Source organism: Tachysurus fulvidraco, chromosome 2 (assembly GCF_022655615.1).
Source record: "Tachysurus fulvidraco isolate hzauxx_2018 chromosome 2, HZAU_PFXX_2.0, whole genome shotgun sequence".
NCBI lineage: Eukaryota > Metazoa > Chordata > Actinopteri > Siluriformes > Bagridae > Tachysurus > Tachysurus fulvidraco.
The window spans coordinates 23,460,541-23,516,502 of NC_062519.1; the positions used below are offsets into that span (position 1 = coordinate 23,460,541).

Sequence of the window (55,962 nt, forward strand, 5' to 3'; positions counted from 1 at the left end):
GATAACATTTTGACTTTTAACAAAAAAAAACCAACAAAAAAAACCTGCTCACGCACCCGAACAACATTTAACCAGAGGAAAAAAATATTAACTGCAGAATTAGACTCAGCTGGGCTGAGATACAGGAAGCACAAAAAAACCAGGTCAACCACATTAAGGTCAAGTGAGAAGTACAGTAAAGTTCTCAATGCTGAGTATGAAACATAATATAGTTCACGTCGAGATCTCAGGTACAGTTACATTTGAACAACTCTAAGGCTGATTATCTAAGGCTGTGATGTCCCTGTTAAATAAAGACATCATTCAACCAATTAAAAAAAAACAAACAATACGATTCTGCGTATTAATCGAAATAAGCCATGAATGAAAACAGAATGGAAACATGACACGTTTCAATTTTTAATTTAAAAACATAATCGTTACAAACATCATGTGTCAGTTTAAATATATTTAAATATGTGAACAGTAAACATCAGTGCATGGTCATGATCCTTATCAAGAATCCCGAAGGTGAAGGAGTGAATCTAATCCAAACTTGTAAGAAATCATTAAAAGACAGTGCAAACTGTAGGGAAAAAAGAAACAGAACCATGAACCATGTACCACGATAAACAAAACTATTTCAGATAATATTCCTTGAAACAGGAACGAACCACATTTCAATATATTGATATTATTCTGTAAAAGAAAATACAGTGCTCTAATGACTGGCGGTAACACAGTGAAGCAAAGGAAACAAGATCTGTTCTAAGACACGTGAAACAAATCCCTGTAATAACACTAACTAAATATTTCTCTTCATGTAACTCAACCCAGTCCAATGTACAGTATCTCTACATTATCCATGTGACACTGGAAATTTTGACCAACATGTCATACCTGATATGCAAAAAAAAAAAAACACAATCTCAGGAACATGTAAACATTATAACGATAAACAGTATAAAAATAAAACAGTTCTGCTCACATAGGACAAAATAAATAGGGACTTGGACTGTCTTGGACTACAACTCATCTTTCTGGTTGATGTGATCGTGATCCCATTGGTGCTGGTTCTCGAGTGCTTGAATCACTTCGTCAGCTTGAAGCCTCTCCTGAGGAAAACCAGAATATTAAATCATGATTATAAATCATTATAAACACTGCAGATTGATTATAAATTATTATAAACTTTGAAAGTAGGATTATATATCAGTATAAACACTAAAAGTGGGATTATAAATCATAAACACCAAAAGTGGGATTATAAATCATTATAAACACTGAGAGTGGGATTATAAATCATTGCAAACATTGAAATTGGAATTATAAATCGTTATAAACACCAGAGAGTGGAATTATAAAACATTCTAGACACTGAGAGAAATCCTCACCAGCTCTCTATAGAGGGGATCTAAGGTGAACCAGATGGCCACGGCGCAACGCTGCCCTCTGGTGACTGCACGCACACCATGTGGGTTCTCACCCCCAGAGGAGAAACCCACCATCCGTCCGCACCTCGGCTTCACTGAAGCCTGAAACAGAAAACATTCTTACAGACAGAAAAAAAAATTTCCTCATGTAAATCCAAGTAAAAGTTTCATACCGTGATGGTTTTGGCATCCATTTTAGTAAATATGAACTGGCCACCTTCAAAATCCCCGTTGAGGTAAAGAAGAGCACTATGAGAGACGAAGAGAAGTTGAACATCTGGATTTGTTTTGTTTTGTTTTGTCTCATAAAAAGTAACGGCCCTTCACAGATTAGTGACGAATCATGTTTAAGAGAAGCCCTGGGCTCTTATTAGACATTATTATCTGATGTAATGAAGCAATCGCATGTGTCCAAGTGTCAAATCCTTTCGTACCTGTAATCTCTGTATGTGTAAGCAGGAGGCTCTTTCCAGCATTCTCTGGCTTCGGGGTCTAGAAGACAGTTATCGGCATGGATCGGGTGACTAAGGTCATTCCTGTGCTCTTGCTGATCTAATGTCGAAAAAAAAACAACAACAACAGTTAAGACAGTTCACCCTTAGGCAATACTCAGGGTTCTGGTCAAATTATTCAAATGAGAATAAAGTTCCTGTGAAGAGCGTTGGAACATTTTAACGTCATTTTGACTGTGAAGTCAAGGTGGGACATTCTGAACGGCTCCTCCCACTTTTTAAATAGCCAATAGGCTTACCTAATAGTTTAGATAAACCGCAATTGAACGTTAGTACTGTTGATCTGATTGGTGGTACAGACTGGAAATTTGGAATGCATATATGCAATTTTTTCCATTCTTTTGGAGCAAATACATTCATACTAAAAGTCTGATTACACTGGGAATTTATAGGAGCATTGAATCCAATCTAAAAACCTTCAAGTGCTCAGAGGAACGTAGGCAGTGAGCGAGGTCCTACCTGTAAGGCTAGAATCGGTCTACAAGAATCATATCTGTCGATTATTTATCTTTATTCATCTTTGTTCTTAACAATTATCAGTCAAATGGAAAATGAGGCAAATTTGTTTCCCTGGTGTTTCAGAGAACTTTAGGAACTGGGAATTCCACGCTGAATGATCACTTTTCCATATATGAGGTTGGATTTTTCCAGGATCCCAGTACAACGGATTGCTGCATTAGCATGGCGGAGAATCATTACAACATCAGTGTCAAGCAAAGACCAGGTGTATATTTCTAAAATGATTCTGTTCAAGGGAATGTCCTTACTTCATTATGAAGATTAGAATAAAATCAAGAATAATAGTTGTTAGCAGTGAATTTCAAAACTACAGACTAGATTAAATCAGGGAATGTAAGCTCCAAATTTCTGCATGACTCCTCTTTCCTCTGCAGATGTCTTTTGACATGACATGCCATAACGTTTCACTTCTCCGGAGTGACTTATTATTGAATCCGCGGCAATTCTACAAACATCACATTCCCACGTCGCGCAGTATTAACGTTTTTGCACGCTAGGCCATTCAACTTAAGTTCATTTATCACAGTGACTGATTTAGGAATGCCTTTTTTCTTTTTTAATGAATAAATCTCATGCAATTGTCAGTATCAATGTTGGTGAGTTTGTATCACTAGATTAATAACGGTGCTACTTATCTTAACACCGGTAGTGAGAATGCTTAAGACCTACTGTGAGAATGTTCAAGATGGACTTTGCTGTCCTGTTTGAATGACCTTGAGCTTTTAAGATCGCTGCTAATAATTAGGTAACATAAGATGGGTGCACGGTGGCTTAGTGGTTAGCACGTTCGCCTCACACCTCCAGGTTTGGGGGTTCGATTCCTGCCTCCGCCTTGTGTGTGTGGAGTTTGCATGTTCTCCCCGTGCCTCGGGGGTTTCCTCTGGGTACTCCGGTTTCCTCCCCCGGTCCAAAGACATGCATGGTAGGTTGATTGGCATCTGTGGAAAATTGTCTGTAGTGTGTGATTGCGTGAGTGAATGAGAGTGTGTGTGTGTGTGCCCTGCGATGGGTTGGCACTCCGTCCAGGGTGTATCCTGCCTCGATGCCCAATGACACCTGAGACAGGCACAGGCTCCCCGTCACCCGAGAAGTTAGGATAAGTGGTAGAAAATGAATGAATGAATGAATGAATGAATGAATGAATGAATGAAAGTAATCAGCTAGTGTTGTATATTGAATGTGGTTCATTTGAACTGAAAGGACGTTAAGGAGTGTGTATGAAGGACCATGTTAACACAAACAAGCACATTGGACTACTGTACAATAATACACAAGCTGATGCCATGGCTTAGAAATGATTCTAATAATATCTTAGTGCACCTTTTAGCACTAGGTTATTGAAGCTGGATGCTGATAGGTGTGTTTTCCCTGTTAAAAAGATTCTCAGCAATAGTGATTTAGTGGAACACACCTGGGACAGCTGTCCTGCACACTAGATGAGTGTATGAGAAATGGAGAGTGGAATTCAGCATGAAATAGGATTCAATTATCTTCCTGGCCTTCTCACTGACATCGTAGAAGAGACGAGCGCTTCTTAAAGGAACACGGCCTTCATAACCATACTGTAAATCACAACGATTCCAAAAATTAGAGGTGAAATTGGATAAAGCAAAAAAAAAATAAATAAATTGGGTCTAGTTCATTTGTAGCCACTTCAAGTGTAAAAAAATAAAATAAAAATAAATAAAAATAAATAAAACCCCAGAACAATTTGATTATATGAACACAGTCAAACTATTCGAATATAAGTTGAGTAATAATAATGATAATAAAAAATATTGGGTCTAGTTCATTTGTAGCCACTTCAAGTGTAAAAAAAAAAGTCAAATAAAAAAATAAAATTAAAATAAATAGATAAAAACTCAGTACAATTTGATTATATGAACACAGTCAAACTATTCGAATATAAGTTGAGTAATAATAATAATAATAATAATAATAATAATAATAATAATAATAATAAAATTGGGTCTAGTTCATTTGTAGCCACTTCAAGTGTAAAAAAATAAGTCAAATATAAATAAATAAATAAATAAATAAATAAATAAATAAATAAAACCCAGAACAATTTGATTATATGAACACACTCAAACTATTCGAACATAAGTTGAGTAATAATTAAAATATATATATATATATATATATATATATATATATATATATATATATATATATATATATATATATATAAAATTATAACTATATATATATAAAATTTTATAATAATTTAACTTTCAGAATTTGAGCAAATATGTTACCATATCAGAAGCAAACAAAATCACCTGCAAAGTTTTGAGCACAGTTGTCCCTTCAAATTTTTCATTTGGTGTGTGAGGAGACACCTTTCCTCTATAACCATCTCCGACACTTGACGTAACCTAACATTGGAGATAAAATAAAAGAGAGCAATTGTTGCACTTGTCTCCTCTGGTATTATGATACTTGCAAGAAAATGAATTTTTTGATGAATTTAAAAAAAAAAAAATTGGGGGCTCTGAAAGCAGTTTTCTCCTGAGAAAATGAGTTAGATGAGCTTAGAAACACCAATGATTGGTAAAATAATTTATTTATAGTTATCATTTTTTCTTTCCAACGTCATTATACCATAGGATATAAAGTCTGGCTGAGGGATGAGATAAACCAAATCTGTACATTTTCCATACGTCCCTTTCAGAAATCTATCGTATACGGTAGAAAAAAAAATGCATGAATATATATAAGGTTTTATACAGCAGCCACTAGACACTTAATAATTAATCATTAGCAGAGATTTACACTTTGATGCCGATCTATTTTTATCTCTTTTTTGGTACATTCAATCATTTTCACACTCACGTGACGACGGGCTCATTTAGAAATATTTTTTGGATCGTATGAACCTGAAGAACACACAATTCAAGTCAATGCTGTGTGTGTGTGTGTGTGTGTTTGTGTAACAAAGGACATACATGTGCCAGATGCGTCAGCTCAGAGCACTCGTTTTCAGAAATGACGTCATCAAAGACGACCCTCTGTGTTCCGTTAAGATCGAGCGAGTTCTGCACCAGGCGAATGTTGTCGTACAGCAAAGAGCCTCCTAGGCAGATGCAGCAAAGAGTTTTATATACAGTATGTTAGTGTGTGTGTGTGTGTGAGAGAGAGAGAGAGAGAGAGAGAGAGAGAGAGAGAGAGAGAGAGAGAGAGAGAGAGAGAGAGAGAGAGAGAGAGAGAGAGAGAGAGAGAGAGAGAGAGAGAGAGGGAGAGAGAGAGAGAAATCGGCTGAAAGAGTGGGCACACGAAAAGTCTTTTCATTTACTATCGTTGTTTATGTGGCATCTGATCCAGACATGAAGCTAATAGTCACCATGCTGTTGTGTAACGGTGTCCCTTATCTTTACACCACAATAGTGATTTTAGTTTAATCAGATGTACTGAGCTGATATTTTCATCTGCATGCACACACTAACTTCGAGTCAGATCTCCCCATGACATAAAACCATTAAATGTTCACGCTGGAGGTTATTTACTCCAAACAGAGCAGATACAAAGCTGCACATCAACATACCCTCTTGTAGCTGTTTCTTCATGACCTCTGAGCTGTTATTTTTTTTAGATATGGGAACAAACTCCAACCATCCGTCTGTTCCTGAAGGGATCCTGAAAGGAAAAAAAAAAGGAAAGCATGAGCCTCTGCTTTTGGACTATTAGTTTTGATAGTGTTCAGTTGGAACTAATAAACGGAGTGAAGTACCGACCGGTTTCCATCATCTCTTCCACCCGAGCTGCTCCAGTAGTTCTTTAAAGCAAACAGAAAAAACTAATCAGACCGAGGATATAGGTTCTAAACAAGAGTGCACGCATATCGTACAAATAAACGATTCCTAACTGAAAAGTTTCTGTAATACTGCCATTGAATCAGCAACGTTCAAGCAAACAAAGTGAACTATAAATAGATCTGATACATGAAACAACATCAAATCATCAAAATCTGAGTGCAAATAAATCAGTAATAAAACATATCCTGCTTTATGCAGCTACATAAAGCAAAAAGCTTCCAGCAGACTAGTTATCTAAGCGTTGGGAAAGATCTCAGAACAAAATTTCAAAATAATCTCGGCCGATTTAGTGTCTAAAGACGTTGAGAGTGTGAACTAGAAGCCGTCAGTAGAAAAAAAGACGACAGCGTAGGACGACAGCGTCGGACTCACGGGAGAGCTACGAATAGTGTACAGTAGATGGTGAAATGTTCAAAGAAAAAGAAAAACAATAAAACTAATGCTAATTTTCTTATTACCTCAAACTCAAGGAGAAAGTTTATGTTTATTTTTAGCCTGTATGGTGATGTAAGCTAATTTCCGGATTACAGCGATCGATGACGTAAGCAGAACTTTTCTTTACTTATATGACTATTGTTAAAGGATCAACATATAATCTGAGATAGAAAAGACACAACTCTGTTCTAGACTTTTTATCGTTTAGTGTGATAACTGACATTCATAAAAGACTGCAGTGAGCCAGAGATTGTTTTTGCCAGAGTTTTTGTATGCAAGTAAACAGACCAAATGAAATCCTCACCTCCTCTGTGTAGGACACACCTAAATTTTCAGAGCCGATGAGGAGCAGCTCCAACTCGATCTTGTGTCTTTGCAGATAGTTCACAGCTTCCTATAGGGGGAAAAAAAGAAAAGAAAAAATATTTAAATGCTGCATTATTCTTGACCAAGCACACCAGGATTAGTGAAAAGATAAAGTGATAGACCATGTCTCAGTTTTTACAGAGCTTTATATCATGATCTAAATAAAACATCAAATAGATCAAATAAAATAAAATAGCAAAATTGATCAACATCAAAATAAAACGCAATAAAATAAAATGCAATAAAATAAAACGCAATAAAATAAAACGCAATAAAATAAAATAGCAAAAATTGTCAATGTCAAAATAAAATACAATACAGTAAATTAAAACTAGATTTGTAAAGTTCGTCACGACAGACTTTGATGTTGGCTTTGATGATGCAAGTATTCGCAAAGGCTGGTGTTTTTTGGAGGCGAGTGGACATAAGGGTCAGTTTTACTTTTGGAAGCAAGTAGACAGAAAGCTAGGGTGCCAAAACATTTGGAGGTAGGTGGAGACGAGCATGTGACGTCATCCGTATACTCTGGAGGAAGTTCTCCTCATTGTGCTGAGTGTTTTGATATGTCACAAGTCCATGTTGTAGGAAGTTTTTTGATTTTTGCATATTTTGGGGGCGGGGCTGTGGCACAACCGGAAGGCCAGTCGGTACACCAATTTAAAACTTTGTTCAGAGTATCACCCTAAAGGAGCTGGCCGAGTTTGGTGTAGATAGTTTGAAAGCTTGCCGAGTTATAAACCTCCCAACTTTATAATAGGAGTCTATGGGAAAAAAAGGCCAATTTGAGACCCGGTACTGGAGGTACCGGTACTTGGATCGCTTATAAAAGTAACAGCAACAAACTTCAGACCAGCGTCTACAACATATCCGAATCTGGTGCATGTAGCTCGAAAGCCCTAGGAGTTACTCTTGATAAATCTTAGCTTAAATAGGAAAACGGAATTTTGGCTTCTACAAAGCAACATAATAAAATAACAAAACTGGTCAACATCAAAACTAAACTAAACTAAACTAAACTAATCTAAAATAAAATAAAATAAAATAAAATAGCAAAATTGGTCAACAACTGTGAAAGAATGCAAGAATTTCCGTAATTCAGAAGCCATTTATCGGAATCTGAAAAAGATTCCTGTACCTCAGCATTAACGCCCAGTCGGTTCAGGGCATTTAAGAAGCGCTTAAGCAAAGACAAATGCTTTTATACTGTAAATACTCCAAAGTGAAATTACGTGTAGTTTTGAACACTCCGTTGGCAGTGAGGGAAAATGTGAACGTAATGACAGAAAGCTGGTTGGTTGCTCGCGTATGTTTTGGACCAGTTTTCCTCTTTCACAACAGCCATGAAACAAAGGGCTCTGTGACATTTCAGCATTATCTGAAACCCACGGCTCTTTGGCAGGCTTCTCTGTAGCACAGAATAAAACAAAAAAACTGCTGCTGGAAATGAAGCATGCTTAATTTGCGATCCTAGGAAATGGAAACACTGGGAATGAATAAAGAATGTAGCCAGAGGATAAGCTTGTACGTTGAACATACTAGTTACTGTGTGGCCTAATTAAGAAGGAAGTGAGATTTGGAAATTGTGTGTGTGGACAGAAGTCATTTTTGGGATTTGCCCATTCAGCCACATGAGCATTAGTGTGGACATGGTAACAGCATTCCAGTTCATCCCAAAGGTATTGACTAGGGCCGAGGTCAGGGCTTTGGGCCACTCGAATGCTTCCACTCCAGCTTACATGAACCGTGGCTTCATAGAGCTCACTCTGTGCACATTGTCATGCTGGAACATGTTTAGACTTGGTCCTTTATTTCCAGTGAAGAGATATTGTAATGCTACAACATACAAAGACATTCTAGACAATTCTGTGCTATTATGAATATTATTTGTGGCTCTGCTACGTCGGGTTTTGAACAAAACAATGATTTTGAGCACAATACTGGGCATAATCAGCTATTTAGCGTCTTAAAAAAAACCCTGTATATTTAAACTGTAGGTCTAGATACTAACAAGCCAACGGTGTACACGATGTGACGTCTGTACATGCTTAGATTAAACAGACTGTATAATTGATATGTAAATAAAGCACTAAAGTTAGGCTTTTCATCCAAAACGATTCAACTGTCTTGATACCTCACGTGTGAATTATAACAACATCACAAACCGTTTCATTCATAACTCACCTGGCGAGGCTGTCCACCGTGTCCCAGCATTTCTGTGTAGTACTCCACATTTTTGGTCATGAACTCTTCGCCTTTGTGGAACAGCAGGTAACTCAGAGCGCAGACCAGAGCCTGCTCCAGATCGTTCACTAGAGAGAGAGACACAAAACAGAGACACTTTTAATCAGCATCATTTTTGGATTAGTGCAACCCAAGACTTTGGTTCTTTCTTGTTTTCCACTCGAGTAATTCAGCTAATCAACTCGATTAACACTGATAATTCCACCTTAAAATAAAATTTCGGGTTAGAAAACACTTCAACGATCTCATATAAGCATTCATTATGAAAATGAACAAGCTTCATAATCTGTCAAAACAAATGTTCTATGCTTTCCGACTAGCAACGAATCCCACACAGTCCTGTAACTGCTGGATTTAAGTGTGCTACATATCTGTTTTAGCTTCTGCCCTATAAATAATCCTCCACTGTAGATCAAACAGTTGCAGCCATATCGACAGGCAAACGGTTTTCAGAGTCATAGTGTGTTATTTTCACACCCTGTGCTACAGCACTGTCTCAGAAACTGAAGATTCTTTCCACTTCCTGTACATCACATGGCACAGAAAACGTTTACAATAGGAGTTTCTAATCACGTGGCCCATCTTCACACACACATCCCCACTGTGTCTGAGAAGCACCAACGTCCCAGGAGGATTATACATTTGGTGACTCCTAAAAGGCTTCAGCAGATCTGGATGTCCATTAGATTAGCTGAGATTTGTTCGTGCTTTTCTTCAAAGTATGTATGCTTTGTAAGTCGGCATCCGTGTTTGAATTAGGTCAGTGGTTCTTCCATTATCCACTCTCCAAAGGTTTCCACCGATTTTTGCCTCCATCTCATCTGTTTTCCATGTCTTAGGCATCGACTGATGAAAGGGACTCCGGTTGGATAAACGTGATCCAGTGTGACTAAAAACAGATGGTTCTATTCTCTGTAGAATTGCCTTATAGTTGTTACAGTTCACGGTAAATCTTTTCAGTTTTTTTTTACCTGACTGCTGTCTAAAAACTTGAAGCCAATTTTTAATGTCCGCTAGACCGTCACTATCTTCCTCAATCAGCAACAAAACATCAGTTTGTGTGACAGCATGGACTTTTTTAATAATAAATACTTTATTAAAAGTGACACGAGTCTAGATAGAAATAAAAGATAAAAAAAATATTGATCATTTAAACGGAGAGAAAGAGAGAGAGAAAGAGAGAGAGAGAGAGAGAGAGAGTCAGACAGACAGACAGAATCAGAGAGAGAGAGAGAGAGAGAGAGAGAAACAGAATCAGAGGGAGGGAGAGAGAGAGAGAGACAGACAGACAGACAGAATCAGAGAGAGAGAGAGAGAAAAACACAGAATCAGAGGGGGGGGAGAGAGAGAGAGAGAGAGAGAGAGAGAGAGAGAGAGAGAGAGAGAGAGACAGACATTAGTAGCTCAAACTGTTCAAACTGACACTGTTAGTTAACATCCTACTTGTGAGACGGTCTGCATAAGCAGAGGACACATGTACTTACACTCTATGTTAATGACTATAACAGTGCAGGCACTGAACCGAGACAGTAAACATAACAAGCCTACGCCATACGTTACCCTGGAAATAAGCAAACTGCAGGTAATCGTAGTGCAGCGGCAGATAGTTTTCCATCGGTGAGAGGCGGCCGGGTCGCGTAGCCAAATCTCTTACACATTCGTGCTTGCAGTTCAGAACTTGTGTGTAATGATCTGGAAAGCAACAATTCAAAGCATTAGTGTAGAAGTCTTCTTAGGGCTTCCTATAAGGTGCATTCCTGCCATGTGCTCAACGATTTATAGTGATATTACAGACATTTGGTCCCTTCTACAGACACAGCGCCGTCTAGCTCGATTCTCCCACTCGATTGAAGCCTGTTGAGATCATTTCACTGAGCTAAGCACATAAACCAGCTGCAGGCTTTAAAGCAGACATGTGTCACCACATAAGGCTCTGATCTGGGCTAATGAAAGAGTTAAAACACCGCAAGTCCACACAGTACCAGAATTATTATGTGTAAGTAAGTGTAAATTACAACAAACACTGGAAATCAAGATGTTCCTCTGAGTTTTTATTTTATTTTTTACCGTTTATATATTTCAGTTCACTAACACAAGTGTATTTATGGAGAAACTGTGTATCACGCCCATATATGGGCATGCCTCAATCCAAACCATGCTCCAGCAAGACAATGTCCATGTGCACAAAGCAGCTCCATGAAGTCCAGGGCCTGTATTGATGAAGACACTAATAATGATCCCATAGAGCTCCTGATTTTGCTTAAAATGTCTAACTAGGAATCTTATTTTAAGAATGATTCAGGACCAATTTCTCAGTAAGGACAATACAAAAACGTTCATCTTAGAGAGGAGGCGGGGCTTAACCCTTTACTAGGTGTGACACATTCTTTTGAAGACTGTGATTGGCTGTCCAGTAAAAAACTTTGTGTCTGTTAAGAAGATTTGAGAATATATCGTGAATGGATTATGTTCATATTTGAGCTGCGCTAACATCTGTATGTTATAAATGTAATGTAAATATAAATTTAAACATCTCAGACACAGAGCGGGGGGGGGACGGTGGGGGACGGTGGTTAGCACGTTCACCTCACGCCTCCAGGGTTGGGGGTTCGATTCCTGCCTCCTCCTTGTGTGTGTGGAGTTTGCATGTTCTCCCCGTGCCTCGGGGGTTTCCTCCGGGTACTCCGGTTCCCTCCCCCGGTCCAAAGACATGCATATTAGGTTGATTGGCATCTCTGGAAAATTGTCCATAGTGTGTGTGTGTGTGTGTGAGTGAATGAGAGTGTGTGTGTGCCCTCTGATGGGTTGGCACTCCGTCCAGGGTGTATCCTGCCTCGATGCCCAATAACGCCTGAGATAGGCACAGGCTCCCCATGACCCGAGAAGTTCGGATAAGCGGTAGAAAATGAGTAACAAAATGAGAGAGACACACAGCAGAAATATCATTGCGCCAAATTCTATTAATTTTGCCGCCGTGGCATTTCGGCTCTGTTTCGAAGATCTCTAAATACCATAATGGCAAAAAATATATAAGTCATTTTTGTGCTGTGTCAGCAATGAGATGTTATCTCTAATATGATTGGTCACAAAAATAATCCCTACACGATCTAATCTGTATCACCTTATTAACTTACTATCATTATTAAATATTGTATACAATACGTTTCTTCTCCCTCTTCACCTTTGGGACATTTTCTCCTCTGCTAAAGAAACTCTTAAGCCTCATAAAAGTCCTCCTCACTACTCCTAACACTTTTTGACCTTATGAGTTCTTTTAAGAGTTAAGATGCTTTATGAATAAATTTGGCCTTTGATTGGATCTTCTTTGTTTTAAGGGGAAACGACCACATTTCTAAGAATTTCATCACTAGGAGCAACTCTACACTTGCACTAAGAATTTTCATGAATACAGGCCCTGATGTGAAGGTTAAAGCTGGACTGGAAGAACACGAGTGTCCTGCACAGAGCCCTGACTTGGACTCAACCCCACTAAACACCTTTGGGATGAACTGGAACTTGAGTCTCCTCAACACCCTAACATCAGCATCTGATCTCACTAATGACCTTGTAGTTGAATGAGCTTCAGTTATTCAAAATCTAGTAGAAAGTAAACTATTTAGAAACTTTTCTTAAATTTTGTTACCTGAGATGAGCTCAGACAAGGTGTAGCGGTAGAGCACATGATCGTGATCCCTGAAGCTCTGCGGTCCCTCACACAGTACTCGACACTCTGCGTCAGCTTTGTAGTACTCAGCCAAAGCCTCCTCGAAGAGAGTCACAGACTCTTCGAAGTCGCCGTTATCATACAGTTGCACTGCAGCAGTGAAGGCACTCTGGACATACAGGAAGTTTCCCATCATCGAAGAAAATACAGTTTTAGAAAGAAAAAAGAGTAGAATAGTGGACATATGAGTCCATGACCATCACGTATGAATCACTCATTTATTAATCCACTAACCAATTCTAAATAAGAGCAAAATTAGTTGGTTGGTGATTGGAGTCATGCTGCATATAATTAAACAAACCAACAACCAGAAATCCTGAGAGCACATACAAGTATAGGATAAAAGTATAAACGATGAGGAAAAGAAATGAATCAAAGTTTAACACACTATAGAATATGTCATTGATTCAATTCAGTCTACTAGATAGAGTCATGAACAATGAGTTTCATTTCAATTGATTTTAAATTGGATTTCCATCCATCCATTGGCTACACCGCTAGGTCGAAGGGAACCTGCTGGGTCGAAGGGAACCTGTACACCACTAGGTCGAAGGGAACCTGTAGTCTATGTCAAGAGATTCAGGGCACAAGGCAGGGTATATCCTGGACAAGATGCCAGTCTTTTGCAGGGCACAATCGCACACACACTCACACTACAGACATTTTAGAGACACCGATCAGCTACAACGCATGCCTCTGGACTGGGCTGAAACAAACAGAGAACCCAGAGAAATCCCTTGAGGTAGGTGGAGAACATGAAATCTTCACACACATACTGTACATACACACAGTGGAGAAGGGAATCAACCCACCAACCCTGAAGGTGTGAGGTAAAACATGCTAACCACCAAGCCAAGTTATGAACGAAACCACCAAAAACATTTTTTGCAATTTTTTAAAATTAATTCCAAATCAGGGGGCACGGTGGCTTAGTGGTTAGCACGTTCGCCTCACACCTCCAGGGTCGGACTCCGGTTTCCTCCCCCGGTCCAAAGACATGCATGGTAGGTTGATTGGCATCTCTGAAACATTGTCTGTAGTGTGTGAGTGTGTGAGTGAATGAGAGTGTGTGTGCCCTGTGATGGGTTGGCACTCCGTCCAGGGTGTATCCTGCCTTGATGCCTGATGACGCCTGAGATAGGCACAGGCTCCCCGTGACCCAAGGTAGTTCGGATAAGCAGTAGAAAATGAGTGAGTGAGTGAATGAGTAATTCCAAATCAGAAACTGCAATCTTTTATTCAGTAGACTATTCAGACCGTTTTGGTCAATACTTTATAGAAGCCCTTATAACATCTTAGGGAAATAGATCTCCTCTCCATCTCTTTTGGAGGTTGACAGAGTCAATGGCTAGCAGATAAAAATAGCCAGTAAATAATTGCTTCAGGTACATTTTCCAGTGCCTCTAAAACAGACAAGTTCTTTAATACTCTTCTTCCTGGTCTTAACTCACACCCACTGACACATGGGAGCTGGATCCTGTAATGGATCTCACATAAGCAAATCTGTTTCTTACATCTCAGACCTCCTTCAGGAGTATGGAGTAACAAATTTATGGGACTTTTTGCATTCCTGATACACAAAACCCTGGACAGATTTATTTATTTAGTTTGATAACAATCTGACAGCACGGGTTCATTCTTTGGTACCAAAGCACAGTCTTATCTGATCATTCCCCTTAACACTTGACCTATCCTTCCCTAATTCAGCTAATCCCAGGAGACACTGACAGTTTAACCCTTCTGTTAAAAAAGGTCTCCTAAAATATGATTCTGCCTAGGTAGCACTTTTCCACATTAGTGTTAGACTCGACCTTTAGGCCTTTAAAGGCAGAAAATGGAGAAAGATGATCTCTTTTGTCATTAACAAAATAAGAAGGTTGAAGGAAAAGCTAGCATACATTACAGATCATACAAAGAATTCCTAAAACACCAAACAAAATGTCTCTCAACCCAACAAACAATACAGCTCTTGTACAGCAACAGGAGGCATTTTCATGAACATGGCGTGAGAGTCAGACAATTAGTGGTCTCAAAACATTAATTGCAAAATATGTTCTAACATTTAAATGTAATGTCATATAATTGTTCTTGATTAAAAACCTGCCATTTTGGTTAAGCATTTCTTTTAGGTTCACATTCAAACTGGTCTCAAATTATTATGTATACCGTAATAAAGAACAGATTATAACATTATAAGAGGATTTCTGTAACCTGTTCTAACATGCGTATCGAATGAGTACAATACAGTACAGTACACAGAACCACACACCAGAAACCACGGCATGGTTGGGAGTTTTAAAGTTCATGACAGTGAAAAAAAGATGAAACTTGAGCACACAACGAGGCGCACTGTTGAACAGATCAGATTACAATCCTCCCCAGCATTTGACCCTATTCAGGCCTGTCTTTAGAGCTGTGATAAGATCATCTAGGCCAGAGGATCACTGCAGTCAGATTTGTCTGCACCAAAAGGCAGACAAAACGAAGCATATGTAAAAGCATGAAGTGCTTTCCCCTTTGTTTGGATAAGCGGTTTATAAAATGGACGGATGGATGGTGAGATCACTTGCCTGGTGTGGACGGGCTTCTCGGTCGATGAAGTGCTTCTCCTCTACGCTGTGCAATGCCTTGAACTTCTCCAAGTTTATCTCGATGTGCTCAGGATTTGCCTGGAAATAAGTGTGAGCAGCAGCTGTTGCTTTCTCCGGCTGCTTAAGCTGACAGAAAGACAAAGAAAGGAAAGTTATTACATACTAAATATCACCAATAAATTGTTGACTTGAAAAAGTCTTTAAAAGTATTGGCACCACCCTATCTAAGTGCTTATCTGTTTTTTGTTGTTGTTTTTTTCTTCTAAAAACACCTTTTTCAACATTTCACACTGGCCTTGTCAGTGTTTTCGATGCAGATTTTGTAGAAAAACAGCCAGGTTTCGATAGCCAAAAAATTTTTCATTTAAGTCTGGAAAATGCCATATAGCCATCTTACGAATCTTACAAGAGGTGATAGATTAGCAACTTTAATTTAAGGCTTGAACGATGCTGACAAGTTCAAAGTCAACCAGCATATAGAAAATAACTCTCAAAATATTAAACATACAGAACAATATTTAAACATGGCTTACGGTTCATAGCATCTTATCCTATTTAAGATACCTATCTAGAGTTAGCTAATCTGCAAAACTGTTTCTCAAGTACTGATGGAGCCTCTGATAACATTTGAAATGAAGATGTGGGTTTGAGATCGAAAGATGAAACGATAGAACATAATTTAAATTTTTGTTGACTTACATCTAGATGTGTTAAATAACTTAAAGCATGGCAGACCACAACATTTTTAGGTATGTGAAAGTTTAGGAACATGTTAAAGCAAATGAAAGTACATAAGGCTTGATATTTGGTTGCTTGCAAAATGGGCATCAAGCTGACAACCCAGAGACATCACCAAATTGCTGCGTTCGTCTTTTGTGATGGTTTGCTGATCCTGTACCTCTGATCTTTTCAGTCCTAGTTTCTTCTGGAGGATTTTCCATTCAGTGAAATGAAGAATCAATTGAGTTAAGGTCTGCAGATTGACTTGTCCGGTCTAAAAACCTTCATTTTCCCCAGCTGAAGTGCTTTGTTGAGTGTTTTGGATCGTTGTCAAGTTCCCCCTGATTAGACTGGATGCGTTTCTCTAAATGATCAGACAGAATGTTTCTGTAGGCTTCTGAATTCATTATTCTGCTAACATTGAGAGCTCTATATTCAAAAAAAAAGATTAGTGAGAATGTTTCAGAAGCAGCTATGTGCAATCCCAAGTTAAGACACTACCACCACTGTGGCTGTATGTCATGGATCCTCACCTTCTCAATACTCCTCCATCTCTTTGGTTTATCTTCTCTTTGGAACTCTTGTGACTTATTCCTTTTTTTCTTTAAGAATATCTTTGATCATATCGCTGACCATTGTCTCGTCTCTTAAAACTTTCTTCAAATAATACTTTTTCATACAGTATGTTTACTTCTTACCCCTGGAGACTGTTTTTTTTATGTAACTGTTGTTTTTGTGGTTTTCTTCACAGAAATGCCACTGCTGTCCCACAACAACCTTCAGTGTCACTCTAACAGGAACACCTGTGTACTGTACCTGCTCGTTCATGAATCGATCCAATCCGACCATCAAGGCCAAAACGGGACTAAGCATAAAATCATGCAGGTGCAAGCCAATACTTTAACTAATGTTCACATCAAATATCAGACCAAGAAAAAGAAAAAAGATCTCAGTGATTTTGACCATGGGATGTCTGTACTGTAGTTGCCAGACGGTCTTGTTTGATTGTTTAAGGTATTGCTAATCTCTTGGGATTTTGACCGATAACGTTCTCTAGAATGGAGCAAAACAACAAAATGAACAAGTTTCTGCTTGTCCTGTAGTTAGAAATGCCTTGAGAGTTCAGTGGAGAACTTCATAGTGCCTTCATAATATAAATTAATAACCACACTTTACCAGCCTGGTAAGCAGCAAAACATCTCAGAACACTCAACATGGTGAAACTTAAGCCGGATGAGCAACAAGAGCACGAGATCACGCCCTCCAGCAAAGAACATGACTTTCCCTGTGTTTGTTTTATCCAAATAACTAACCCTATTTAATTAACTGTTTAATTGACTGATTTAAATACAGCAGCAGTTATTTACCAGCAGGAAGGATGACGACATGTTTTATTTAAAGTCAGAGATCTCAATCTTCAACATGAGTTTGTGCTCTCCATATACATTCCACAGAGAGACAGTGATTGTGGTGCTGGAGAAGAACTCATACTAATCATAATAAACAAGCTCGCACTGCCAAACACACGTGCACAAACACACATCCTGCAATGCAGTTCCATCAGAGATCTCCAAAATGACTGGACTTTTCAATTTGGTGAATTGGTTGAAATTAAGATGTGACCCCAATTAATTTGTTAAGATGTGACATTGACGGAGTTAATGTGTAAAAGACCATTAACTATAAATCAATACAAAGAACCGAGCACCAGTGTCCGGTGGTGCTTAATTTAATAATATTTACAGAAATTAACAGACATTTGTATATTTTCCATGAGTACACAAGTCAGGATACATTTTCAACCTGAAGAATCTGGAATGATCTCCAGCCGTGCTTTTGATCCACCGACGTACAGTATGTACAGTATGTTCAACATTACTTCAACTAAATAAAATCAGAATAATTTGCTCTCGGCTGAATCAAATTATTATTATTGCTGCTGTAGTTCCTGGGAAATATACAACCGGTGATATTATCACACTATCCTCTTACTTGGTCAGCTTTGTTCAGGGTTTGTTCAAGTACAGTTTTTTTTTTTTACATTTCGAGTGGATGTCTGGTAATAATGAAGGGACCAGATTATATCATGATTACTGTAAGACAGAAGGTCAGCAGGAACATGGAATGTTGGGGGATGTTCACTCCTGACTAATAATAAGTAGAATTCTTTTCGTAAACACGCCTTCTAAGAAAATGTCATGGAAATAGGCCTAACCCTAATCCTAAACCTAGGTTTGCTGCTATAAATTCCAACACCACCCAGTATACACCACCACCCTGTGTCCCTGAAGGCCAACGTATGATTTTTTTTAACTTTCTAAAAATAGTGACCACCTTAAAAGGATCAATTTAGACTAATTTGAGAGAGAGAGATAGAGCATCTCTATATAATAAACACTAGAGCTCAAGGTTATAAATAATGAGCAGTAGGGATGCCAGGTGGCAGGACTGGGTTGCTTCCTACTAAAAACTGACAGAGAATTATTCCATGTAGGCTGTAACTGCTACACGGCCCGAACTCTTGAAAACTATAATAAGTTTTGAATAGGCTACTAGTTTACTAGTTTAGTTAGCCTTTTCTCTGTCTGTGAATAATCGTGTTTGTTTTCAAAACTTTTTCCTCAGAAAGATCTCAGAAAGCTACTTCACTGATTTAACTGCCTGCTGCTCTGGTAAACTGCGCATCATGGATCTGTTTTCTAGAACTTTCTCTAACAGTCTCTATTCATTCCAGCAAATTTGACTGAGATTTTTAGTTTTTAATATATTACTTAAAACTATTACTTTTCACTCCCCTGCAGCTGACGAGAGAGGAATCTAGACCTTCTATTATTTTTACTAGCACTTTTTTCTGGGCCAAAGAAACATGGCACACACACATGTGCTCAGGAAACACTCCGAGCTTGTACAAAGCCTGGCTATGATGTCATCTCTTTGGTTGTGAAACACTTGTTCGGTTATTTCCGCTCTGCTCTGCTACTGCTGGAAACCCACTCATCTAAAGTAATTTAGGAGGAATGTAAGCTAACGTCACACACACACAACCTCTTTTCTTATTAGGGTCAGCAAGTGGAGACAGGACTACCTACTTTTGTATATCGCTCTGGATAAGGGCGTAGGATAAGTCAAATGCTGTAAATGTAAATGTAAGTGAAGGACTAGGGGAAAAGAAAAAAAAAGCAGTGGAAAAAAAAAGAGTGGAAACTGGCCTGGAAAACAGAACTTCTACTGTATGCTGCAGGGCTTGAGATCATCACTGAATGGTCCACACTCAACCCTGTGTATGGTCTGGTTCACAGTTTAAATTTAGCATGTTGACTTTAGTTAATTTCGGTGTAAAATGCCACAGGAGCCAAGGAAATATTATTAGAATCAACTTGCCACCCCACCCAAGGCAAAAATCCAACTTGAAACCTCAGCATTCACTCCTATATTCACCCCCCCTTCTCCCTAAACAGTGACACAATGACACAATTTTAAAGGTGTGGTGCACAATGTTTGAGAAATGCTTCAGAAAACTCGGGCCAACAAACAAAACAAACGTGTAGCCAATGAGAAGAAAGGGGCGTGTCTTGTCAATATGTGGGGGAGAGAGTGTCCGGTGTGCATGTTTGACATTAGCATAAAGTGAATGAAACATGGACATGGCGGATAAAAACGAAAAGCGAAAAAAGGCTTACGATAAGGCAGGAAGTCGGGGACGTGTTAATATAAGATCAGAACGTCTTCCACGTGAAACGGAGCTAAACCTTTCAGGGTACAACACACAGTACTACAAAAACACGTTTGTATTACCATGGTATTACTCATTGTGTTCATTTACTGATAAAAATATCCCCTCGGCCAGCTGCCCCAGCAGGTTCCGCCATAATAGTTGCCTGGGTTACGTATGTATATGTGGGGTGGAGCTATCAAAACATGGGTGACACCCATTTGGGTTAGGGGCGTGTTTGTTTTGGTGATTTCAGATGTCAACATTTGCTTTCAAACATCGTGCACTCAGCCTTTAATAACTGGATGTTTCATAAAAACAACACGAGAGTACACAGACCTACACAAGACTACATACAGTGCATGCAAACATGTGCAAACAGCACAAGACAAAACAGAAAACACACAAAAAAACGAAAGATTGGTGAATAGGAGTGTAAAGAAAAGCTGATCGAATTTAGAAAATCAGATCAACAGGCTTCGATACGGCAATGAAGATGCGAAAATTATCTATTTTTGTAGATATTACGTGTTATTTATGTTAAACCTTTTTGCTCTAGTACACTGGAATATTACAGACTTGGCAATAACAAAAAAAAACTTGAAACCTGAGGACAGAGAAGGTAAATTCCAGAGAACCAAAAAATAAGACATGAAGATTTCCTGTGATTTCTAGAATTAATTCCCAGAATACTCCAAGAATATCCCAGAAAAATTTTAATATTATTTTATTATTTTATCTACTAATACCACAATGCAGTGTATCTACCTAATAACTAATAGCAGTGTCTGTGGGATTTAGCCCTTGTTTTATTTCTACTAGTCCTTAATTGTGTCTAGCTTTCTCACCTCCTCATCTGTCTTCTCTGCTTAAATACTGGACAAGTTTCCAAAACATTCAACTTCCTTCCTGTCATCAGCGCCATCACCTCTTCAATTCATTGGCTTTAAGACGGTAACATCTTCAGCGACAGCTCCACTACACCTAAACTAGACTTCTCATGAACATGTTCTTTCGCTCGTTTTCAGAAGGGAAAGGTGAAAATCGATTTATCTCTTATCTCTTAAGTCTTTAAGGAGCATATGAGACAACCAGTAACTTTAAAATGACAGCATGACCCAACAAATCACAGCTATTTTAATAGTAACAAAAGGTTTGTGGATACCTGCCGTTCGTAATGCTTTTTAAACATCACAGCAGTGTTCCAGTTAGTCCGTCTTTTCCGGGTAATAATAAGCTCCACTCTTCTGGAAAGGCTTTTGTTGGGATTTGTGTCCATTCAGCTACAAGAGAATTAGTTAAGCCTGCACTGATGTCATGTGAAGAGGCCTGGGGTGATATCTGCATTCCAGTTCATCCTAAAAAAGTTCAGTGGGGTTGAGGTCAGGACTCTCGAGTTCTTCCACTCCAATGTTTTTGTGCAAAACCGTGTCTTCGTGGACCTTCACTGGAACAGGTTTGGGCTTTCAGACGTTCTAGCTTCCGACCTTGATTTTCGGTTTCTTTAAAAAAACATTTTTCTCTTCCTCTCTTACAATCATTACCACATTTGGGTGACAGCATTGTGATACCAACCCAAGCTGAATGTATTTGGGGAATCTTTCTGTCATGTTATGGGAAGTTTTGCATTTGACAGTTTTCTGCTGGAATTTCTAAACAGAAAATGTGCGTCTTCGGTCAGCGATGCTTTGACGTGTGTTCAGAAATATGAACCAAGAAACAAGCCTTAAGTTCATTTACATCTCCACTGAAAACAGGAAGTGAGGCAAGGTTTCAGCAAAAGCTTGATATTTTTTCATCTCCTTGGGAAGTCACATCCTCGTCCATAAAAACATTACATGCACATTAAATAAGAACCCCAGAAAAGCAGCAGCTGGTGGATGAGTAAACAGGATGAGTCTGTGAGCCCTGACAGCTGGAAAGCTCTTTTTCTGATCGTTCCAAAAGACCCACATGCTGGTGGGCAGGAGTTTATGTGTACAGTGTAGTGGAAAATGTCTAAACCATTTCTTCCTGGTTTTGCTGCAGAAATTAGGAGTTATCATGATTCATGTAAATTAGCAAGAATATGACAGGAGAAGACTTGCAATAAAATGCATAAGTCAGGGTATCTGTCACTTGCTTTTAAAGGACGTTGTTGTGGGGTTTTTCAGAACAAGAATCTACCTAAACATACCTCTGTACATCCTGGTACACCTACAGTATGAATGTCATACGAAGTTCCTTGGGCACTTTTGATGTCTGTAGCGTTTTGTAGGCCACACGTTTCCTACACCTGTTTTGTAGGACACACCAGGTCCTGACAGTATGACACATCATACTGACCAACTCCAGAAGCAATGATCACCCAACACTGGGTTGGCGATGTATTTAGGATGCCCCAGACCTGACCGCCTTTTGGTCAGTTCCATCAAGGCTGACAGCCAGGATATGAGCAGAAGACAACTCTATCTGAGTTCAGGTTTCGGGGAAGGAGATCAACAGGCACTAACAGGACCCTGTGACCACTTGATTTTCACATATACAACACATTACAGGATAATAGAATACTTTTCTTTGTATTTCCCAGTTTTGGAAGTTGGGGTTAGAGCACAGGTTCAGCCATGATACACCAGGTCATGGGCTCAACAGAGGCAGCTTGGCAGTGCTACGGCTTGAATTCTGACAACCCAGAACATTAATTACTTGAGCTACCACTGCCACTAAAGCATGTTACATGTAACAGAACTTGTTCAGCTATCTCAGAATCCAGTCTTCAATCAAGCTAACATTATGTTTCAGGATCAGGATACTGTCATTGTTACTACTCACACAAACCTCAAACTCTCATGAGCCTCAGTTTGCGACCATGAATCATAGTCACATGAAAAACTTAGAATCAGGGTATTTCCGCATCGCTCCCTCAATGTAGCCCCATGTAGCTTTCTAATATGACAGACACTTATTCATAGTAATAACAGCTATCAAACCGTGGCAACTATCATATATAACTGTGTTATAAAGATAAAACGTTCACTATTTAATCGATTACAATGTCAATATCTTGACATTATTTCCCCACTGCTGTATATTCATCTACTGCTGTCTTGACCTTCGTCCCTAATTTAGTCGTTACCGTGATCCACGTCATTTCCCCGATCTGGTCATCGATAAATGTTAGTTCCCTAGATTTCAGACATGTTCTGATCTTTCTTGTGATCATCATCACTGCTCTCACTCTCACTACATGAAGATCGTGATGAAAATGCTTTACCCAATGCTACCTCCTCACCTCAGGTGTTGCTAAGAAATGTGAATTATTCTGTAAATATGTTCTAATATAATGTAATATAAATACATCATACTGGTACAGTACTTGCTAACATGTTTGCTGTCCTTTTCTGTTCTACCCTATGTGACCCTATGTGTTATCTGAACAAAGCTAAATGGTTCTGAAAGCTTTCCCTCTGAAAAACACACTAAAAAATGAGAAACTGGTAGAAGGAAATGCATGTAGAAGGAAATGCATGTTTCGAATACGCAGAGGTGAACATTTTATATTTCAGGATGGGTTTTTTGGCCAAGCATTGAGATTTTAACTCTCTTTAAATTTTAAACACGCATTCCATCGGTTATCCACCATCAGGCAAATTATAGTGCGGTTACAGTATGAGGTAATGGCTTGTTCATTGAGACAGACGGAATGATTCATTGCACAGTGGAAACTGTGGTGCGATTCCTCGAGGCCAATCTGAGGAAAGCCTTTTTCCGAGCATGTAATAAGCTGTAAGTATTTGCAGGTAGTTCAGAGTAGTTAAATGTAACTTTCTGTGGATTTCAGCAGGTCTAAAACACGATCGAGAAATAAGCATGTGATCTAAAAACGGTTGTGAATTCATCGCTCAATTCTCATCACATCTTTTCATTTTTTAAACCAATGACTTTTTGCTGCCTCACATGTGAATGGAGTTCTATATGGTGTAGAAGACTGGCATTTTGTTCCAGGGCAGGTGAAAAGTTTTTCAGTGCTTTGATCCACCTACAGTGTAGCACGCAGTGCCAAAAGCAACCAATCAATGACCACAGCAGCGATGGACATAAATATCACTCATTCATAACCAGGGACAAGGTGGAGCCTTTCTGTTTAGGAGAGCAAATATGTGTCAGGAGGGAAACAAAATATCTGGTTGATTAAACCAGACGTGAACTGGACAGACATGCAGACTTTGTTGAGGGAGGAACAGGGAGGAATCTGTGGCAAGCGTCTACCTTTTTACACGATGTGACGGAGTGTTATAAATTTTCCAGAAAATATCTTTCCTAAAATACACTTGTGGTGTTTTTGTATGTCCGCTGACGTACAAACAGATCCAAGAATGCGTCTGATCTTAGCCAGCCACAAAGGTCAAAGCAGCCTTCATCTTCATGCTGTGTGTGTGTGTGTGTGTGTGTTTGTGTTTGTGTGTGTGTGTGTGTGAGTGTGTGTGTGTGTGTGAGAGAGAGAGAAAAAGAGAGAGATAAAGAGAGAGAGAGAGAGAGAGAGAGAGAGAGAGAGAGAGAGAGAGAAAGAGAGAGAACTTTTATAAGAGTGTCCAATGAATCAGATCATTTAGACAGATGCATCAATTTAACAAGCCAAGAACTGACTATGAATCGATTATTATTAAAAAATGGACTACAAAAATTTTACACTACTAAATCGATGTAAATAATTTAACCTGCTAACAACCAAATCCATGTTAAGGATATCGACAATAAGCCTCACACAGATTCTAAACAAGTATCCATCAGTAGCTGATAAACTGTTACAAATTGATGATCGCATATCATCACATATAAAATCATTGCCTTAAATTCTAGCACATGATAATTTACATTATTTTCATTTATTCATCAACACAACTTTATATTTAAGGTTTGGTGCCAGAAAAAAAAAATTATAGTAAAGTTTCACTTATCCACCGACACACAAAACCTAAAAATATTAGTCAGTATACTGTATCACTTTGACTCAAAGTCATTATCCATTTATATGATTTGGAAAGTTATACAACAACATGTCTGATTTAGTTTGACATATTAACAGGATCCTGTTTCATAACCCATGTGTGTTGCAATATGATCATTTATTAGACCCTTTTTTTTATCCATATCCTAAAAAAAAATATTCACTGATATAACCTCACTTTCAGCACGGAGCATAATATATAGGATATTAATGATTAATAAATCATCTATTAACTACTTAACACTTTTTTATATCCTTGGTTCTATCTTCTAATCTGCACAATTTAAAATGTTCCCATGATTATTGATGAAGTGAGTGTCCAGTTGAAGCTTCTGTTTCTCCAGGACCAGGGTTAGGACCCTGTGACCTTGTGTGTTACCCCAGAGAAACAAAGTACACTGGGGGAATTTACCACTCAACTAACTACACTAAAATAGTTTGGCTTATTTCTTTTACCTTGAGGTACGCGAGCTGAAGGTAGTTGTATGGGATTCTCCTGTGGAAGTCTTGGTTCACATCAGCGCTCACTTTATGCATAGAAGGAGATCCGAGGTTTCTTTCAGCGCAGTGATTGAGACAAGCAGCTCTTCTCAAAACCACATCAAACAACCGGAGTTCGGTCTCAGTAGCCTTCGTGTCTAATTTGTGTTGATCCCTGCATTCGAGTCCACACCGGATTTTGGTTTGGCGCAATAGGGCTACATTGTCCAGCGCTTTCTCTATATCCCGCACTGCGTTCGCGTAATCACCGCGCTGGAAAGCCTCCACGCCGCTGTCGTAAAGCAGGTCATAGGGTTCCAGTGTGGCTGCGGATGACAACAACAGGATGAGTGTTAAAGTCCCGCATGTTTGGAGAAAGTCCACGACCATCATCGGCGCTCAGGGAGTTTCTAAATAAAAAAGCGCAAACGATTTGTGCTACAAGACCAAGACGCGCATTACGCATTACACACCACCCTAAGGGTTCCGATGGTCATTTTGATGTTAGGGGGCGCGTCATTTGTTTCACTTCCCATCTATTACTGGATAAAATGAACTCCTCCCCTAGAAGTAGGAAACTCGTACTGATCTGTCTACTAAACTACTACTACTACTTAGTATGCTCAGTGTAGCATTGAGTACCGTAGTATGCGACATTATACACTGCGTGACTGCGTACGACTCCAACTGCAGATGCGCAAATCTTAAAGATGAATCGGTAAACATCAGGGTTCTAAACGATACGATTTAGATTCTTAAGGCAACGATTCGATCTTGGACGATATCACTGAATCTGCTGCAAAACGATATGTTCGATTTCAGTTCAGTTCAGTTGGATCTTTTTTATTTGTGCATGTTAACAATGGACAGTGTTACTGAGATATACGATTCTGGATACATGTTATTAATGTGTAAATGTATGCCTAATGAGTAAGTCAGAGACCATGGTAGGAAGAATAAATACAATAAATAAATGAATACAAAAAACAGTCAATAACTTTACTGTACTACACTGTACTGTCACCAAATTCATCTCACACATCACTGATGTCCTGATACATATACTACAACACTTATTTGGGAGAAATGTATTTTTGTTTATTTATTATGATTTTTCATAATTTTAAAAAATCAATAACTTTACTGTAATACACTGTACTGTCACCAAAGCCAGAACACACATCACTTATGTCCTAATTGATACACTACAACATTTATTTGTGGGAAATGCCTTTTTATGATTTTTCATCATTTTAAAAAATCACTTTACTGTAATACACTGTATTGTCACCAAATTCAACTCACACATCACTGGTGTCCTGATACATATACTACAACACTTATTTTGGGGATATGTCTTTTTGTTTACGTTTTATTTTTTCATAATAATAGAAAATCAACAAAAGGACATTTCTCCCAAATAAGTGTTGTAGTATAACTATGAGGACATCAAAGATGTGTGATGTGAGTTTGGTCACAATACAGTGTATTACAGTAAAGTTATTGATTTTTTAACATTATGAAAAATCATAAAAAATCAACAAAAAGACATTTCCCCAAAATAAGTGTTGTAGTATAACTATCAGGACATCAATGATGTGTGATGTGAGTTTGGTCACAATACAGTGTATTACAGTAAAGTTACTGAATATAATTTCCATAATAGTCAAGTTATTGATTTTTTTCATATTATAAAAAATTTGAGAAAAATTTGGTTGTAGCTGCCTCGCTACATTACTACGATAGAATGATGTGTTATTTGTATAGTAACACCCTTTAGTTCAGGAGCTATTGACTCAGGAAACTTGAATCTGTGAATATGAGGCCAACTTCTCCGCTGCTTTGACACGAATCTACGTAGACCCCTCCCACCTCATGCGTGCATGCAGCAATGCACAGACTGGACATAATTTTATTAGTTGCCTAGAAGAGTGCAAAGCGCGCATTGGCTGTGAGGGATAATAGAGAGTGCACGGACTTGCTGAATGAAACAGGGAAGTTTGTGATTGTTCCGCCGGTGTAGAGAGACACAATACTCGCGGCGCCGTTGCACATGATGTCAAAACCAAAATCTGGCTTTCAGAAAAGAAAGGAGAGGGAGGAGAGAAAAAGAAAACAAAAGGAGGGAAAAAACTCCTCACAATTTTTTTTTCTAGAGAGAGCAGGTGAGATGTAAAGCACTGCACAACGTCAGTGCTAGCCAGTAAAATAAATGCTTGCTAAGTTGTTTCCAAGCATGTGATAAATGTTCTTATCATACTACTAAACTCTGAAGTACCACGGAAAGTGTGAGAAGTATTTTTAGAGATTAAATGTGAATATAAAACAATGTTTGCACATTGTGGGTTTTTGCATCAAAACATTATGAATGTGGTCCAACATTTTACATGAATAACGGTATATATAATTGTAAACTGGCAAAGTATGAATGAATTACAAAAAAATTAAGCACATAACACTCTGTTCTAGAAACAGCCACAGAAAGTGAACTGCAATTTTTTTTTTCCTTAATTTTTTAAAATTTTTACTTAGTTTTTCCATCTATTTTAAAGGTTAGGACATATTGTGATCAAAATATGATATGCAGTGCAAATAGTTGTCGTGGCCTAATGGTTAGAGAGTCTGACTCGTAACCCGAAAGTTGTGGGTTCGAGTCTCTGGCCGGCCACGACTGAGATGCCCTTTGAGCAAGGCACCGAACCTCCCCAACTGCTCCCCGGGCGCCGCAGCATAAATGGCTGCCCACTGCTCCGGGTATGTGTTCACGGTGTGTGTGTGTTCACTGCTGTGTGTGTGCACTTTGGATGGGTTAAATGCAGAGAACGAATTCTGAGTATGGGTCACCGTACTTAGCTGTATGTCACGTCACTTTATATACTTCAATGCTGTAAGGCAGTACAAGTGGTTACTAAATCACTGAATCATATGTCCTGTCTATAGTAATGCAAATTTTAATATACTAATTGCCCAAACAGTATCTTAGCATAGGGCCCCCGATCCTGTGCTACGCCCCTGTGTCAAGGCGCCTATGGATCAAATGATTTTTTGTCATGAATCTTGTGACATTATAATGTTGATGAATGAATGCTGGTAATATCCCAATCTTACATTATTCTTTTATTAAGTGCCACTAAGGTAGTCAGGGTACCTTCTGTTAAATTAGTATAGCTGCTAGGAGGATTCTAGGTTCTATTTAAAATACAAAGAAAAGCAATCCCATCAATGGACCCTTTTCTGTGTTGCGTTCAGGGACTTGCTTCCATACTTGGAAGGGGACCACAAAGAGAATGAGGGGGGAGCTTCCTACTGCAGGCCATTCAGGAGAACACTTACAGCCTGGACCTTTTCTGGACTTTTCTGGACTCTTGACATGATACCTACTACCACAGCTGGACCTTTGTACAATTACACAATAGCACAGTTTGCACTACATGCACATTTTTGCCCTTTATTAATATATAACATTCTATGTTTAACATACACATCACTGTACCATATTAAGATCCAATCACTGTATTCAGATATTATCTTTTCTAGTTTTGTTATATTTATTTTATTGCAATTTTTTATGTCTTTTTTTCTTTCTTATTTGTGCCTTATTTGTATTCTTTCGCAATACTTCTATTCTTTTCACCTTATTGTTAATTGGCTATATTTTTATATTCCCTACATATGGTGTATGACTGTGTATATGACAAATAAAATTTTTTATTTATTTTCGATTTTAATTTTTTTTATTATTTTAATTATTTTTACTATGATTATTATATAAAAGCACTATTAAACTTGACTTTATCAATAAAGGTAAACCATAATACCATTTTAATGTTTTAAATTAAATGCTTGGCAGGCTTTATTGTTCCTCCTGGCTGAACTGATAAAGCAAGCACACACAAGATTTCCCCAGGATGATCTGCTGGATGCTTGTCTTCAGTTGTTGACATGGGTTTGACATAGCTATATTAATCAAAGTGACCTCTGGTGTAACTCATAATTACGGTCAACTTTAATAAGTGGAATCAGGCTCTTTTATATTAACAGAAATAGACAGGACAAACTTTTAAAAAAAAATGTATTAAAGAAAAGGCAACCAATACAATTTGTAAATCAAGGTGACACCAGAGCAGTTGTTAATTTTATTCTCATGAAATTTATGTTGAAGTGAAATCCGTGATTCGACTACCAACTAATTGCTCTATAAAGTAACATAGAGGGGAGCAACACCTGCTCCATGCTGGCTCTTCACTGGTGTCCCCCAAGGCTTAGTACACGGTCCTCTCCTTTTCTCCTTATACTGTATACTTACTCTTTTGGCAAAGTTATATCCTCACATGGGTTCTCTTACCACTGTTAGGCTGATGACTCTCAACTTATGTTCTTCCATCCATCAGATACCATGGCTTCTGCTCAGATTTATCATCATGGATGATGGCTTACTATTTTATATCTTAATATAAATTAATATCTTAATATTTAAAACTGAAGTGCTCGTCATCCCAAGTGATTCATCTCCAGGTCAGGATATTGCGATATCAAGTCAAGTCAAATCAAGTCACCTTTATTGTCACATCACCACAGCACATGTGCCATGGTGAGTGAAATTCTTGGGAGCGAGCTCCAGAAATTGCAGAACCATTTACATACAGTAGTTAAGAAACAGAAATTAGAACAATTTACAAACAGGTTAAAAAAATGTGCAAAATGCTTAGTACCAGTTGAAATGTGCAAATGCGGAAAATGTGGAAAAGATGCAATGTGCTCATACACAGTCATTACACACAGTGTACTACTAGACATATTTACAATGAACTACCCATTATATACAGTATGAATTATATATGTGTGTATATATATATATATATATATATATATATATATATATATATATATATATATATATATATATATATACATATATACATAGTATAAGTATAAATATAAATAATAAATAATAATATATAAGTATAAATATAAATAATATATATAAGTATTATATAAATGTAATATATATGTAACATGTATCCCTACACAACAATCTGATCTCCCCTTCGACCACAGCTCGCAACCTTGGGGTAACCACAGACAATCAACTGTAATTTTCCTTGAATGTTTTTAAGGTGGCACGGCCATGAAGGTTTCTTCTTTACAAGAGAAGTATTCAGTCAGTTTTATTCACACAGGCTACTTTTTCATTCTCTTAACTACTGTGACTCATGCTGTCAGGTTTACCTCTGTACATAATTCATCCTCTGCAAATGATTCAAACTGCAGCTGCATGACCTGTTTTTAACCTGCTTAAGTTCTTACATACCACCCCACTGCAGCGTTTCAGGTTTTAAACACTGATGCTTGCCTACAAAGCCAAAAATGGACCAGCTCCATCTTACCTCATATCTCTTATCACTCCTCACACTGCACCTCGATCCCTCAGATCTACAGCACTGCTCTACTGGTCCCACCATCAGGCTAAGAGGTACAGTATACAGGTAGGTATACAGCAAATAGGTAGTTATGCAGGTAGGTACACAGCAATGGTGGAATGAACTTCCTCTAGATGTTCGTACAACGCGTGAAGACCTACATCTTCCTGAAACCCTTAATAAGTTAATAATCACACTTAATAAGAGACTTTCACACACTCATACTGTATACTGTTTCCTTTTTGTCCTGACTGTATCAAGCCTTTTAGCTGTGTGTTTATAGTTCTTCTTGGATCTTGTTTCTTTCTTTTTTTTTTAATCCTGTTTATCCCAAAACCTTGTGACAGGTACATCATGATGAGAGTACAGGCAGAACAGATAAAACAAGACATAAGCTGGATTGTAGGTTGTACAACATTTGTATCTCACATACAGGAGATCTGGCTATGTGGACTGCCAATTTTGTGGAGTGTCATATCACAAAACTAATTCGGCTGAAGAACTTACAACCCAGACGTCCCCCAGGGCTCATTCTCAGGTGTCAATGGGGCTGAATGTGGAAATTTTTACATAGATCTGAAAAGAATCTCCACATCCATCAGCACTGACACCTTCTAAAAAACTGGATGATGTTCATTTGAATACAGTCTAAACTAATATTTAAAAAAAATACAATTTTCATTTGCACACACTAACGGATTGTCATCGTAGGTTTTCGTTCCTACACAAATCAAATATCATATTTAAGCTTAGTTTGTACAATTTCTTTATTTTTTTTCATGGCTTATTGGATAATACAGTTTTTTTGTTTGTTTTTTTAAACAGTAATTAACCAGTTTGTGTCTTTTCCTGGAACTGGACTTTTTAAATCCTCTTTCTCTTTGCAAGTGTTTGTCTCCCTCTAGAGGCGACATTGACTGAATGATTGATGAAAATTGGTTTCATTGGTTTTGATCTATATGACGTTAAATCATATGGAATTTTAGGACTTGTTTAAGGTGTACGATGTATATAAGTAATGAATAAGAATCATTCTGATGCTGGAAAAGAGAAACCTGAATAATGTTCTTATAATCTCTTCTTTGACCTGACCATTGGACTGAGGATTGAAACAGACTGATATTCAGGTTCAATTTTTCCAAACACTTTCCGTGACCTAAATGTGACTAACTATTCATAACGTCCCCACATGGATTTGTCATGGGTAAGTCATCACCTTCTTTGGGTAAACATCTTTGATCTGCTCTGGAGGTGAAGGTACTTGTGCTTGATTTGTCACAGCGTTCACTCTCATGGAATCAGTGTACAGACAAAGTTTTTTTTATGTACCTAGTTGCAGGTTGTTGATTTTTTTTTTTTTTTGTTGAGGTATTTGACAGCTATCTATCCCAGTCCGCTCTTCTGAAACATACACTCACATTGCCACTGCAATGCATTTGCATCCCCAACCCCCTTGCCCCAACCTCATATGTTCTCTGGATTCCCCTTGTACCGTATACCCCCATCAAGGGCATTTTTAAGTTTACTGAAATGAAACAATACTGTTAAAGTGGTTGCTGGAGAGAACAGGACAAAACTACACTTTAAACATTTAAGGAAACATACAAAAAAAAAAACATCAGACATTCAGGGAGGTCAATACAAGGATTAGACACAAGGAAAGGGAAAGACAAGGGTTGTATATATATATATATATATATATATATATATATATATATATATATATATATATATACAAGAAACTTCCACGAATACAGTCAAAGTAAATAATGACAGCAGAGGAGGAGCATCAACCAAAACAGGAAAGAAGTCAAGTCGAGTCATGTCAAGAAGCTTTTTGTTATTTCAAACATATACAGCTGCTACAATACTCCAGGAACAGGGTGTGCTATAAAACACAGAAGTACAGCAGACAGGAATAAACACAATCCACAGACATATAGAGTATAATACAGTATATAATACACTACATAAAGATGAATAAAGTGTTGTGTAACACGTAGTTAGCAGCAAAAAAGATCCAAGTGATCCTACAACTTTTGTGCGTGTGTGTGTGTGTGTGTGTGTGTGTGGGCTTGGTTTCAGTCCAGTTTCTGAGTATCCAATTTAATAGGAACACCTGCTTACCTGCTCATTTATTCGGCTATGCCGCATATCAAATCAGCCAATCACGTAGCACCATCAGCTCAATGCATCAAAATCACCCAGATACAGTACAGGTCAAGAGCTTCAGTTAATGTTCGTATTAAACATCTGAATAGAGACAAATGTCTGTGACGTTATCGGTGGCATGGATGGGTGTGTGTATGGACGTAAAACAGCAACAATCTGAAATAGTATAAATGTTTATTGCATATACAGTACGTTCATTTCTGTTAATAAATAAATAAATCAAGGGTCACTTGTCCTTACAGTATGTCACATAAATATGTGTTTTAATTCGACACTGTGTGTAGCTGATTGACTACTAGGCAGGGTTTTACTCTCGGTCTGTGCATGTGAGATTTCAACCTGTCATCCTCAAAACCAGTTTGATGTCATTCTTAGCTGAGGAAAAGTGCCCGAGGCACAACGGCCTGCCTTTTTTTCACACTGCTACGTATGAGAGATATGAGTGTGTTTAAACAAACTGTCCACTGGGCTAAGCCTGATAGTCAGTTCTCTTGCTAATAAAAGCCCCTAATGAACTAGAATGTAATAGACTTTCAGTGAAAACTCAGAGCTTCTGGAATAACTGGAGTAGAGAATAAAATGTGTATAATTCGACATGAAGCTGCTATTCAGCTACTTTCCCAAAGGAAAAAAGTACACAGCCAAAAGTGTATATGCATTTGTCAGAAATAATCCAGCCACACGGCATCATTTTGAACAGGGTTGGTCAATGCACATGTTTTCTCAATGGCATTTAGTTGCTTAGTATTTAAAATATTAATTATACACACGCACTCACACACACTTCCCAGCCTTTCTGCAGTTTTCTGAACTTCAGAGTCGACACACCCTGGTGAGCACCTTTACCGGTTTTTCCTGAAGATGTGCCCAAGGCTGATGGGGAAAAATATCAGTCACCTGAATTAAAGTGAAGTTTAGAGGTTGACTGAGCAGACGGTGTGTTCTGCCTCCTCACTGCACATTGGGTTTTTCTTTCTAATAGATCGATAAACTTCTGGCTAAAAAACTTCTGGCTTTTCGTTGGAGCTCCAGGTCTCCGGGTCTCCATGCCTTCCGCACATAGACTACAATCTCAGGTAAGCAATGAAGGAAAATTTTACAGTTTTCTAGCCAAATAATTACTCATACATGCTGCTAAACCGTCTCAGACATGTAGATGCAGTGCTGTGTAACGAAGCAGCCGATCTAATAACAACCGCAGCCGTCTGTAAGCTGTAGTGAGGACTTTGACTTGTATTTCAGTCGTACCGAGTCAAATGTTTGACGTATACATCCTTCTTGTCACGCTTCTCTAACTCAGGCGTTCAAACACAGCAGGCCTGAACACTTCTTATTTATATCTAATGACATTCAAAGCTATTGAGGAATCTTAAGCCATTGTAAAGTGTTGTGCTTTCAGGTGGTGCGACAGCTATCACACTGCTACACACTCCGCTGGGAACCTTGGCTGAAATGAACACCAGAAATTTCAGTCATTGTTTCTGGTAGTGGGCGCAGCAGACATTCGACTTGAACGGCAAATTTTCCTTCACTCCATCATCGCGTCTTGAGGATTTTTATTTATTTATTTTTAACTGATTGAATGTGTATGTATATTTTTTTAGTATCATGATGGTATTATTATCGTTGTTGTTATTATTCAATACTAGCTACAGCTGTCGAATAAATATCAAAGTCGGTCACACTGTGTTTTCTTTATAGGAGGTTAATTTCCTGATTTAAATCTCAATAACCTAAACAAGCATAAGGTTAATGTTCAGTTCAATCCATCTGTCATATTAATAAAACGAGAAATGTATATGACACAAATAAAGGTTTGATTTTTTTTATGATGTTGAAACTGACCTAAAACTCAGAATTTAAAAGTTGAATAAATCTATTAAAATATTAAATGTTAGATAAGTAAGATTATAAAAGCAATTCTTTCATATGTAAATATATACACACAGAGATATGAAGCTGTATACACAGGGGGCTGGAGCCGATTGGCTAGCAGGACGATGCTTCCTGTTTTCCAAACAAACAAACAAAAAATAAATAAATAGAATTCTGTTTCATTTTTGTCCCCCATATCAGATTATTTCCTGTTAACAAACGGATTATTTTGGATCTGTTTGCACCTGAGCACAACACCACAAACACACAGAGAACGGCACAAAGTAACACCTTGGGCTGATTTCTTTCTAGACCAGACTGTAGATTCATGCAGCCCATCAGTGACTGCCAGGGATAAAATACACAGATATTTTTCCGTAACACGTCATGATGTCAATGACTCAGTCGTGGGTGTAATAAACGTAAACGACACATAAACGATAAATTACAGATACTGTGTAACAATGCTCCAAACTGTATTATCATTCCAGTAGGAACATATACAGTTTGGGTGCTTTTATTTTTAGTCAGAGGATCAAGAAACTCGATCATCATAATCTTTTTTTGTACATTTCGTACTCGGCATCGCTATGCTAATTTGTAAGCATTTTGTTAACGTTGACCCGGTTGCCTAAAAACATGGCCACCGCCGAACAATCAGAATTCACCAGGTATATTCTAGCCCACTGATCTCAGAACCTCCTTACCGAAATTCTAGGGCACTGACCTCAGAACCTTCTTACTGAAATCGCTGTCACTGAGATTTGCCACTTTAGTTTGGAAGCTTTTCCTCTTCTAATAGTCCTAATTTATTCACTCATGCAACAACAAAAAAAATCGACCTCTTTAGTCCCAACTACTCACATTTCTTTCTGAGCATTTGCATAATATGCAAAACAAATTTTAACAAACTAGTTCTACAATTTCTCTTCTCAAAAATTACATTTTTGTCAAATGTCTTCGATTTTTTTTATTATTATTATTGAAATAGACGCTTGATGAAGTTGAACATGAAATTTGAGATGTATTGTTATCAAAAATATTTCTGCTAAGATGAAGGTGTGACCAGGGTGGAGTTCGAATTCTTGAATCTCAGGAACTGCAAGATTGATTGAGCTGAAACACCCTAATAAACATGATACCGTAGCAACCACAGCATTATTAATGAGATGTTTATCATACGTCACTCACTGACCTCAGCTTGGAGTTCTGTATTTCACCACTGGTTTCATCCCCAAGTGGCAGTAACATGTTAACACGTGTAAAGAGCCAGATCTAAAGGCATGCAGGTGAACCAGATTTGACGAAGACACCAAACATTCCCGGTTCATTATAGCATCATCACAGTCTGCGGTGCCTTCGAGTCTCTCACACAGTCGTTCTCTCATTTTCTCTTCCGTCTTTTTGCTTGTGAGCATTTATTTCATCTCAGTCTTAAGGAAGCACCAGGTTGAGACGTATAAGAAAACGAACATCACCGTCGACATATTTAAGGTCATCTGGTGTAACCTTGTGCAGCAACCAACCATATTTTTTCTTCAGAGTATATTTGGAAAAGTCTCGATTAATTGTGTCTTTCCAGAACAGGACGACGGAGTCGAAAGTGTTCATGGTGTAAGAATATTCATGATAGGATTTACAGGGAGGTGAACAAAGAGGTGGAGATTTTATTTTTAATCAGTTGACAGCTTTAACACGAAGGAAGACAAAAGAACACACACAAAACTCACACTCATACTTAAAATCCATTTATTTCTTATTTAAATCATACTTGGCCAGTGTTACTTCTGAAATAATGTGCAAGATACAAACGTCAATGGTTGATCACAAGACATACAGCATTTGATTGTATAACAAAAAAAAGAAAAAGAAAAAAAAAAACAACTCGCAAGGCCTTTTCTGAGCAGGACTTTCACCACGCCGTTTTTTTTATTGCAGCTTTAAATATGGATATATATGTAAACCAGATTTCTCGCTCCTCAGAATGACAGCAGTTGAAGAAGAAAATCACTTTACAGCAAGCACTTCAAAAAAAAATTAAAAAATAATTCCAGAAATGGTCATCTAGCGACAAATGGCTACTTGTTTTCAACATACAGTGCAAAACATGAAGGCAATCCTGGGATTTCTGGCTGATATAGAATAAAGAAGGCATCTACAGCTACTCCATGGACCACCTTTTATTCTAAATGTGTCGAATCAACACTAAAAACATACATCCTCGTAAACAAACATACAGTAATTCGCTTCAGAGAGAGAGAGAGAAAAAAAAAAAAAAAAAAAAAAAGAGTTGAATAATACTTAAGTACTTCTGTACTTCAGTTTAAGTAGCTTGTTCAATCCTTCATGGACGGATACGTGATGTCACGGTGATGAATGTAAGAGAGTACTGGCAACTAAACACTTGGATAGCAGAGGCACTAATACTGTACCGAAGGAATTGATCTGATGTGTTTTTCTGTTCTACTGTACATGTTCAGTCTAAATAATTGTGTTGTATATTTCCCTGGAGGGAAAAAAACGCAGATGGACCCGAAACCTTGTATGGGGTGAGATCAAGATGGGTGGGAAAACGTCATGACGTTTATAGTTTCTTTATACTATCTTTCTAGCTCTCTAAGCCGGACACACACCTTCTGGTGTGTGAAGGAAGTGAAGTGTACATCAGTTGTCAGTCTACTGGTGCGGCTGATGGCAGTAAATACGTTTCTTCATAACAACACTGATTTCACAACATAATATTCTCTAGAAAAGAAACTGATATGACATTTTCATGTTTTTGGTTTTTTTTTTACATCTTTTTTTTTTTTTTTTTACAAAACATAAATTAAAAATAAATTAAAAAAATCTGTCATTGTCAGAATTTTTTTCAAACACGCACAGGAAACGGGTGTTTAATCGTCGTGCACATGGAGCGAGGATGATGATGATACACGTGTGTATTCAAAAGTCTGGACTTGGTGGTTTATATGAGATCAGCGCAAAAAACAGACCCAGCAACCTCCCGCAAGCAGAATCTTCAAGAAGTGAAGGAAAAAAATAAAATAAAACAAAAACAGAAGTACAGCACAAATCATAAAATGACACCAAAGGGCCTCGAGTCACTGTCTGTAGTAGGCACCTGGAGGGAAAGAGACACACAAGACCATAAAAATGTGCTTTATACGGTACGTTTCTATTAAATCATTACATGTTCTTCACCTTAAATACAATGGAATTTTTAGATTAGATTAGATTCAACTTTATTGTCATTACACATGTACAAGTACAAGGCAATGAAATGCGGTTTAGGTCTAACCAGAGTGCAATAGCAGCAAGTGCAGGATATACAGTTTGTACAAGATTTAAATGAGGTAAATAAATTAAGTGGTAATATGGAAGTAATTTACAGATGTGTGCGTACTATGAACATAATATACAGATGGCTATAATTATAACTGAAATTCACAGAAGGATGTAACAAAATATATGGCTAATACTATAAACAGTCATTTACAGATGTGTATGTACTATGAATATAATATGCAGATGTATATACATGTACTATGAATATAATATGCAGATGTATATACATGTACTATGAATATATATGCAGATGGCTATTTTGTTTCATGGACAGATTATTTGGCACCAAGGCTGCACTCAATAAAAGGTCACTAACTGCAACACAACAAGAATTCACCTCAAGAAGTGAATTAACTGAATCTGTGATTCAACACATGCCTCATGGGGCTTTAATAGGTTAAAAAACAAACAGACAGATAACCCAGGGCGTCTCGATTCGCTCCCGGTATCTCGAATTCCCACAAACGAATGACTACAAACTAAAAAACATGCGTTATATTCGCATTATAGTGTTCGCAGACATTACAGGAGGTCATACTGCTGTGTTTTTAGTCTAAATGAACTGACATAATGCTACAGTGTGTGTCATAACGCAAAAAGAACTGAAATATCAGAACACTGGACTTGACCAAACTCGACCATTTCCTAAAGTACTGAACTCTTTGCATGTTTGTCCATGATGTTGGTTAGACGGAGTTAGCTATAATGACACGAGCAGTGGTATAAAAAAAAAGTCTGGGTACAATAAAGAAAATATTTCATCCGTTTAAAAAAATCGTAAAACGATTCGTTATGCTATTATTCATGATAATGATACTTCTTCCAATTGACTAAATATTACCTGCGGTTGTATGCTGACTGAATGATTCACTTTAATTTGAATTTGTCTGACTTGGATGACTTTTAACAGGTCATGCTGTAACATGGACTTTGTTTTTTTTTTCTGCCGGGATCTTCCTCCTAACTGACGTAGAGAGCAGAACCCGAGAGCTGGGAGCCGACACAGCACCGGTCCTCGGTGACTTTCACTCATCTGTCAGTCGTTCAACGATTAACTCCAAAGACTTTCACGCTAAAGGTGCAAAACTGCCGAAGTACAGTTTCATACAGTACGTACAAACCTTTGTAAGCAGCTTCGGGTCTGGAAGGCGGCCGAGGGTGGTAGTTATCTGAATAATCATAACCGGGGTCCACGTTCACATAGTCATGGATGTGTGGTGGAGGTCTGAAAAAGAGGACATCAATTTAGAGAATATAAAAAATCATGGGTTTGCGACACTAATAATTCTGGCGTGTTTCCATTCCGCACACTCGTCTGATACCTGGAAGGTTTAGGGTTCCGAGCCTTTTGGTAGTCGTACTCCTCTCGTGTTCGAGGTCGGGCCATTTCCTCCTCTACGGGCTTAAATAAAACATACAATAGAATTCAAAAATCCTGATTAAACATCTATTAACGCTGACCTTTCGCCTACGCTTTAACAGAAACACCTCGTTCAATCAAACAGTCATGTGACTGCGAGATGTGAGAGGAGTGCAAATATCATGCAGATACAGGTCAACAACTGGTGAACCATAGTAACTGGACAGATGATCCATATCCTGTGCTCACAGTAGCCTCGCCTTCATGTTCTAGGTGACTGGAGTGAAACCATTCTGCTGTTGTAGCTCGCCCACCTCAAGGTTCTGAGTGTTTTTATGCTCACCCCGATTGTAGTGGAGTTCCTGTTCGGCTCAAACCAGTCTGGCTATTTTCCTCTGTGCTCGGCCGTTAACGACACGTTTCCACTGTAAGTTCTGCCGCTAAATCGGATGCGTTTTATGCTACACACCGCTTTGTGTAACTCAAGGAACTCTGTAGTGCATGAAGATCAGTGTCTGAAATACTTCAATCTGACACCACAACTGAGATCTTCCTCGTTTTCATATGATGATGAATATTAACTGAAGCTCTCGACCTGTATCTGCATGACTTGATACACTGAGGTATCAGCAGAGGTATTCCTATTAAAGTGGCCATATAGTACTGTGCCACCGGGATTACCCTGGAGTCTCCCTCAGCCTTTCTCTGCTGTCTCTCCTTCTCTCGAGACTTCTTGTACTCCCTTTCCTCCTCCTCCATTATTCGTCGAGCAATTTCCTTTTAAAGACAAATACGTATTATTTACACTCAATTAAAAAAAAAAAAAAAAAAAAACGCCACTAGGATGAACAGTGAATACGGACAGCTTGTTCCGGTCAAGTCACCTTTCTTGGTAAAGGTTTAATTTGCCTGATTTAAGTTTTAATAAGATAGTGATGGATGGCTTTATGAGAAAACACCTACTAACCTCGTCTTGTGCAACTTGAGCAGCTCGCTTGTCGAGTTTACTTGCCTGTATATTGGAGAAATATATTCATGAGAATCGAGGAAATCGAAATTGTCCTGTTGATATAAAAGTGGTATGCGTACCTTGAGCTCCTGTTCCTGTAGTATGCGCGCCACCTCCAGGTCTTTAATCTCCTGTGCTCGCAGGTCGATCTGAGACAAACCGTGTACTGCTTCCCTCACGCCGTACTCCTCCTGCGCGCTTCGTCCTGCAGGGGGCACCAGAGAGACAGTTCACATAATTCTAACAAATGGATACGGTAGGGTTTTTGAGTGCTTGATGGCAAGAAAGAAACGTTTGATCACAAATCCGTTTGCCACAAATACCAGGAAAAGCTTAGCTACCATTCTGGTTGCAACATGGATTTGTGCTATGCACCAAAGAGAAGAAATCATACGCACACTTATACCATTGCCAGAGGATTCACCCTATAAGCCACAAGGAAGACAGTTTGAAAATAGTCTTAGATTATAGGTTGATTAAAAGTCCCTCCACCAGATCACCCAACAGAGGCCAAGAGAAGATTGTAACACACTGAAACATGAAGGCCCTTGTGCATACCTCTGTACCTGGGGCTATGCCCTTTAGAGAGACTTCTAGAGCTGGGCTCCTCAAACACCTCATCACTGCTGTAGATCCCCTGCCTTTTGATGTAGTCTGCATTCTCCTCGGTTTCTTCCGAAAAGCGGCCAGCTAACTCTCGGCCTCTACTTCCGTCCCTACTCCGATGTCTTTCCCCGTCCCTTACTCTCTCCTTACGTCCAGGTTTGTCTATTTCCAAGTCCAGGTCTCTATCTCTGCTCTTATGTCTGTAGCCGTTTTGTCCGAAGTCCGCTTCTTTGTTCAGGAGTCTGTCTCTACCGAGGTCCTTATTCGCCCTCTCTTGACTTTTGTCTCTGTATTGTGGTTTATCTCCTTTTTTCCTTCTGTCTCGTTCTCTTTCTTGATCCCGATCTCTTCTCCTTGCCCTGTCCCTATCATACGGGTCATCTCTATACGCTCGCTCCTTCATGGTGAACGCCGGGTCCTGGTACCGCAGTTCTGCCTCTGCGTGTCTGTTTCTTCCAGCCAAGTATTCCTCTGGGTATTTAGTCCTTACCTCCGAGAGGTGGTGCTCGGCTACCTGCCTTCTTGGTTTGCCTTCATTTTTCCCTCGGTTCTGCTCTGAGACTCTTGAGGGGTCGCCTTCAACAGGGTCATATTCTTGGTAACTGTCCAGTCGTCTGTTTGGTTCCAATTTGTGAAGCCTGCGATCTGGAGATTGACCTCGGCTTGTCTCTCTATACCTTTCTCTGCCAGACGCTGGCAAATCAGTGTCTAAGTACTCCAGACGAGGATCTGAAGGGGGTCGGTAGGCTGGGGTGGAACATATGTAGGGAAGACAGAAGTGACAGAAAAGTACTGGTCATCATTTTAATGTGCTAAGTAGCAAGAGTAGTTCGCTATGTAGACTTGAAATAAAAATCTAGGGTACAAGCTGCATTTCTGTGAAGAACCTACAGGAATATATGCTCTGTAACTGCAATCAGTAGCTAGAATAATAAGACACATTTTAACACATTTGAATAATGAGCCTAATATATTCATTCATTTTCTACCGCTTATCCGAACTTCTCGGGTCACGGGGAGCCTGTGCCTATCTCAGGCGTCATCGGGCATCAAGGCAGGATACACCCTGGACGGAGTGCCAACCCATCGCAGGACACACACACACTTATTCACTCACACACACTCACACTACAGACAATTTTCCAGCGATGCCAATCAACCTACCATGCATGTCTTTGGACCGGGGGAGGAAACCGGAGTACCCAGAGGAAACCCCCGAGGCACGGGGAGAACATGCAAACTCCACACACACAAGGCGGAGGTGGGGATCAAACCCCCAACCCTGTAGGCGTGAGGCAAACGTGCTAACCACTAAGCCCCCGTGCCCCCTGCCTAATAGATGAATACTTGAATTAAGCCCATACACTAAATGTAAAGGTTAACGGGACCCTGAAAAACTTTCAAGATGCCCTGAACTGGAACCATAAATGTGAGCAATGACACCAGCATCAGTGTTTCCAGAATGTCTGTGTGTACATTGGCCTTCCCAAAGGCCCTTCACTTCCAGTCTCCATAAAAACCCTTGAAACTGGTTAGCACTCTGTGCAGCCTGATAATTCCCCTACTAGCATAAAGCATACTGCGCTCTGAAAAAAAAAAGAAGTCTAGAAACGCAGAATAAGCACCGTTAGCTCTTTTCCACAGTGCAGCATCATTACTTATTGGGGAAGGAGAAGATGCTGGAAAACAGAGTCAGAGATGCTGCTCCTGGACACGAGCTGTTTAAAACACAGAACTGTTTGAATTAAATATATATTAATAAAGTCGAGTAGATACTGTTATATCCGACAAGGGTGCCGGGTAATGCTTTGGAGTAACATAGAAATGTTTAACACACTTGACCCTTTACTATAGTAATGAATAAAGTATATGTTAAAGTGATTCACGATGCATGCATGTATTGCATGTATTGGGAATCCGATGAAACTGTAGTGCCGATCTCGTATCTACGCTTGGTTTATGTTTGCAACAAAGCGATGCGTTGGTTCATATGGGCGTAGGTCTGGTATTAAGTCTTGAAATTTAATTGCACACATACAAGGCTAGCCCAGATGAGTGGGTGGAGTCTGGAGAGTTATGGAGAAAATCTTGTTTTTCCAGTTTGCTCGGTTTTTTCAGAGCGCAGTCATTCTCACAGGCTGAGACGGTCATGTACGTACATACTGTAGTTTACACATGTTCGCTGGACAAAACCAAGAGTCTTTACGACTAAATACGTCTCACCTTACTAACTACTGCACCTCCTAGCATGTTTACACCAAATTAATCAGCCACTATTATCAAGCAGTAAAAGTCTTTTTTCTTTTATTGCACCAGTGTTATTTACAGACCCCGAGTTTTCAAGTCTTTTCACGAAACACAAGAATCTCCAGTGTGCATATATACAGGGTTATACGGTAACCACCAGGCTGTTGTGAGGAGAAAAAAAATGGTGTTAAACCTCGTCTTAGTTAAGATGTAGACACCAGAAAAAGTTTAGAGGAAAGTTTCTAGGAAAAGAAAAACAGTACATAAAGCAATTAATATGAAAGTGTGCACATCTAGTGAGCACCTCGTGACCAAAACAGACAGCTGCAACTCTTACACAGGTGCCTGGTGATTACCGTAAAACCCTGTGTGAATGCACACTCATGATTTTACCACTATACTTTCTCTTATTTTCTTATTGACAAGCTGCTAAAGAAACCAGAGCCTATGAGAACAAGCAGTCCAACATACGGTATGTTAAGTCTTTAATCTGTGGCTAAAAAAACTCTAAAATACACAAACACCTGCTACAAACTTGCATGTCTCGTACATGAGGAAAATGTTATCTATGACATGGGTTGACCCACAAAAATATATGCACAGTTCATAACCTCGCATTTATGCACGCACACACACACACACACACACACACACACACACACACACACACACACACACACACACACACACACACAATATTTACACACTCCCTAGGGACAAACCTCCTTTGTCTTCATAGTACTGTTCTTCCAGTTTGGCCTCCAGCTGCTTCTGCCTCTTCCGTTCCTCTTTCATCTCTCGCTCCTGCAGCTTACGAGCAATGGCCTACATAAAAAAAAAAAAAAAAACATACAAACTGAATGTTTTTATTTATTTGAATCAAGTAGGCTAGCTAGTGGGGTTTCTTTTTTTCTCCCAGAATCGGGGCCAGACATGTTTGAGCATAGAGTTTCGGTCAGACTGGTGAAATATGAAAGCCAGAAGTTTTCGAGCCAGAAACGTTCCTGTGATCAACCTCGGATCTTCCTCAAAAGTTCAATAAGGACTGGTTTACTAACCGCAGCATATCAGGATAACCAAAAAGAATAAAATGCACTCATTAGCACTCAAATTTAATGCTTCAATCAGAGTCTCGGTAACATTTCAGAACAACGGCACAGACACGGAGTCATGACTTGTCTCTGGGGACAAAGAACATCGTCATCCTTTGACTCTAACCTCATCCTTCGCCTCCTGCTGTTTCTGCTTCTCAGCCTGCCGGACCAGCTGCTCCTGAATCTCTTGAGCTATTTCGTTGTCGCTGCGTTCACTAAAGACAAAAAAAAATAAAAATAAAAAAAATCATAAAACGTAGATCAGTTGTTTGAGAATAGAAAATGCTGCAGATAAATGGAGTAAAACCACTGATCTCTGTGCTCCAAATTCGACTGCAAACCGTTTAAACACTTCTGGGCTGAAAGTTAGATTAAAACCAACAGCATATTTGATCCTTTTCTAGTCATTATTACTATTACTATTAGTGTTAATGTGTTTTTCTGTCAGTAACACCCCTTGCTAATAACATGACATTTTCAATGTAACCTTATAGATTTAAATTCCCATGAAACTTCTGCATTTACTGCACCAGAAATCAGGGGATGAGCTTGGAGGAAGTGGATAGGGATTCCAGGGCTTCGGGAAATTCATCAAATCCTTTCAGATTCAATTTGACTCGTTTCTCATCTGTTGCTTTTGTTGAGTATTTTGAGTCATAATATATGTGTGTGTGTATTTCTGGGCTGCTCACATTTCGTGGTGCTGTTTCTGGCTCTGGACTTTGGCCCGCTGGTCTTCTTCTTCCTGGAGACGCTTGGCCACGCGGAGATCCTGCCGTACCAGACGACTCTTGTGGATGTTGGAGGCCAGGTGGCTCTCAACTACATGAGTAAACAAGAGCCAGGGATAAAAGTAAACAAAAAATGACCTTTATGGTTCTCACAAAAACCACAAACATACCCAGATACATAAATAATTTATGGTTGATTTGGATTTTCCTTTTAATGTAACCACAGTGGAAATCAAACTTTTTCTGAAATATTATTAATATCTTCCTTGTTCGGAATCTGTATCAAAATGAGCTGTGGGTTATACCACCGTCCTACTAGCAAGTTAACCAAAACCTTTAGGGGCTTTTTACACCTGGTTACTTCATGCGGTTTCCGAGATCAGATAGCTATCCGGTGGTAAAAATACCAGGTCTAAATGCCCTCCGAAACGGCTTCGAGACGGATATAAATCCGATCGCTCAAACTCCTTCAGGAGGTGGTCTGGGACGCATTTCAGATGGAACTGGACAGATGTAAATGCATGTGGTTGTTCAAGCCACATACGTCAGCGCTATACTCCTCCCAAACAGAAGCACGTAACTCTCAGGTGACTCGCGAGTCATGCATCGCGCCAGAAACAAACATGTTTTCCCACCAGCGCTGGCTCTGATCTTTCACCCAGGTGTCTCGTTGGGTCTTATAATGCACTGCTGCCGCCAGCGAAAATGCAGCAAACAGTAAATGCTGTTTTTTGTAGCAACCGCATACACCAAAGCATGTTCCATTTCAATTACCCCAGAAATGAGGTCAAATATATTTGCATTTTGGGCGGGAGTAGAAAGACCGGATCGATATCCGATTGGCCGAGACGCATTTATGTGGCCTGATGTAAATGGAACAGTTTTAACAAATCAGATAGCTATCGGATCAGAGACAACACATGAAGTGACCGGGTATAAAAAGGCCCTTGTAGAGACACTTTGTAGGCATTAGTTCAGCATGTCTGTGGCTGCAGGGTGTCTCTGGTTTCACATACCGCTCTGGTGAGATCGTGATCTCTTCCACGGTTTGGTAGCTGTATTGGTTTTTTTTTTTAGCCATAACTTTATTTGCCAAGGATTTTTGTGTTGCAGTGGATCCAGGGGTGTGGTCTCACACGGATAATGCAGGCTGATCGGGAGACGATAGCATGTTGCGTGTTCTGATTGACACCCTGCCGTGTAGCTGTGCTGACCCGAGGCTCAACTCCTGCTGCCAAAAAAACATCCACCGGACCGTCAGACTTTTAGCAATGTGTGTGGATAAAGAAAAACTGGTCCGAAGTTCACTTTAGCGATGAGAGCAAGCTATTTATTCGAGATTTCCATGGGAAATGTTTTGACTTTCCCCGGTTATGACAACACCAGACTGGGGAAAGCCTGAGCCCGAAAGTGTGTAAACGAAATCAGTGAAAGTAGGAGGAGGAGGAGGAAGTGGCTTGGTTTTGGGGATGTTCTCTGCAGCAGTTATTGAACCGTGGAAGGGCCACAAATATCCCACCGGAGCAGTGTGTGAAACCAGCTTTGGGTTGTAAAATACGTATGCTAGTAGAAGAGTGTTCGGACCACCTAAATGTTGAATATTCCTTCAAAATTTGAGCGATGAAGATTGACGATATTTTGGAAAATAATCGAGTGTCCATAGATTGTTCTTCGATGTTGATTTCCACTGTGTAGATATGGTTAGCAGTTAACATGGGGAAAATTTTTGTTTTGGTATACCAGGGATATTTCGGTGGTGTTTTAGTAACTTGTCAATACGTCACTTCCTCAGATTGAGGGTAAAACACGACATGTTTACAGGAACACATTTAGAAAAATAGCCGTCCTGTCGAACTGGCTTTACTACATTCAAACCAACTGAATCTCTGGATTGAGACGTTTTTCCTCACATGGATATGTACCGTAACTCTCATGTTTTTTTATTTTATTTCTTTATTTTTGCACTTATGCCTTTTTGTAACACTTACACGACATGACTGCATACTTACTTTCTTGTTCTTGAAGGTTATGGGCCAGGCAGTGATCCTCCAGCACAGCAAACTCACGACACACTATGGAAAAACAAACAAAAGGGCTGGTTAAGGTGTGTCCAGATTCGTGCTGCCATAATGTGTCATGGGGCAGAAATGACACGATGACGTGTCGGCCTACGGATCTATCCCAGAGCGTAAAAAACGCAAGGTTACAAGACAGACCAAGCTTCAGAAGGTTCACAATACTGTAATGAATTCGTGTGTAAGTCAAAGGAGGGGGAATTAAAGTCATTGGTGGCTAAGATGCAAAAAAAAAGTGTTTTGGCTGTGAATTTATTTCAGCTTGAAGTGGACTGGTGTAAATAAAAAAAATGGCTGATGGAATTCTCACCGGTTTTCCCCCACTGGTCAATTCCCCTACAGTAAAGCTCTTTCACTCTCACTCACTCGTCATCGGGCATCGAGGCAGGATACACCCTGGACGGAGTGCCAACCCATCACAGGGCACACACACACACACACACACACACACACAGACTACAGACAATTTTCCAGAGATGCCAATCAACCTACCATGCATGTCTTTGGACCGGGGGAGGAAACCGGAGTACCCGGAGGAAACCCCCGAGGGACGGAGAGAACATGCAATCTCCACACACACAAGGCGGAGGCGAACGTGCTAACCACTAAGCCACCGTGTACCCCTACAGTAAAACTCACCAGAAAGCTCATTTTTAATACAATCCTCCCAAATAAACAACGACGACAAAAAAAAAAACGAGAAAACCCAGAAAGTTTGATTACGTTAAAATTTTCAGTAATACCTGTAAAGCAAATAATAACTTAATTTCTAGAATATTCTGGTGTTCAGGTGCAGGATTGTGTATGTAAAATTCTTAAAGACTAGCAGGTCTGGTAGTCTAATCTAATCTAATTTAATTTAATGTAAGCATCACTGGATATCGTCAGGGTGTAATATAACGTAGAGGTGATTATACACGAGTCTAAATGAAAGAAGCAGTGAGAAAGAAAAATGGACAGCGAAGTTACTCGACTGCAGGAAGTAAAGCGAACATGCTGTGTGTTTTGTGGTTTTTGGTGATAGGTGAGCTGCTAAATCGAACCACGGGACAGAGCTGTAGCTCTGCAGAATGAATCTAGAAATGAAGAATGTTGTTTGGACCAGAGAATCGCTGAAAGCGATACGTGAAATAACGTCAAACGGAATATTCGAATCGGTTCAATGCACACGGGCGGGTTTTCGTTTCGTCAAAGAATTTTTGACCGATGAATGAACACTTTTTTTTTTGCTTTTTGTTTATTTCAGCTAAAACCCCAATGGACTCCCTTCATCAATTTTAATAGGCTTTGGTTATTGAAGTAACTCAACTCCAATAGATCTGACCAGAGATGATTCCTCCACCAACATGTCTAGTCCTTCTAGACTAGTACCTAAAAAATATACTTCAAGCAGGAAATAATTTTTTTTTAAATAGCAATTTCATAGACCAGACTTTGCTGTGACCTTTAGATACGCCGATAAAGCCGTCTAAATCCTACGAGCCTCGTTCTCGAGAACTTTCGGGCGAACTCGCCGACAACGTGTGAACAACACCTAGAGGAGGACTTAGTTTGAGAACCTCGTGTTATTGTATACCTGAATAAAAACTTGTGCATGAACTTAGAAACAAAACCTTAAATTCTGAACTCTTTTACAATTTCCTTTTTTTTTCTTCACATTTTAATTCTATAAATCGTACAATAGTCCGGTGTGACGGTGCAAATATTATGAACCAGAAAGCAAAGCTAAATCGAACCTCAACACATTTTAATACGGATTATAAGCATACTGTATAAAGCCACACCAAAGCTAGCCCGAGTGACATTATACATTACAACAGTGTTAAAAGTACTGGATCCGTCATCTCACAGACTAATCCTTTATTTCACACTAATCGTTTTCATCCCACCGACTTGTCTTATTTTTGTTAGAGATCCTACAATTAAAGAATAATTCCTACAACTGAGTAAGAACCGAATCAACGTAGGACTCATGATATAAAACGTAATGCGACGAAAAGAGTTCCCAAGACGTAGCTGTGCAGCATGACTTTTATTCTCTAATGATTTGTTCCCAAAGTTTCACTAAGAAACCACACAAGTCTTTTTTATAACAAACAAAGCACAATCGTACGTTAGGTACGCTAGAAACGAGAAGATCGCTCAGGGAAAAAACCTCAGAGTTACAAAATACTAGCGTACATCAAGAACAGCAAAACCTTTTACTCATCATCACTACTTAAAGGCGGGGTCTCCGATGTTTGAGAAATGCTTCAGAAAACTGAGTCGGGATGACAAACTAAACAAAAATCAAAATAATGTGTGGCCAATGAGCAGAAAGGGGCATGTCTTGTCGATATGGGCGGAGAGAGTGTTCAGTGCACATGTGTGACATTAGCAGAAAGCGATTTAAACATTGACATGGAGGATAAAAACAAAGAAAGAAATAGAAGAAAGGCTTACGATAAGGCAAGAAGTAGGACGTGTTAATATAGGATCAGCTTTCCAGCGCTGGAGAGAACTGAAGGAGCAGGAAGTTGGCCACATATTCACAGGTTGGAGTTTCCCGAGTCAATAACTCCTGAGCTAAACGCTGTTACTACACAAATAACACCTCTTTTCTATCGTAGTAATGTAGAGAGGCAGCTACATCCGCATTTTGTGTAGTAACAGCGTTTAGCTCAGGAATTACTGACTCGGGAAATCTGTGAATATGCGTACACGCGCACTGAACACTGTCTCCGCCCATATTGACAAGACCCACCCCTTTCTGCTCATTGGCTACACGTTTGTTTTGATTTTTGTTTTGTTTGGTGGCCCAACGCAGTTTTCAGAAGCATTTCTCAAATATCGGAGACCCCACCTTTAAGTGAGTGACAAAAGCGTTGTACCTTCAGTCCACTAGACAAACAATTTTATCTTATCACCAATAAAGTCACACAAACTTCTAATCTTTTATTGTTATAGCTAGCAAAATTTTACATAAATAAATTTATCCCTAATTCACAAGACAGTGGTGATGCTGGCAGGGAAAACCCTGAGAGGGTGTGAGGAAGGAACCTCGTGAGGAACCGGACTCATCTGGGTGACAGCGGATCGATACGAACGATGACTCAAAAAAAAAAAAAAAAAAAAAACACGTGCTTTTCTCCCCAGTGAAACAAGAAAACCAGCTGACACATCGATCTGGAAACCGGTGTCCGATGATAAACACAACCGAAGAGATTTTAGGACTGTATTGAGATTCGAGTTTTAAAAAAGGGAAAGACAACCCAGCAGACAAACTGTTTCCAAAAGAATTCTATAAGTCGAAGTCTATTGTCGATTTTAAAGCTATTAAGCAAAAACGAAAATGGAGGTTCTCTTAGACGCAGGAAATGACAGCTGGTTGGAAATTTCACTTGCTAAAGATAAAACTGAAATCACAAAGCATCTCATAAAGGAAGAGGAACTGGCAAAAAAAATGCAAAGCGTTACCGGGGAAAACACAAAATATCAGATAATATGGCATCAGTCACTGATGCTGAGCTAGACATAAAGGACAGAAAGAGGCTGACTGATTACTGGACAAATAAATAGCCCCAAATGTGCACACTGGATTTGTGAGGTTCTGAAAGAAAATAAATAAATAAATAAACAAACAAACAAACAAACAAACAAACGGAGGGAACAACAACAACAAAAAAAAACTCCTTTTTGTCATTCTGTAATTTTACAAATGAATGGAGACGGACGTTGGGTTCTAATATTTTGAAATGTTATTCAGCCACTTTTAAAAGGTTTTTAGAGTCAGATCTCATCATCATCATCATCATCATCAGCGTGTTCGACGTCTCCGTGCAGAACATCGCTAAAGCTTGACTGGGAGCTCGAACATGACACTATCATGTTTATGGATCTTTAAGATGTAGGTAAGACAGAGTAAGCAGAGGAGCGCGTGAGCTAAAATGCCGCTCTCATTTACCGCTGCTGCTGCTGACGGAGTCCAGACCTTCTGCCGTCATTCTGAACCCCTGGCTTTTATGGATAATCGTCACGTCGGCCCTTGATTTTAGCCGATATCCGGAGTTCGTACAGACACAGTAATGTTTCCGGCGGATCAGCAGATAATACAGTGTGTTTTACGTGACATTTTACACTATATAAACACCACAACACTAAAACATCACTCGGCTGAGAGCGAAGACTCACATTAAGAAAATTTGAACTAAAATGTGATTATAGGTTGTTCCTTTAGGCCAATCTCATACTCTTGAGCAATGCATTTTTAATGTGTTAGTTAGAATTTTGTATAAATTAACACCAGAAGGACAAACAGAAACGGTTGAACTTTCTTTTTTTTTTTTATATTTCCTATTCAAGTGCAATACAGATGCAGATGACCTTATCCAGAGCGACTTGCACTTCATTTCACTGAGCAATTGAGGGTTAACGGCCTTGTTCAGGGGCCCAGCAGTGGCCCTGGGATTTGGGCATGCGATCTCACACCCTTCACACCTCGCTCCTTAATGTATATGTTTATGTCTGTATATGTTTATGCCTATGAATAAATAATTTATGTATCATCACAATGTGCTATATTGCTTTCAATATGCTCACACACACACGCACGCACACACACATATTTTTATATATAGAATATATAATAGGATAAAATATTAAGAAGGAGAATGCAGTTATCTTTTACCTCTGCTATAAAAAAAAATACATAAATTGATACTCCGTTTTTTTAAAGTATCTATCTATCTATCTATCTATCTATCTATCTATCTATCTATCTATCTATCTACCTACCTACCTACCTACCTACCTACCTACCTACCTACCTATCTATGTCTGGTTGATGCAATTAAAGTTTTGAAAATATAAAACTGTTTAATAGAACAAAGAGAAACAAAAAATAAAAAAAAATACATGTTTACTCTGTAATAAAGGGGAAGAGAAATATTTGGTTGACATTAGATTCAGACATGGGGGTCTTTTTTTTTTTTTTTTTTTGCTTCGTCCGAGTCGTCAGAGAGCCGGTGGACAAAAGATGTCATTAATGTTATTTGGCACAATGTGATGTGACCATGAGTAACAGACGGCACAAACATGAGCACCTTGCTTTCTATTCCAACTTCACTTCCACTTTCAGCGAAATTCTCTATATAAAGCTTCAACTGAATATCAGGGGTCAGAGAAGTCAGAGGGGAGCTTCATATACAAGTGTATATAAAGAAACCTTTTAAAAAACCTTAAAAATCAGTTGTCCAATACTCACATGGTGATATGGTGAGAGCAACGTTTAAAATATATATACACACACATATATATATTATTTAATACAATCAGGTCCATTGACACGGACAGTTATTTAAGCTATCACATTACACTGGAGCTGAAATCTGATGAGCTGAAAGTTGCAGCTCTAATCCAAGAGGATGTTCATGTTTGAGCTGCTCTGTCGCTCGGCCAAATACTTTTATTTCCTTTCTGTATTTGTGGAAGAAAAAGCGAGCGGTTTAAACAGGACTCGGCTCGACCAAGCAGCGCTCTGGTCTGACTCTCGTCGCCGTGAAGGGAAAAGACCCAAAATGTTTGGAAATTACCCCAGAGAGAGGCAGAAAATTTCTCCGAAACAGAGGCTGAACACGTTCACAGGCAGAAATGTTCCAAGTGCAAGTCGTCGTTTTTAAAATAAAACAAAAGAGTGATTTTTTAAAATTTATTTCTCTCTGATAAAATGCCAGATGAACAAACGCACATATCGGAAATGTTTTCAACATTAACTGGACACTTTACGCAAGTCCCCGTTTTCTACAAATGATCTTAACTAGCACTCTCAAATATCGTAAATAGAAGCAACTTAAATATTAATATTTGTCTAATATTAGAAAGCCAAAGCCCCGGAGACTGAAAATATTCCTTATTAACTGTGACGGTTATTAGATGATAAATACAGAATGATTTCTCAGTCACTGTGTGTATTAATATTTATATCATTTAAATGTATGATTTTGTATTTAACGTTTATTTAAATCACTATATTTGTTACTGATGAAAACTTTTCTTCAAAAAATGGTTTTAAGAAAATAAAAATAAATCAATAAATCAAATTGCGAATATAGTAATAAATTCTTTCATGTAGAAAAATCACTTAAAAATCCAGATTGGGAGTCGAAGTTCCCGACATTCTACACTCCTTAAACAGGAAATGGTGGTTTGTCTCCTTGTTTTTTTTCCCCAGGATAGTGATTCAAATCTTTCAGGATATTTTAAATAGGAAAATAAATAAATAAAAAATAACTGCCCAAAGACAGAGAAAAAAACAGGCTTTATGTTTTTGTTTTTTTTACGTTGATCTCTACAGTAGGCTCCCAAACTATACCTAGATACCTACACACATAAATATTAATATATATCCTGAATTTTCAATACCATTTATCCTACACAAGGTTTGCGGGGAACCTGGAGTCGATTTCTGTGGACCATGTGGTACCTTGGACAATACAGAGAATTTAGAGATGCTAATCAGCCTATAAGACATGTCTCCGGACTCGGGAGGAAACGAGCGTCCAGAGGAAACCCCTGAAACATGGGAAGAACAAAGTCCACACACACACAGAACAGAACAGACGCGAGAACCGAACCCCAATGTGTCCTCCATAGATATAAATATATAGTCCAGATTTTATTTAGATTTATACAGACCAAAAATATTGTTTACAGTATTCCTACACTCCAGACACTCACTTTTCTACACTCACATTTTTTTAAATATCTGATATTAAAGAAAAGGAAATTTTGAAATAAAGAAAAAAAAACATTATTTACACATAAAAGGTTTAATATGCTATAATAATAATAATAATAATAATAATAATAATAATAATAATAATAATAATAAATAATCTATTTACAAAAAACAACTGGATCTTGATCAAATCCCTTCTTTCTTTCTTTAATTATTATTATTATTATTATTATTATTATTATTATTATGCAGGTTTTGGCTAGTTATGAAATTAATATTTCTATTAGTAATAGAAATATTTAGTAAAACAATTCCAGTAAAATGTGCTGATTTAGCATGACAGCTCGTAAATGTCACCTGCTGGATCTCGGCTTTGTATTGATTCCTGAAGCTAAATTTTGTTTATTTAGATTTTTTTTTTTTTTTTTTTTTAAAGAAAGAAAAAGACACATAGCTGTGGGGGGAAATAATACACAAACCAGGGTGGCATGTGCCAGTGACTGAACCAATGCGACACCATTCAAGCTACATCATCAATAAAAGTGTGTGTGTGTGTGTGTGTGTGTGTGTGTGTGTGTGTGTGTGTGTGTGTAACAAACCCCTGATCCTTCAGCTGCGTGATGTGTATGTATGTCTGTATGTGTGTGTATATGCATGTGTATGTGTGTGTCTGTATGTGTGTGTATGTGCATGTGTATATGTGCATGTGTGTGTGTGAGTGTATGTGTGAATGCGTGTGTGAATGTGAGTGTGTGTATATGTGTGAATGTGTATGTGTGTCTGTGTGAATGTGTATGTGTGTATATGTACTGTATATGTCTATATGTGTGTGTGTGTGTGTGTGTGTGTGTGTGTGTAATATATAATGTTGCTGCAGCAGATTGTTGACACACAATAACAACTACACTGTGTGTGAGACCCGAGGACGTTAACTACACTGTACATGTGTTATTATTAGTTATTATAGTTATTTTTATTATTATAATTATTATAATTGTATCCCAGGTGTCACACACAGATCACACTAACGTCCCTTAGCTTCATCACACTTCCACTTACCCTCTTTAACGCCAGGCAGCTTCTTCTGATCGATACTAAAATCCTCCATGTTGTTAGCGACACAGACGTTTGAGCTCGTATGAAGCTGCTTGTGATTTTTTTTCACCACCAGGTTTCTGTTTGTGCTTTCTGTAAAATCTCACTCTCGCTCGGGCGCCCCTCCCTCTACCTCACGACAGGGCCGCATTTGTGCCCCATTTTACGGCAACGGGTTTTGCGACAGTCGCTGCGGAATGATGCGTAATGTTTACCTCAGAGGTGTTAGCAAAGTTAGCTAGTGAAACATGCAGATAGATACAGGACAGGGGCTTCGGTTTAGCTTCACTCCAAGGGGGAAAATGGCATCTTAGTGACGTTTAACGTGGTTTGATTGTTTGAAGCGGATGGGTTAGTTTTCAGAAACAGCTGATGTCCATAAAAACAGGTCCAGTTAGAAGCTGGTGTTTAGGTAGAAACACCTTAATGATGATTGAGCTCAGGAGACTAATAAACACTCTACAACCACCTTCACTACTGCAGCAGCTGATCGACTAATAAATATATACATTTATTCATTAAAAAAATACACTTCCAGACAAATTCCCTGGTCACATTTTCATATTATCCTCTTGACCTGTATCTAAATAATATCTAGATAACATCTAAATAATTATCTAAATAAAATCTAAATAATCTTACTAATCTAAATAATATTTAAATAATCTAAATAACCTAAATTATCTAAATAATATCTAAATACT

The 55,962-nt window shown here is 38.7% G+C and overlaps 2 protein-coding genes and 1 long non-coding RNA gene across 6 annotated transcripts; 1 reads left to right on the forward strand and 2 right to left on the reverse strand.

The window, feature by feature from the left end:
- Window positions 1–386: 386 nt before the first annotated feature.
- On the reverse strand, window positions 387–26,092 carry p3h2 (prolyl 3-hydroxylase 2). 2 transcript variants are annotated; one of them, XM_047810300.1, is made up of 16 exons: window positions 25,491–26,092; window positions 15,595–15,741; window positions 12,944–13,133; window positions 10,861–10,992; window positions 9,241–9,368; window positions 6,998–7,087; window positions 6,178–6,218; window positions 5,988–6,079; window positions 5,392–5,519; window positions 4,726–4,821; window positions 3,855–4,005; window positions 1,847–1,964; window positions 1,586–1,661; window positions 1,374–1,514; window positions 968–1,094; window positions 387–565 (listed from the first exon to the last, which is right to left on the reverse strand). In XM_047810300.1, the coding sequence occupies exons 1-15, from the start codon at window positions 25,905–25,907 to the stop codon at window positions 1,005–1,007; spliced, it is 2,037 nt and encodes a 678-aa protein (XP_047666256.1). In that variant the 5' UTR covers window positions 25,908–26,092; the 3' UTR covers window positions 387–565; window positions 968–1,004. The 2 variants fall into 2 exon arrangements, with proteins under 2 accessions (XP_047666256.1, XP_047666255.1); XM_047810299.1 differs by having other exon boundaries at window positions 387–1,094; window positions 25,491–26,091.
- Window positions 26,093–34,031: 7,939 nt separating this feature from the next.
- LOC113646172 lies at window positions 34,032–35,163 on the forward strand. The gene is made up of 2 exons (XR_003441370.2): window positions 34,032–34,182; window positions 34,506–35,163. It is a non-coding gene; the product is annotated as an uncharacterized LOC113646172 (long non-coding RNA).
- A 1,550-nt stretch (window positions 35,164–36,713) lies between these two features.
- Window positions 36,714–55,644, reverse strand: ccdc50a (coiled-coil domain containing 50a). 3 transcript variants are annotated; one of them, XM_027152219.2, is made up of 12 exons: window positions 55,223–55,603; window positions 47,383–47,445; window positions 45,335–45,464; window positions 44,767–44,857; window positions 44,271–44,373; window positions 41,254–42,048; window positions 40,776–40,900; window positions 40,654–40,698; window positions 40,368–40,463; window positions 39,649–39,728; window positions 39,448–39,551; window positions 36,714–38,102 (listed from the first exon to the last, which is right to left on the reverse strand). In XM_027152219.2, exons 1-12 carry the CDS (start codon window positions 55,269–55,271, stop codon window positions 38,083–38,085), a joined length of 1,701 nt encoding a protein of 566 aa, XP_027008020.2. In that variant the 5' UTR covers window positions 55,272–55,603; the 3' UTR covers window positions 36,714–38,082. The 3 variants fall into 3 exon arrangements, with proteins under 3 accessions (XP_027008020.2, XP_027008021.2, XP_027008022.2); XM_027152220.2 differs by lacking the exon at window positions 40,368–40,463 and having other exon boundaries at window positions 55,223–55,644; XM_027152221.2 differs by lacking the exon at window positions 41,254–42,048 and having other exon boundaries at window positions 55,223–55,529.
- Between the last annotated feature and the right edge of the window lie 318 nt (window positions 55,645–55,962).

Bases quoted from the DNA above. Each gene is read 5' to 3' on its own strand.
- p3h2 (XM_047810300.1), bottom strand. From the start codon at position 25,907: ATGATGGTCGTGGACTTTCTCCAAACATGCGGGACTTTAACACTCATC. The intron at 10,993-12,943 runs GTAACAAAATTT...GTTGCTTTCCAG, and splicing joins CTTGTCTGAGCTCATCTCAG to ATCATTACACACAAGTTCTG. The intron at 6,080-6,177 runs GTCGGTACTTCA...TTTTCCTTTCAG, and splicing joins GGAAGAGATGATGGAAACCG to GATCCCTTCAGGAACAGACG.
- ccdc50a (XM_027152219.2), bottom strand. From the start codon at position 55,271: ATGGAGGATTTTAGTATCGATCAGAAGAAGCTGCCTGGCGTTAAAGAG. The intron at 40,464-40,653 runs GTTAGTAGGTGT...TGTCTTTAAAAG, and splicing joins CTCAAGTTGCACAAGACGAG to GAAATTGCTCGACGAATAAT. The intron at 39,729-40,367 runs GTAATCCCGGTG...GTTTTATTTAAG, and splicing joins AGGCTGAGGGAGACTCCAGG to CCCGTAGAGGAGGAAATGGC.